We start from the raw sequence: 72089 nt of genomic DNA, 5'->3' as shown, positions 1-72089 counted from the left end.
GAATTTTGAATATATTTAGCATTAAGTGTTGAAGCATATTCAGATTTCGAACAAATTCACAAAAAGTTAAGGTGTCTATATAATCAAAGTAATTTGACAAATATTTTATCAGTTGCAATCAATCAGAGCAAAAATAAATCAATGGTATCCAACACGTGGTTTTTCAGTGAGTCAGATCAAGCACTTTTTGGATTTTCCATCATTTTTGGTATAAAACAAGAGTGCACACGTTGAAATGTCTCACCTTCTTTACTAATTATTGATATTATGTTGATAGTCCTGAATATAAAGCTTATTTACAACTGTCATATAAACTCAACATTAACCAAGAAAACTTGATCACATTGATCAGTGAACAATGAAAATGAGTTCAAGGTAAGATGAACCATGCCAGGCAGACATGTACAGATACCAATTCTTCAATACAACATATATAGTTGACCTATTGCGTATAAATTAAGAAAAACAGACCAAAACACAAACACTTAAAACTTAGCAATGAACTGTCAAAATAAGGTCAAGGTCAAATAAAAGCTGCGCGACTGACATATAGATCATAAAATATTTTCATACACCAAATATAGTTGATCGTTTACATATAGTATTAGAAAAAAAGACCAAAACTCAAAAACTTACCTTTGACCACTGAACCATGAAAATGAGATCAAGGTCACATGACACCTGTTAGCTATAGATGTACGCCTTACAATCATGCCATGCACCAAATATAGCAGAACTATTGCATATTGAATAAGAAAAACAGACCAAAACACAAAAACTTAACTATAACCACTGAACCATGAAAATGAGGTCAAGGTCAGATGACACCTACCAGTTGGACATGTACCCTTTACAGTCCTTCCATTCACCGAATATACAAGACCTATTGCTTATAGTATCTGAAATATGGACTTGACCACCAAAACCTAATCTTGTTCACTGATCCATGAAATCAGGTCGAGGTCAAGTGAAAACTGTCTGACGGGCATGAAGACCTTGCAAGGTACGCACATATCAAATATAGATATCCTATTACATATATAAAACTTTGAATTTTTGGAAAAACTAAGGATTTTCTTATCCCAGGCATAGATTACCTTAGCATTATTTGGCACAACTTTTTGGAATTTTGGATCCTAATGCTCTTCAACTTTGTACTTGTTTGGCTTTATAAATATTTTGATATGAGCGTCACTGATGAGTCTTATGTAGACGAAACGCGCGTCTGGCGTACTAAATTATAATCCTGGTACCTTTGCTAACTATTATAACAAGAGAGAATTTAACATTACAAAAAATCCTAACTTTTTTTCAAGTAGTCACTGAACTATGAAAATAAGGTCAATGACATTGGACATGTGACTGACGGAAACTTCATAACATGAAGCATCTATATACAAAGTATGAAGCATCCAGGTCTTCCACCTTCTAAAATATAAAGCTTTTAAGAAGTTAGCTAACACCGCTGTCGCCGGATCACTATCCCTATGGTTAATATAAACCCCGCCCCATTATTTATGTATGTGTCTGTCCCACGTCAGGAGCCTGTAATTCAGTAGTGGTCGTTTGTTTATGTGTTACATATTTTTTTTTTATATAAATAAGGCCGTTAGTTTTCTCGTTTGAATTGATATTATTTTTACATTGTCATATCGGGGCTTCTTATAGCCGACTATGCGGTATGAGCTTTGCTCATTGTCGAAGGCCGTACGGTGACCTATAGTTGTTAATGTCTGTGTCATTTTGGTCTCTTGTGGACAGTTGTCTCATTGGCAATCATACCACATCTTCTTTTTTTATATCATAAGTTCATAGAAGGTGAAGGGCCACATGTCTGCAGAAAATGGCAAACCAGTCGCTTTTATGACCGAAATAACATATTATTTCATTTAGTAAAGGTATTTGTACTGTACTTTGTGCTTTGTATCGATCTGGTGAGTACAGCATATTTCAACACATTTTAGTAATTTTTTTCTCATGTTGAAACTGTAAAATTCGAAAATCGAATAAATTAATAGAAAATCAGTCAAAGGTAAACATTTTATCTAATAAAATAACACTACTGGTTCTTTTCGTTTGTAAAACAGCTACCTTATTGTCAGCAATTTCCCACTGACAAAAAATACTGTTATTTCGTTGTGACGAGGAACAGAGGACTTAGTCGAAATAGACATGTTGAATATTCTTTTTTAGGTCTTTTTCACTTTCGCATTATCGAAAAGATATACCATAGCTCTAACAATCCTAATCTTTCAACGACTCTCCGTAGACAAAAAGAGGAATACTGGATTAGACAATTAGGAACTGCAACACCTTATGGTTGCAATGACAAAATTGATGGTATAGGTATTCTATCTAGTCCCTTGTGTAACTCGGTGAATGTGATGAACATTTTCAACTCGACTCCTCGACGTAGACGCAGTCATGGTCATCGTCATTATACATCACCTTCTCTGCATGATGTATCTGTTAATGACTTGCAGCCATTTATACAAAAGCCGCACGCAACTTTATTCATTACCCCTTTCAAAACTTCATTCTCTGTTCAATTTATGTTTGGAATCCACTGTTACAAACCCTCATTCAAACCAATACAAAATTACAGCTATAATTTTGGATATTGCAAGTCACAGACTTTTCAAGCCAGTCCGCATTGGCAAAGATGAAAAAGAGAAAAGATCTTACCTTAATCTTTCCTTTGCCAACAAAGGTATCGATGGCGTCAACTTGGGCAATATCCTTCATCATAAATTAGTTCAATCGAAAATACCTCCTTATTTCAAAGACCAGTTTGTACCAATCATTTCTTATACCTATACCAAACCTATTGCAACTAAAATTTTCAATTACAAACACGTTTTGCAGGATCTCGATATTGACGACTTCAAGTCTAAACCTCCTGATTGCACTTGTGCTAGTTCCCAAATGGCAATTCACATATAATCCTGCTGGCCACGTTATTACCGGTGACCTCAACATTGTTAATAACACTTCTCTACGAAACGTGTTATCAAAAAGGTCCGAAATATCGTGAGCCTAAATCCATCAATTGGAAATACAACTTTAAAATTTTGATGGATTCAGTTGAGGATTATGACAGGCAATGGGCTAAGCGCGAGAAGGAAGACGTAGACACTCTTTCCGAATGGATTAAGGCAGTGAGGTCGTTGATACAAATCAGAATTAACAAACTGAATGGGTCTATCAATGCCCATGCTACGTCAATCTTTAAAGACCCAAATGTTGCAAAACACCTATCCTACCTCCATGACAAATATGTTGTTGTCCCCGCAGATAAAGTCCCAAACAACATCGTTTTTGTGTGTAAAACTCATTACATTAACTGCTTGATAAACGAATTAGGTATTGACAATTCACTTGGAAACTCAACATATACCCTCACGACACTTACCAAAGAGGAAATCCTGGATAATCATAGGTCTGTTCTGTGTTCCTTTGGAATTTCAACCAAAGATGAAGAACTGGATCTTCCATCACTATCACTACAAAAGTCTAAAAGTCTGAAAAGACCAGTTTTTGTCTTGATTTGCATGAACTTTTACTCGACATTCTTCAAAAGTATGACTTGTATCTTAATTTTTCTTGACAAATTCTCATTTAAATGTGTATGAAATTTACTCGACATATTCTCGACATTCTGAATATGGTCTTAAAATTTCTTGACAAATTCTTGACATTTGAATACTGTCTTGAAATTTCTCGACATATTCTCGACATTCTTATTTTTTCTCAGTATGGCTTGACATATTCTGAACATTTTGAATTGTGTCTTAAATTTACTTGACAGTTCTGAGTTTTACAAATCATGACCAATATTCATGATATAACTTTAATCTTTATTTCTGTTTGTATAATATACTGTTGTTTCAAGTTACACTTCTTGTAACAAAAATGAAAGTTGGGCATGTAAAATAATTGAAAACTTGGGTATCTTAATATTTTTGCAAATGTAAATATGGCTATGAAATCTAATGTATAAAATAATTTAAATGTGGGTTTTTAAAAAATTACAAATTTTGATTCCCAAATCTTATAAATTAAATAATTAAAACCAATCATACTGTAGACATATTTCATTCTACAATCATAATATTCAATGTTAATATGGCAAATAATTATTGTTCAAAAATGTGGTTTATATAAATAACAAATTATGATGATATACAAATCATTCATTTATCAGAAGAAAAATTTGTGTAATGTCATCTGTTGGAATAATATTAAGTATTACACCTGGACAGGATGTTCCCCATAAAATTAAGGTATTCCACATCCCAGAGTACACGCAACTGTCAAATAGAAATTACTGATTTACCTATAATCAGCCATACACCTTATCAGTTGACCGACCATGCCACTACAATTTAAAAAGTTTGTTGATAGATGAAAATTATGAAAATCATCATTTTTGATGAAAAAAATTGAATAAAATGGATTTTCTTCATCAAAATTATGAAGTTAATTATTCTAACATAAAAACAAATTGAATAATTCCCAAATATTAAAAGAAATTTATTTTCTACTGCAGGAATAATAAAAAAAAATGTATTTATAATGGGTCCCATCAATAATTCTATAGAAATCATTGGTCTTATGATATGGATCTCAAACAGACATGCATAATATAGATCTCAACATTTTTCTTTTCAGGAAGAAGTTATCACAAATATTTATTTTTGATAAAAAATTATGAAAGTAAACACTTAAATTTGAATATAAAAAATGTTTTTGGGTTATTCTAAAAAATTAATAAGGTTTTTGAATCAAGATGAGAACAAATTCTTTGACCTACACGAAAGACCCGCCCCCTCTTTTTTTAGCCACACAAACCCAAAAGATGAATTGTGGGGTCCATGAGAGGCACATGGTCACATTTTAAAACTGCCTACAAGACACCTATTTTAGTAAAGCTAATTTGACTGGCAGTTTTGCGAATGGCAAATATCTAAATGCTGATTGTCAGTTACTTCGACTTATATTCCCATTGAAAACAATTAATTAAAGGTTTAATAAAAATAAATCAAAATTAAACTACATGGGAATTATTAAGGGTATTCCAACTTAGATGCACCAAAAGGGTATCTTACTATACCAAATTAATCCTTGATTCTTCAAAGTTCAGTTTAGCCATAATAAAAAAGGAGTATATAACAGCAATAGAATGTCATAAACAGTACAGAATAAGTCTGTACACATTTCAGGCGAAATTTATACTGTTGAGATAGTGTCAAGACATATTTAAGACTGTCAAGAATGTGTCAAGACATATTTAAGACTGTAAAGAATGTGTCAAGACATATTCAGACATTAATTAGAATGTCAAGAATATGTCAAGACATATTCAGACATGAAGAATGTCAAGAATATGTCAAGACAGATCGAGACAAATTTAAGACAGTCAAGAATTGGTCGAGACTAATCCAGACTATTATCAGATGATACAGGAAGTGTTGAGAAATTTTAAGACAATGTTCACATTGTCAAGACACTTGTCAAGAAAAATCGAGAACCTTATTAGACAAATTAATACTATGTCAAGAATTTTTAAAAATTATTCAGACAAATTAAGAATGTCGAGTAAAAATTCATGCAAATTCAGACAAAAACTGGTCTTTTCAGACTTTTTGTAGTGTATATTCGATACCTAAACTACATAAGTGTCCTTACAAACAACGGTATATTGCTGGGTCTTCCAAGTGCTCCACGAAACGTCTTTCTAAATTATTAAACATCCATTTTATCAGTGAGTTTTGAACAGCGGTATACTACTGTTGCCTTTATTTATCAGCAATAAAAGACGGGCTTCAAAGTTATTGTGAAACTGCCTATTCTAGAGGGGGCGTGAATCAGATGTGGATACTTAAAAATTCCAAAGATCTTTTAGAGTACATACAATCTAACTCTCTTTCATCTTGTAACAGTATTAAAACATTTGACTTTTCTACTCTTTACACTAGTATTCCACATTCCAAACTAAGAGACAAATTGAAAGAGTTGGTATTGCTTTGCTTTATAAAAAAGAATGGCCAACGTAGATAAAAGTATCTTGTCTTAGGGAGGGATAAATCCTACTTTGTAAAGGACCACTCTAATTTCAAACAGAAAATTCTCTGAAACTGATATTATCAAGATGCTTGATTTCTTGATCGACAACATATTTGTTACTTTCGGAGGACATGTTTTTCAACAGACTGTCGGTATTCCAATGGGAACCAACTGTGCCCCTCTACTTGCCGACTTGTTTCTTTATTATTATGAGGCTGACTTCATGCAGGAACTTCTTAGGAAGAAAGATAAGAAGTTAGCAATATCCTTTAACTCTACTTTCCGCTATATAGATGATGTTCTTTCACTAAATAATTCAAAATTTGGTGACTATGTGGAACGCATCTATCCCATCGAGCTAGAGATAAAGGATACCACAGATACAGTTAAGTCGTCCTTATATCTTGACTTACATCTAGAAATTGACAATGAGGGTCGGTTGAAAACAAAACTTTACGACAAAAGAGATGATTTCAGCTTTCCAATTGTAAACTTTCCATTTCTAAGTAGCAACATTCCAGCAGCACCTGCATACGGGGTATATATCTCCCAATTGATACGATATTCCCGTGCTTGCATTTCCTATCATGATTTTCTTGATAGAGGGTTTCTGCTCACAAGGAAGCTGTTAAACCAAGAGTTCCAAATGGTGAAGTTGAAATCATCCCTTCGTAAATTTTACGGACGCCATCACGAGTTGGTTGACCGTTATGGAATAACCGTTTCACAAATGATATCGGATATGTTCCTTACGTCGTAACTACAATCCCCTTCCCTTTCATGAATGTGAACTACCGAATTAGACTATTTACCGGATTTGGTATCACATAAGCAACACGACGGATGCCACATGTGGAGCTGGATCTGCTTACCCTTCCGGAGCACCTTAGATCACCCCTAGTTTTTGAAGGGGTTCGTGTTGTTTAGGCCTAAAAAAAAATGTTGTGTTTCCGGTCACCCGACCGACCGTCCTTCAGACCCCCGACTCAAAAGTTTTTAAAGCTGATGTGGGAAAAAAATAATTTGTATACCTACCGACCGTTTTTTCTGAAAGAAAATAAAAAATTTTAAGTCCCTCGATCTTTTTATCGCCCCAAAAGAAAACAACGCTAATTTTAAACTCGAGGCTTATTTTTAGAATGTACTGGAAAGTGGAATCTTCTTGGCTAATTATATATGCGGGAGCATGGGCAGTAGTTATTTTCGTTTGTCAGTGTTTGAACATGGCAACACAACGCGTCCTATTCAATGTTCAACGCGGAAAGTGTGACCATTTCGCGGAGAAAAAAATATTTCTAAATTTTACAGAAAGTAACACCTTTTTTGACATTAGCAATGAAATTCATCCAATGTCCAAAATCGATGAAAAAAAATACACAACACAAATTTTGGAATTAAATTTATCAAATTTTCATGCCAGACCCTTCTTCAAAATGAACCTGATATTAATCCATCTGAAACTGGTAAGCCAATCAACGTACGCTTTAGACATTCTGATGAAAAGCCACAGATGCTTTCCAAAAGAAAGTGTCCTTCCAGGTACAGTGTATATAATATATTTGTCTATCTGTAGGTTTGGGATGATGTTTGGTTCATGTTCCTATAAATGAATCTGCCCCACATCTTCTCAATTTCTTTCTCTGACAATCCCAAACTTTTGGTCCTGAAATAGGGGAATTGGGTTTAAAAAGCTAATTTCCTTGGAGAAGTGCTGCCCAAATTTTTTTTAGGTTTGGACTTAGTTTTTTATCAGGGGTATTTTAAAAGGGGGTAAACTATTAAAGGCTGATAAAAACTCGCACAATAATCTTGAAAATTGTCAAATGGTCTTAAGCAATGAACAAAGTGTCCATGCCTTTAAACAAAACCGAGACAGCAATGAAGCATAATATTATAAAAAAAAAAAAAAAAAAAAAGAAAAAAAATCCCTACCTACCGTCCCTTCAAAATTTCAAGGGGGTGATCGGAAACACAACATTATTTTTTTTAGGCCTTATTCTTTAGTTTTCTATGTTGTGTCATGTGTGCTGTTGTTTGTTTGTCTTTTTCATTTTTAGCCATGGCGTTGTCAGTTTGTTTTAGATTTATTAGTTTGACTGTCCCTTTGGTATCTTTCGTCCCTCTTTTATAGTATACTAGTACATCTTTAACAAATCTAAAGACTGGTGATCAAACCTGCAAATCTAGTATGTATGCTTCCCCTTTAAAACTCTTGTTCTTGTATCAAATGCTTAGTTGCACTTTCAGTACTAGCTATCTTCCAAACCAGGATGATGTATATTGAACAACTAAGACAGTTACAGAGTATGTTTAACATATAACGGATTAATTCCAATTGTAACCACAATCTGGTCCTCTTTTCCTCAAATGTGACATAACCAAGTTCATAATTTCATGATCAAAAGGATCTGCTGACCTTCCAGAGCACTTAAGAACACCACAGGTTTTGGGGGATATCATATTGCACAGTCTTCAATTTTTTTTGTTTTGTTTTTTTATCTAATTTTGCCATGGCATTGTGGGTTTTCTCAACTTTGAATACATTTTTGAATCTCTCAACCTCTCTTTTCAAGACCTCATTCACACAATGAGCTGACCAAGCATTGCTCTCACTTCTATATGCAACCTGCTTGATAGAGTAGCTGTTTGTTTAAAATGATTGGGATAAAAGAATAATCAATGCCAAAAGACAACTTAAAATGAATCAAATATTTTAAATATATATTTTGTTTCAATTATTTAAAAATCAATAACATTTGTATAAAACAATGAATTTTCTTCTGTATAAACTTCTTCAAATGGTCTCAAAACAACCTGGAAAAGGTGATAATAATTTCATAAATGAATATAAGTATGATAAAAATATAAACATCATGAAAGTAAACAATCAGTAAAGAGTAATAACATTAACAAATAACAGTATACTTTGAAAGACAATACACATATATCACAAAACAGTGCAATAGTGGACGTAATGCTATGAAATAATCCAAGATCATAATATTTGAAAAGAAATGTAATAAAACTTGAACAAACATCATGAAAAGATAAATCGATAAGATAAATGAAAATTAAAATCTACCAAAAATAATATTTTCAAACTACAAAAAAATCACTAAAAGAAACAAAAAGAAAGTTAACTGGGAAAAATTTCTAATGGTATTACTCTAAAACAAAAACCTGCATGACTTTATAATAATGAAAACAGGTCTACAGACATGACCAGTAAATTTTTGGAAGATGGAACATTCCAAAGATAGCTGTAAGAAATGAAGATAGAAAAAATCTCAAGGAACGATTAGTGATAATCCAATGATATAAGGTACTCATCAAACTGAAAATAATCAGGAATATACAACTGAATGGACGGATCAGGCAATTTAAGTGTAGTGCATTAGGCAAAAATTAACAGTAGGGAAAAAGTAAAATAACAAAATATACTGAACTTGTAGAAAAATACTAAATGGAAAATCCCTAAGCAAATGGCAAAATCAAAACCTCAAACACATCAAACGAATGGATAACAACTGTCATGTTCCAGACATGATACAGGCATTTTCTTGTGTATAGTTTTCATTGATTTGAACCAACAAAATCTCAAAGGAAGAAGACACTAATCCTGTTAAAATATGACACCTAAGGAACTGGTACTATAAAAAGTATAAAACAAAGAATTCCTTCTTCTCATTTAAACATTAAATAGAGACATGACAATTCCAAATACAAAACAAAATCATAGAAAGGATTACCTACTCTTCATCTAATAAAACTATTATAAAAATGAATATTTGTTCAACAGCAACTCTAGAACAAGATAAAACCATCATAAGCACATTCCAATTGTTTCAAGAAGAAATTAAATATTGTAGTAATCATTAAATCAGAAATCATTAAGAAATAGTCCGGCAGAAAAACTGGCAACAGGATATTCTTAGCAGTATAAAATTACCTAAAATAGATGGTAAAGTACTACATCTTTGGAAAGGAAATGAATAGAGGGACTTACTTTCACACATTCCAACAAGTGTAAAGTTTGAAGAACATATTAGAATAGTGTTAAGTGTGTACAACATGTTAAAAATTGCTTTAAATCAGAACTCATCAGTCAATTAACTCTGGTAATAAATTGGAAAATTTTCAAAACTCAAACGGGAGCTTTTTTAACCAATCCCTTAAAAATATTAATGTTTCTTTTGAATCTGTGTAATTTTTTAAAATAAAAAAATATAAAACACGCTTTGTTTAAAAATACAAAATTCTATTGGGAGTTTTAATTTGATCAACTATTTTGTATTCAAATATCTATACCAAATTTATATTTTCATGACATTTGTTCTATGATGACAAAACTGGTCTAGGTAACAAATTTAAGGATCATTTTATAAAAAGTTCCATTTACAAGCAAGCCATAATATATAATGTCATACATAACATGACTATGCCATACAAACATTTGAGATGCAATAAAAATATGATAAATTTGTAAATTATTGTTAAAAAATATTTATCTTGTGATTTTCAATAAGATCTATGAAAGCATACATATGATTATTAATATCTTAACAATATCTCATTACCATTTCCACAATTAGTTTAGTCCTGTCCATTATGCATTATTAAAAAGGTACAGAACCATTTAATACATAATATTATTTTCTAATATCATAAGGATTTGACAAAAGTATGGTTCCTTACATTAAAGCTTGCTTGAAAATGTACAAAACTTTAACATATTCATAAATTAAGAAAAATCACACATTCATAACTTATTTAAACAACATCTTTACACATTTATTACAAAATTATATATATTATTAAAAAAATAGATTCTGTAAAATGAATTTATACAAAAGTTTAGTACTCTATAAAATGATCCCTACAAATGCAAGTGAATACAGATGGTAAAAGCTAATAAGTTTGGTTTGTGTTCATAAATACCTGCCCTTTAGCACCATTAAAAACAAATAACTATATTAATATGTAATATATTAAATATCAACTATATTAACCATTAGTCTAGATTGCAAAAAGGCAAAAAAAAAAAAGCAAATAAAAACTAAAGGAAATGTTAACCATAAAGCAAAGCCACATTTGTTAGCAAGTAAGCAGATGTACATCATTTCCCAAGTAGAGCAAATATGACGTTGGGTATCCAATATTCAAAATAATTTATATTTTAGCTAATATGAAGTTAATTGGATTTGTCTGGGAGACGGGGAACAACCTTCACCCAAAAAATCCAACTGATATGGAACAGATGAAGGGATGCTAAAACCAGAAAACATAAAACAAAGATAATATCCTTAGAAAAATGTGCGACACTAATTTTCTTAGGCACATTTTGTTTCTGAAATATCCTTCATTAGGAATGCTTCAAGTTATTGACAAAACAAGAGGCTCTCAAGAGCCTGAATCACTCACCTTGATTTTTTGGCATTTATCTATCGTTTAAGAGTTTAAATGTCCAATTTCATGGTAGTTTGTTTTTTTAGTTTAAAGTATATTAAAAAGGATCATTTAGCTTAAATTTGGTTGGAATTGGTTCAGTAGTTTTAGAGAAGATTTTTTAAAGTTAGAAAACATGATAAACAAATTGTGTAAATTTGTCCTTAAAGGGCAATAACTCTTTAAGGGGTCAATTGACAATTTTGGTCATATAAACTTATTGTAGATCTTACTTTGCTGAACATATTTGCTGTTTACAGCTTAACATTATCATTAATACCATTCAAGATAATCACCAAAAACTGCAAAATTTCCTTCAAATTACCAATTTAGTGGCAGCAACCCAACAATGGGTTATTACATTCATCTGAAAATTTCAGGGCTTTACCTTATGAACACTTTTACCCCTGGCTGATTTGCTCTAACTGCTTTGGTTTTTGATTTATAAGCCAAAAACTGCATTTTACCCCTATGTTCTATTTTCAGCCATGGCGACCATGCTTTTGACGAAACAAAAACAAAAACAAAAACTTTATTCCAGACACCCTAAGAATCATTCAGCTTAAGTTTGGCAATTAAGCTACAATTTTGGTCATAAAAAAGTATTTGTAGATCTTACTTCACTGAACATATTTGCTGTTTACAGTTTATCTTTATCATTTATGATTTTTATATGTTTATGCAACATTAAACATTACACCAAATACAGTTTTTGAAACCAACTTAAAATTCTTGATTTTAAGAAAAAAGGGAAGAAGGGTATGTCCTAATTTTGCAGCTAACATAATCTGAAATTGTTATCATAAATAAATTTTGAAACAATGGCAAGAAAAAAAAAAAAAAAAATTGTGTGTAACACAGTATTAGTAGTGCTTCATTTTTGGGGTTCATGTTGTTTATTCTTTAGTTTTCTATGTTGTGTCATGTGTACTATTGTTTTTCTGTTTGTCTTTTTCATTTTTAGCCATGGCGTTGTCAGTTTGTTTTAGATTTATGAGTTTGACTGTCCCTTTGGTATCTTTCGTCCCTCTTTTTTTAACATACATAGTACAAAGGATGTGATTCAGAAATTACGCCAAACACTAGGTGAAGCTAATATTGCATGGAAAAATTGATAATTGCTTTAGCTGAAGGGGTGTTTTAATCAGAGTGTCATCTCTAATTAAAATACAAAATATATCAAAAAGCAAATTGTATTGTTGCATCCCAGGCATTTCTCCATTTAAGATAGCAATTCATTTTGATGCTTTGCTAGAATTTCTGCCACTTTTTCTCCTAAAGAACTATTTTTTATCCAAATGGATAGCTAATAAAAAAAAAATCAAAATTTAGTTCAAATTGTTTTTAATGGCAACCCTTCAAAGTACCTTTCTATCTTACAATTAGCTTGAAGTCGAGAACTGCCTCTATTGAAGAAATTAAATGAAGCTGCGACATCTACCCTAAAGGTTGGCCACATCACAAGAAAATTTAAGTATTTCTCCTATCTTCTGAATTTTTTATAAGGTTTAATCAATATTGGTAGGAATAATCTACCATAATTTCAGTAAGGAGTCTCAAAAAAACACCTGATAAATTGTGCGTCTAGAGCATCTTTCTGGATAAACTACCATCAAGAACTCAAACCTATATCTTTGAAAGCCAACTTTATAGCAGTACATTTCACCACAATTCAAATATTTTAAACTTAATTTATGTTGAAGTATTTAATTATGACATCCCATTTTATGCATGTAAAAATAGCTGTTTGCCAAATCTAATTAAGGAGGCTATGTCTTTTGGATAATGTGGATATCTCATAATTTATTTGTAACCAAATACTTTATCAGTATGTCGCAGCCAAGTTAGATACTATTTTAAATAGCAGTATTGGATCATTATGATGGAATAAAGTTGCAGTAGATCACAATAGCAAAAAGTTGTTGCAACAAAGGAGAGTAAGATTATTGTGGAATAAACTATAATTTGTCCATCATGTGGGGTGAAGGAGGCATACCAGGTAAAAGAATTAATATTTGTTATAGGGTATAGCAAAGTGGACTACAGTGGTAGGAATAATGAAACATATATGGCCATATAAAACACTTGCAAAAATTTCTGTAATTTCCACTTGCAGAGCCCCCTAACAAGCTTTTCCATGCACATTCCTAAATAATGCTAGCTATTCAATCACAACTTATTAAACATATAATCACACTTGCTTTCACAAATTAAAATGTTTATCAGTCAGTTAGAGTATAAGTCTTTGTAAGATATGATCATGAAGATTTACATTAGGTTAGATTATTGCCTGAGAAACATACAAAATACAACCTATAAATTCACATAAAGAATTTTATATTTTATGACTTGAAAATCACAATATTATAATAATTGTATCCAGTGAATTGATTTAAATTAGTTATTTTCTGAAAATAGTATTTTGTCAATATGTTAAACTAGAACTGACCCTTCCATACTTGCACTTTTTTAAATAAGGTTATGGGAACATTTGAACTTAAATCAATAACACTGAATTCCAATTATGATAAGGTATGCAATACTAAAAACATCTTTCACAATTAAGTAGTCCTACAAATAAATGCATCTTGATCAAAGAGTCCAAGAAATTCTCAATACTCATTAGAGGTAACAAAGAGGACAAGTTAAAAAAATAAATGGGGAGTGTGTCCATAGGACACATATGATGCCTCAACTTGCATATAGTTATAAAAGGACATGACTCAAGAATGGTAAAAGTGACACTGCAAAAATTCAAAACAGATCTGTGCATTTAGTCAATAAGGATTGTGTGTAAGTTTGATAACATTTGGTTGAGGGGAACTAAAGTTAGACTACAGAAACTAATTTAGGGACGAAGGGACATACAGACCATGCAACAACAGGTAAAACTTAAAGTTTGTTTGTAAATATAAGCATTTCCAACTTTGAATGTATGCAAATTGTTTAAGAGGAATTTCTGATTTTCACCATTGAAAAGACTACATGGTCAGACAAAAAGTCAATACACAAAGATGATACTTAACATAAGCAACTTAAGGATTATGTACCCTTGTGTTGATTCAATGCTAAACATATGGACATTTTATAGAAAATCCACAGCCTATCCCCTTGTACTCTCATATTTGGCAATTCGAAGCTTGATAGATAGAAGATTATTGCATGCAGTGCTAGCAATGATTTCCTTAAAACAAGTTGATAAATTTAGATATTCGTTAAAACAAATACAAATATTAACAAATTCAAGTACACCTTTTAGGGTGCACTAGACTTTGGTGACTCAGCCTGAGGTGGTTTTGAATTTAAAAGTTATTTAGGACTTTTTGGAAACAATAAAAGCTAGCTGATCATAGAAATACAAGTGAGTAATCTATGTTTAAAATGTTATAACAAAAATCTCTGTATTAAAGTCTGTAGATTTTCTTCAAAAATCTTGGTTTTATTTTCACCGAATTCTCTTTTCTCCTAAATGCAATTAAACTAATAAATAATGATTTGCACAAAGTTTCCCCTTGATATATGTACAAAATGGTTCATCTCTATTATTCATTGTCTTTGCTGTTTTGATAATATTGCAGTTTGAAAACTTTGTAACTGACAGGCCACAGAAGGGGTCATAAGGGGTTTCTGAGCAGACTTTTGATAACTAAATTTATACTATGCAGTGGCGGATCCAGGGGGGGGGGGGGTCCGGGGGTTGGAACCCCTCCTTTTTTTGGCTGATCAATGCATTTGAATGGGAGCATATAGTTGGAACCCCCCCTTTACTCTGGGTTGGGAACACCCCCTTTTTAAAATGGCTGGATCCGCGCCTGCTATTTGACTAGTAATAGCGGGAAAATGTCTGTATTAACGGTTTGTAAATAAGATATTGTCTAATCAGGATTTGTTTGTAATTAAAATTCATTACAGGTAAAAGGTATACATGTAAATGTATCTCACTTTCTAGCCGTCCTTTGAAGCGTGCACATCAAAATGGACGCCAAACTTCAAGAGCTAATCACAATTCAAGTCTCGAATATTTTGACAGTAAATCAAAACGACATAATGAACAAAATGCGTTAGATTATTTCCAGCGAAATGGGAAATGGTTGCATGTGCAACAACAACAGATTGCAGAAACACAGGTTTCCAAGATAGAAGTACCGTGACGGATGGACCCAAATTTAAAAAACGAGGGAATGAACAGCAGACTAAGCAAAAGATAAAGGTGCTCAGAAGAATGAAAGAAGCCTTGATTTACTTGTGGTTCGTGATTTAGCAATGATTTTACTGTCTTTTGCTGGGTTTTTGCGTTACGATGAGATTAGCTCTCTTTTGTACAAAAATGTTAAAGTTAAATCTGATTATTTAATTTTATTTATAGAGAAGTGTAAGACTGACCAATATCGTAATGGTAATGAGGTTTTATTTTCCAAGGGGGATACCATTGCTTGTCCATATGAGATGTTTTTGAGATATGTAAATCTTTCAGGTGTCAATTTGATTATAAACTTATCTATAAAAAACAAAAAACTTAGTTATACTACAACCAAAGAAAGCATTATTTCTAAACTAAAACTAGTGTCAAAAGACCTGAAGCTTGGATTGCATTCAATGTGGTCAGGTGGCGCTACTGCTGCTGCAAATTTGGATGTCAATGATAGGGTATGGAAATGACACGGTCGTTGGAAAAGTGACAGTAGCAAGGATGGTTACGTTGTGGACTCAGTCGAAAAAAGGCTGCAAGTAACCAAGCATTTAGGATTGTAAATAGTGTTTGCTTCTTGTCCCCTATATTTGTAACTTTTCTAGCGTACTTGACGGGCTAGTCGGCAAAATTGTTTTTAATTTGTATATAATTATGGTAAACGTACATAATGCTTACGTACAATGGTGTGTAGGTCAGTCAGTATTTTTATAGAGTAAATACAAGGATTTTTTTGGGTTAATTTGTATTTTAAGTATACCTACACAATGAATCACTTTGCACATCTAGATAAAAAAAAGACAACTGTGCCTTACAATACAAAATCTGGACTTGAGAATGACTTCACACAGACCAGTTAATTGTAAGGGGTATCAGAGTCCCTGTTGTCAGAATTTTTCAGAGGATCTGTAAGAATTGCATATTCTAATAGGCAAAGTAAATGTATGCAACAAGCATATCACAGGCATATACAGCCCAGTTGGATAGAACAAAAGCAGAAAACTGTACATTTCAAAGCAACTACGATACAAAGCCTCTCTACACAAATTAGTTAATTGGTGTGTTGGCACAGCTTCTGTAATAAATGACCCAGACATGATTTCTCTAGACATTAGACAAAAAATAATTAGAGGAAAAGACATAATAATTTCCAGCATATCAAAGGAGAGATTCATATTAATTTACAGGGAATCAATGATATTAAAACTCTGATTTAACAAAAAAATGTAACATCCAATCCCTGGGGTTTGCTTACAATCACAGATTGTTTATGAATACATTTCAAATGTTATCTAGGGAAACTCATACAAATTTCAGGCCAAAAAGAAAATATGGATTTTACCAGAAAGAAATTAAATACTCAATATCAGTCAAATATTAGAAAACTTACTGTCCTCTTTGTTACTTTGTAAAAAAAAAGGTGTAAACACTGCTTTATATACAAAAAAATGTTACATAAAATATATATAAAAGAAATTAACATTGTAATACATGTACCAACTTCTATGAGATCTGAAATGTAAAATTATATTAAAACTCAACAAATATGTAATATTATCAACAAATATGAACTCTACAATGTAAATATATATAAAAAAATTAACAAACACCATAAATGAGATCTAAAATATAAATATACATCTTGTAAATAGAAATATATACCTATATACTGACCTGAGATAATTATAATTCACAAATATTGTAAAAGATATTCATGAACTGAACACATCTGTAACATCCTTAGCTCTGACTGTAGAGAGTCGATTTAAAAACTGCAAATCCATTACAATAGTTCATGTACATATGTATAACACATAAACAGAATTCTGGCCACTGTACTGTGAATTAAGAAATTATTATAATGTTATCAAAAACAAGTTGAGTACCTTATTAATGCTTGTACCAAAAATGTACATGTTCTTCACAGTAATAAAGAAACACAATACCACATACAAATATAGTTTCATTTAGTAAATACATAACATATTTTGCTTGGTGATTGTAAAAGAAAGATAGTAAGTGAACTATTGTACAGTAATAAAATGACAAATAATTTTAGAACTGCAGAGAAATTTACTAACAATGTAATAAGTCTATAAATTCAGCTTCCAAAGAAACTGTACACAGGTGAAAAATTGAGTCTCAAATTCTGTTTGAAGGTTTAATATGACAAAGCATAAGAAAGAGGTATATGGCACTGAATTACTTACTTGATAGAAGGAAAGCACAAGAACAAATGCATTTTCAAAAACCTTGCCTCAGTCAATGACCTACAGTGATACAACATGGACCATTGATGTGTTAACAGATTTTCTTTCAAGTAAAGGACTATATTCTGAACATTACAAAAGATCAATAAAGATTGTGTGGGCCCTCAGGATTATCATACTAACCTGTAGTGGCTGTTTTATTACAAGAAAAAATTTAAAGCAAGAAAGTGTCACGGATGCCCTATACACATTATAATTTTCTATGTTTAGTGGACCGTGGAAATGGGGTAGAATCCCTAATTGGCATTAAAATTAGAAAGATCATATCATAAGGAACATGTGTATTAAGTTTCAAGTTGATTGGACTTCAACTTCATCAAAAACTACCTTGACCAAAAACTTTAACCTGAAGTGGGACAGACGGACCAATGGACGGAGGAACAGACGAACGAACGAACAGATGGACCCACAGATCAGAAAACATAATGCCCATTAATGGGGCATAATTAATGGGGCATAAAAGAGGCAATTAAGAAACCAGATCTCAATAAAATGACCAAAATTATTTCTGTAAAAACAGAAAGAGTCCTAAATCCCAATCTGTTGTTAAGGACTAATAACTTTCAGTTTTGGTCATGATTAGCAAATATGACCGTTTCTGGACCCTTTGGTGAACTAACAATAAAGGCTAATAATGATGAAAAATTTGGATTTATAGTCCACCCTTATGTTATTTTTTTAAAGAAAGTCATAATTTAACTGAAGTTTAAAATCTTCACCTACATTGAGAGGTTTTCGATCATGACAAAACCAGAAAAAGTAAAAATTACAGCAACACCAGTAGATAGTGTAGAAATAATAAATAATCAACTTCAATTATAAATATTTGCTTTGATCTTATTATCATTTACAAGTTTGCACACTTGCAGAGCCTTGAGTGTAAATATCAGTTGATACTAGAGACAAAGATCAAAGTGTTGCTGGTCTTTGTCAAGGGAGAAAAATAACACTTATTCATCAGAATATTGAAACTGAAGCTGATAAACATGTATGTGGTATTGTGAATCTTTTATTTATTGATTAACTGTAAAACCAACAGGATGGGAAATGGGATTCAAAGCGTAATTGTTATGAGATCTAAATGTTTCACCTGAAACATTCTGTACACAACTATTTAGGTGTATATTTCATTTCTGTTGACAAGAATTTCATTGTATAGAACTAATATATGTGTTGAAAACAAAAACACTTTCAGGCATTTTATAATCTTAAAACCTACATCAACAAATCTAAACAAATAGCTTTGAATTCTGCATGAAAATCTCACATGCACATCATGTACCATTAAAGCACCATTTCAAACTCAATTTTTATAATCTTTGGGTTTGAGTGTTCTCTGACTCTCTCATGTCTTTTCTTTAATCCACAGCAGTAAACCAATTATTTCCAAACGTTAAAATTCCTGATATTATAAATGATAAGCACTCAAAATTTAAATTAGAATCACAAAGCTGATTAATCTTTATAAAAGTTATTAACATTATCAATTTAACAGGAGTAAAAACTTTAACCTGACTTCGCACTATCATTTTTTATGTTCAGTAGACCGTGAAATTGGGGTCAAAGCTTTAATTTGGCATGAAAATTAGAAAGATCATATCATAAGGAACATGTGTACCAAGTTTCAAGTTGATTGGACTTCAACTTCATCAAAAACTACCTTGACCAAAAACTTTAACCTGAACCGGGACAGACGGATGGACAAACGAACAGACGGAGGCACAGACCAGAAAACATAATGCCCCTCTACTATCGTAGGTGGGGCATAAAAAAGTGAAAAGAAAACTACAACTAACATGAAATGGAAGAATCCACTCAATAAATATTGAATCACCTGCAATATCCACAACAATGCTAACCATGTTTTGCTATATTTCCAAGGAGTGTTCAAATACCAGAAGAGAAGAAAAGAAAGATTGTAGCAAGTGACATGGAAATGGTCATGCTTGATATGTTATTTCAACCATCTATCATCTAACAAAACTACATGTTTCATAGATTTTACCAGGGCAGAATACAAATTAGAAATCAATCTACAATATCTACTAAGTTCAGAAACTAAATGGACTGTAAAGTGGGTCAACAGATATAGATGGTTGACTGGCGCTGGAAAAGGAGGGATTGTTGTAAAGTGACATAACTTTGCCATTGAAGCACACCATCTATAGAACCCATCAAATTGTTGCTCATAGGTTTAACAAGAAGTGTTAAAATGCCACAATACTATGTAACAATCATCATATATGTGGAAATATCCTATAAATCCTATGAAATGTGAAAATGTAAATATACCAAATTACAGACATCCATACAATAAAGGATAATAATACAACTGCTAAATCTCAACAACTTACTGGCCAATTCAGCTATGACCCTTTATTTTTAAAAAGAAGGTGGTGGGTTATCTCTACTTTGAAGCAACAGCAAAAACAAAGTCAACCATTACAACAATCAACAAGACTTGCTTAGAATAATTAAGCTAAACTGAAAACTATAAAGCTAAATATTTGAAGAAAAAGATCCCTATTAGCAACTAGAATATTTGTATAGTTTTTTCTCACAGGTGCTTTAAAAGTCATGATGTGCATGTCTTTGTAGTCTTGTTCGTTCTATTAAATAAAAAAAAAATATCCTGATTTTGATTGTTCTGGGCTTACTCTACACTCTTTAAATACTAAGGACTCAAGGCAAGTCTATAAGTCTAAATTAACAATCACTCCATGTTATGTTAAAGCAACTTGCGTATACTTTAAGCACTGTAGTCCCTCTTAAAAGGCCTTCCCATCACCACAACTAATGTGGTCTAAAAATAGAGGTTGACTTTGGTAAAGTTAAAGGGCTTTTTAAAAAAAATAAAGAATGTACAATAACACTACTCAAGTGGAGTTTGTCTCTTGAAAATTAGTTACTATCAATAAGCAATATAACTTATTTATGTTACAGTGACAATTGAAACTCACATAATCATCTTGCATTTTTGTGACAATATAATCACAAAAACTGGTATACTTCAGTATGTTTTTATATAAGATTTTATCCTGGTATCTATGACAAGTTTATTTAGTATAAAATGGGAACCTTATGTGAGAGGTTGTTCTTGTGTCTCATTTACAACAGATATTTCCAATATGTAGAAGATATAAGACTGCTCTTGTATGATGGAAAGGCCTCTATTAGGAGGGACAATGTAGGAAATTTTGAGACTACTCTTTACTGTATCTTAATTCATTTGTCTGAATTTAAGGTGGTACCCAACACCTTCACTAAAATTAATTTGGCTCGTTTAATTTTCATAAAATTTTGACAAAGTATTTACTTTGGCCCTTTGACAAAAATATAAAAATTTCAAAAAATTTGAACCAACCGTTTTATCAGAAAAATTACGTTGGTTATATAGCAGTTTGACAAACACTAATTTTGATCATTGAGAAGCTTAATATTCCCATAACAACACAACGTAATTAAAACGTTTAGCTGATTTTTCAGAGTTATCTCCCTGTAGTGTTAGGTAACACCTTAAAAGTAAAACTTGAATACTCATGTATTACTTCTATCATGTTTATATAAATCATTCAACCTATTTTTGTATGACTATATAATCACAAACATGACAAATGATGTTGTATGTATAAACTCATAACAAATGTTTCTCAATAACTATCTATATCAATTCAAAATGTAAAGTAATATATGCATGTAATTATTAAAGACAGTTTTAGTAATGTAATAAAAAGACACACATGTGCAAAACCCAATATAAATTTATTTACCAATATATAGCAATGATAATTAAAACATGATTGTATAGTTACTGTTCATCAAGTTCTGAATTGTATAAGAGTAAACTAGGGGCATAAAAAAAAATCGAGAAATTTAAATATCTTATCAAATAGGAGTTTCAGTGTTATTTTGAATTTATCACAATAACATGAAGAATAAGAATCTAGATGGGGATGTCTTCAAAATTGTCTTATTTTTTTCAGTAACAGCACAAGTTATCTAAATTTCTAATAGTAGGGTGGTTGGATGCAAACAGTGATTTTTTAAGCATGATTTATGGGGAAAATCTTCAATATAATAATAAATTTTCAATAACTGTAACCTATGATTTTGTTGTTTTGTAATATTTCTCCATGATCACAACATGGTAAAATGCTTTTGTTGTAATTATGTAAAAACAATACTTTATTAAGAAACAAATCGAACATAAAAATTAAAATGACAGCAATATACTGTTATTCTAGAAAGAATACCATTCAATTAAATGTGAAATACTAGAAAATAAATGTATAAGTAATTCTTTCTTATTTTTGTGAGTCTTGTTTAAAAAAGAAATATCTAATATATTAAATGACTGCCTTCTGCTGATTGTTTGCACGATTTGCAATGAATGTGGTTTTTTTTTTATTTCACAGCCATAATAAAAGTTTCACATTTTACCATCTATAGTATATTTCCCCATTCCTTAGAGTAAAAATGCAACAGTACAATCTTTCATAAATGTTTAAAAAGATGTCAGAGTTTAAAAAAAAAATATAACCAGACCATTTATTTGGCAACTTAAATTTTATAACCAAAACAATATTACAAATCTACCAAATAGCATCCTTTACAAGTTATAAGTCATTAGTCATCAGACAGCAGTATTTATATTTCAAATTCTGTCTTACATATTGGCAATGGGGCTACAAATTTCTTACATTTAGTATACTGTGAAAGTACTTTTATTCATGGCGTACCAATTTTAGTGAATTGAAATAGCCAACAAAAATACAACTGTTGTCCAAATCAAGACACGAAAAGATCTCCATGTAAGTTTGACAACATGAATAGGGGCATGAGATTACATCAAATATCATCAAATTCACTACGAACAAAGGCAACATAAATCAATGGAGAAAAAACAAATCTGGGTTACTATTCACACTTATACCTCTTATTTCTAATTTAATCTTTAAAAAACTTAAACTACAACTTTAAATCTTTAAATTTCGATATAAAATTACGAATATTAGACAACCAGTGATGATGTGTGATGAAAAAATGGTTAATTATCTCCTCATAACTTTTGAACAATTATTTATCAAAAATTTAATGAATGTTTTTGATAGATAATGAAAGACGTTCAAGTAAAAATGAACACCTTTATATGAAATCTCATAGAAACCATTAAAGGTTGCAATTTCTTTAAATATAGCCAATATCATTTCCCATAGGAACTCCCTTTGCTGCTAAATCTGTGATACTTTTACTATGATGTTTTGTGAAAAATTATATTCCAGAACGGAAAGTTGATATGCACTACAACCGTATTTATTTTATTAAACGCCCCAGGGGCGAAGACAATTTCCGAAAGGGGGGCGTCAATTAGAGAAACGAATTTCGTACCTTACTTCATTGACCTTTACCTGAATTTTGTTGAAACAGACTATGTAACATACACGTGTTTCTTATTGTCTCCATAATCTATAAATAGCGTTTATCGGTAATGTGACCTCATCTAATAATTTGTTAAAATTTATAACGTACTGTGTAACTGACAGATCTATTTTTGGAACTTGTACACACTGTGTTGTATAATCGGAGTGGATTAAAACATGGAGGGGGTCTCATTGGGGGGTTCTGATCCCGGATCCAGCTTACTGTTTTGTCAGATTCCCGCTTCCCACTTACACTATGTACGTAAGCAATTCTCAATTTTTTTGCAATTTCCCGTGTCCCGCTAGACTTCATTTCCCGTTTTCACGGCACAATAATTTGATTTTCACGTGTTAGGCTTACAAAAAATCCCCAATCCCGCGTCACGCTTAGACCCCAATGAGACCCACCATGGACGTTATTGATTTTTTGTTTCATGTTTCTGAGTGACCGGGTCGATGTCTTTGAAATATTGTAATGGGTAAGTTTTAAATTAATTTTTTTAACTACAAAATGGGGGTGTTTATTAGAAGTCAAAAGTTCTGAACACACTATTTTCAGTAGGGGTGCGTTAATTAGAAGGGGGGCTTTAAAAAGAATAAATACGGTATTTATATTCAAAGGTCAAAATATAGGGCTGTGCAACATATTTTCAACATTTATATGCCCTGAGCTTTTATTTTTTAGTTTAAACTTAAACTAAAATACTATACTACCCCTACCTCCACTATTCAACTTCCTAAGAATTGATTTTTTTTTTTTTTTTCTATACTGGTAACATTCCTAAGTTGTGTCTCTATGAGGTGAAATACAGAGATCAGATCTGGAAACAAGTACGTTGACAAATTAACATATCTATAAAAATCATTATTTTATATCTCCCCAAAAGAGGCATGACTTGTGAAACAGCTGTATTTACTAAGTGCAACCTATTAAATAACATGTATCTTTTTTTACGAAAACCTTTTGTAAAAAACCCACTTACATTCAAACCATGAAAATTGATAACCACAAAATAAATTACTTTCACAGTAAAACAACGAAACTGATAAAAATGATGCTTCAATTGGTCATTAAAGTTTGATATGAACAACAGCTTTACCCAAAAGATTACTTGCTACAATTTTGTTTGTTACATAGATGTAAATGTGTTTAAAATATCTATTCGGGTAATGCTGTTGCTCATATATATTTGGAAAAACAACAAGTGAAATTTCAGGTCAAATGCATAAATTTGGAAACGTTAATGACCTAATGATAAATATCACAAAAGAGTCCAGATCATATAAATCTGTTATTTAATTAAATAAATGATTATTTAAAAAAATTGGAAGGGATTTATAGGGACTCCTTGCCTTGTCTGTGATTGCTGCTGTCACTGCCAAAGTGTAGTGTTGAAAAGATGGTCTACTTATAAGGAAAATAGAGAATAAACATAAAATCTTTCTTAAAATGTTTTTTCTTGATCTTGCTGATTAGCTTCTGTCCAGGTTTCATTATTCATGAAGGCTTGCAAATTTATCCTGTCAAAAATATGTAATAAAGGACGGTCAATAAATGTAAGCTGCAAAAATGTCAATCAATCAGTAAATTAATCTAGTCTTTAAAATTTTAATTCAGAAATTATCTCTAGATCATGAAAAAGTTTCCACCCAAAGATTATATAAAATTCTATAAAGGTTTGTTGAATCAATTGATGTGTAACAAACTTTAAACCCAGACTGTATCTACCTGTTTACTCCAAAAATGAGTTCTTTTACAAGAAAAAATTTGGAAAAAAAGAAAAAAAAATATCAATAAAATACAGAGAAAAGAAAATAAAATTTTCCTTTTGATACCCTCTTGTGGTCATACAAAAACTTCTGTCCAAATTTCATAAAGGTTTGAAATGATCTTGATGTCTGAAAAAAATGAAACCACAGACTGAATCTTAATAATGATGATAGAAATCAAAATTCTTTATCTTAAATATTTTATCTATTCTGCAGCTAAAATGCATTCTCCTTTTATTAATAGAAAATTAGGCTTCAATGCAAATGACGACTATATCTCTGGCAATGAATAGTATGTTTGGATCATGAAATTAGATTTTTGAGTTCAAGAGGACTAGTCCAATACAACATAAAATTCATAATCAGTTTGTGTAAAATATCACTTGACTTTTCATCAAGAACTTGAAATAATAGCAGAAGGCAGGATTCAATCTATTTCAGTATGGAACTTTTTTTTTATAACCTAAATGTGTGTACATTGTTCTTGCGCTTCTAGCTATGGCATGATAGTATTAGAAAAATAATGATCTTTACTTGTTTGCAATCCAACCAATTACTTTGATGGCCTTACAAAGAATTTTTTAAGTTAATTTTGTGAGAGGGGCAATTTAACAGGGTCAATGGTCACTTTCAATGTCTATTTTGATCTGGTCATCATCTATTTTGTCATCTTAGTAGGCACAGGATAATAGTGTTCATCCATGTCCGAATTGGTGAATCCTCTTGTGATATGGCAAGCTCATGATAATAGTTTTCATCCATATCTCCATACAAGCTAATAAATATTTCCATTAATAGTCTAGTTTTCCAATCAGTAAATGGTTGTTTGTTTCTTCATCAGACGTGTTGACAAACCACCATATTTAACCCACATACTTAAAATTCATTTTGCAAAATGTTGCATTATCAAAAGCAGACAAATGTAAAGATCTTAATACTTTGATCACTTTCATATAAAATAATTCATTGTTCAAAGAATGTTTTGTTGTTGATTAAGCATGCAATAAGCATGCAAAATTGTGTAGTAAATGACACCTTCTTAAGATGTCCAAGAATATAAACTTTGAATATGTAGTCTACATATATAAACCGGTGTTGTTTCTTGCATTTACGAATGTCCATTCTTTGAGTCATTTTAGTTGATGAATTACAGGTATACTGTCCAAAACTTTCTTCTTATCCAATAAAATCATTTTTTAAAGTCTTGCACAAATAAGCAGTCTTCATAATAACTGTTTCATGTAAAATGTTCTCGGCACTTTCAATCTTCATAATAACTGTTTCATGTAAAATGTTCTCGGCACTTTCAATCTTCATAATAACTGTTTCATGTAAAATGTTCTCGGCACTTTCAATCTTCATAATAACTGTTTCATGTAAAATGTTCTCGGCACTTTCAATCTTCATAATAACTGTTTCATGTAAAATGTTCTCGGCACTTTCAATCTTCATAATAACTGTTTCATGTAAAATGTTCTCGGCACTTTCAATCTGACGATCAAGGTTGTGATTTCATTGGCATCGTCTGTATCTCATAATTCTTTGTTTCATTATAGGTCTAAACGTTACGTCTGTTCACTATGCTTTGTAAATTATTTTGAAAGTGACCAATAATTCATTTCAGAGGAAAGTCCTCACTATGGTTCATTGAAATATATTGTTATATATTCAACTTCCTTATATTTGTGGGTCAAAGATATTAAAAAAAAACATGTGACTGTTCTTTGCTATTATTACATACAAGTATATGTACTATATAAAAGATGCTGATACAAAAACAAATAAATAGCTTTGTCTGAAAGCTAATAACAAAATATCAGATATCTTGATAATAAACAAATGAACCTCATAAAACAACATAAAACATTTATGTTATTTGAACATAGAAGATTAGGAAAGTCAAAAATATTTTCCTTACCATAATTGCCAGATAAATAATTAATAAAATTTACATCAAGTTCTATGTACCTGTTACAATGGTAACAGTGAACACATTCACAATTGTTTATATATCTGCTCTCATTGCAGAAATTTTGTTTCAGCTGATGTTACGTATCAGTGCATTCATTCAAATAAGTTTTTTGCAATCCTCTTGAAATGCAAGCAGACATTATCTGTACATTTTCTGTGAAGTTTTCTTTTGTATTCATCTGTATCTTTAAATCCACTGCAGACAACTGCATTTTTTTCTGCTTCTATATTCACTTCAGACAACTTCCTGTTAACTGCTACCATCTTGATAATTGTAGATTCTTCTTCTTTTAACAACACTATTTCTTACCTGTATCAACTGCATGAAAAAAAAAAACTAACAAAGAAAAATATCATATAAATTATGAATATTCATCTTTTGTTTGTTATTTTTATAAAGTACATTAATCTCTGACTTCTAAGTTGTAATGTCATTATAGAGGTCTCAAATCTGGTATTAATTCCACTGATATGTGTGACAAGTCCAGCATGTGCCTGCAAAGTAGAAAAAAGATCAAAAGATATTTTTTTTTAACATATAATAAGATTTATATACATTTTGAAGCTGGTGGTTTTGGTGGTCTTAGCGGTCAAACTACTGTATCACTAGCTTGTCAAAAAAGATGTTGTATGTTTGAATCTCACAAATGTTACACTCTGAACTTAATTGACTTGGATTGTCAGTTTTTCTACAGAACATCAGTGATTCTCTCTTGGCACTCAGTCTTCCATCAACAATAAAGACACACAATATAGTACTATAATTCTGACGGTGGTGTTAAACACCAACCAATCAATTATCTTGTACAAGGACAGGTCAACACAGTAATTTTTTTGGTACTTGACATGTATGCTTTCTCATTAATGTATACCTGGCATCTCATGAAAGAATAACTAATTGTTTCAAGTTCCTGCAAAATGAATATGTTAGAATTCATTATTCATATTAACTACTTTTTGGTTCAGAGAAAAATATCTGATTGCAAGATTATAATGATTTACATTGCATTTTTTCTTTTTGTAGGTCAAGGAGTATCTTTATATTGTATCAATTAAATACTGTATTGCAAACAAAACAACAACTTTTCAATAGAAATCTGAGTATAAAAAGGGTCCTTCTGTCAGACTTTCTTTTTTAATTAAACTACTTTCCATGAAATTAGAATAATAATATTTGTATAAACATGATAAATATGGAGTATAATCAAATGATATGGATCGTTTTGGTTATATTGCTCCATTCAGCAAATCATGCAAAAATTCAAAAGATGGTACATACACAATTATTTGTCTCTAAACCATAGCGGTAGGTTCATACAGTAATGGCTGAAATTTGAAACGAATTCAAGTTTCGACTTTAAGCCTTGCCAATGAAACATTTTAAACAAATAAATAAAATCAAGTATCGGTAAGTTAAAGTATTAGAGACAACAATCTATCTAGCATTAAAAGAGTATCTACAGCACTATAAAATGTGTCTTCATAAAATATTGTCATTTCCAATTCAAAAATGTAACTTTATTATACGTATATACAATATATAGGTACCTGTTATATTTATTTTTGAATTCTGAGGCATTCTTTGAATCCATGAATACAATAAATGCAGATTTCCCAGCCCTCTGATAACCCTGTAATTGACAAAATTATATTGAATAAAAATAACATATAAGCCAAGTTGCCATATATACAATGTATGAGAAAGAGCGTTTTTTAACGGCAACTGTTTTTGCATATTTGTTGTGAGACCACAAAGACTGCTGACAATTTATGACAAATGATGGATATGCAAATATTTGCCTAATTATTAGTCTATCAATCACTGCCTTGACTAACCTTTGAAAAGTGACCTAAAAAAGAAAGGTCTTTTTCACCACAAGGTGGACTACTCACCTTAGATTTACAAAAGTTTAATAAATATTGTCTACAAATTTCTTTTCCTAAAAATTGCAATCTATTTATTGGATTTGTGACATTAACCATAGGGTAAAAGGTTAGTTAAGATATAATCTAATGTTTAGAAGATGTCTTGAAATAAAGCTTTTCCTAAAACTTTAGTAGGTAATGTGATTTGACCTAAAAATCAGACCTTGACCCTTCAACTTGGTATTTTACAGCAAATTTTGATAAAGATTGAATGTATGGTTCAAATGATATCATCTAGAAAACAGAGTAAAATTTCTGCCTATCAACTGCTGCTTTGATCTTTGACCTTGTAATCTTAACTCTTATTTACACAAGAACTAGTTCAGAAGGGTTTCTTATAACCACAAGATTCAGTTTAGACAGATTTCTTATGAAAATCACAACAGATGCCACATCAGAATCTGCTAGATTCAGTTTAGACAGATTTCTTATGAAAATTACAACAGACGCCACATCAGAATCTGCTAACACATCCAGAGCACTGGAGATTAGCCCCTATCTGGGTGGTTGGTTCATACTGTTCACGCAATTTGTCGTTTTTTTGCCATGGTTTTGTTGATTTTTCTTTGACTTGTATCTGCTGTTGGTTTGTTATTTTTTGCAAAGGATTCAATTTAAATAGACTTTTTAGTTAATATATGGATTGGTTATATATTTAAAAAAAAGATATTTAACAATGGAACAACAATGGAACAACAATGTACCTGGAACGGGCCCACACAGCCACATAAAGATTTAATGGTGTTATCTGATGTTGATAAAGATAAGTTGTCTATCCTAACTGTTCTTTTAGAATCTCCTCCTTGGTAACTCTGTAATAAATGAATATAACTCAAATTTGACAAACATTTAAAAGGTATATAATTATAAAAAGATAATTTATTGTGAAAGGACGGCAAACTTTAAACAAAAATGTAAACAACTGTTATAAAGTAAAAGTATTATTCAAATCAAAGAATTAATCTTTTATTCAACAGACTTACACAAAACAATATAGACAAATCTTGCTATTATTTAAGTTTATTAATGCACAGCAAGTATTTTTACCGTATATATCTTCAAAATAAGCTAGGTGTATATTTTATTTCTAAATGAAGTTCTACTTACAGTGATTCCAGCAGGAGGGCTTGAAGCTATAACTGTTCTTGTACTACCACCTTGATCTGCCAGCACTACCTCCCTATTACTAGCCACAACAACTCTCTGTGGGGATTTCTGTGGGGAGAGCATGACAGGAGTTGGTAATGTTTGTGATGCAAACTTTGCCTCAGCGGCAGCTTCTTCCTCTGGGGTGAGAGGAACCATAACGGTCTCCTGAGACAGAATATCGCCTTGTGCATTGCGCTTTGTCCTTATAATTTTTTTCATTCTTTTCACAGTTGGCACTTTTACTTGCCTATTACCTGATCCACTTTCCTCCTGCGCTTTTAACTGCTTTTGATGTCTGAAATCTTCTATAACCTCCACAGCTGTGCGCCTGTCAACAAAGTTATCTCCTGTTTCTGGTATGTCTCCTTTTTCATTGATATTTGTAACTGTGAATGATTTCAAAAGAGTGACTGGTCCACTGCCATGAACTTCCATTGTCTGACCTCGTCTTAAAAGTTGTCCACCCCTTCCTGTATTATTTACTAACTGTCCTCTACCTCTCTGTACACCTCTTCCTCTCCCATTACCTTGAAAACTTGTACCTTCAATAGTTTGGTGCTGCTGGCCTTGACCTCTGTTTGAAGGAAATCCTCTTTGCTGTCCTCTCTGACCACGTCCACCAGGATTACCTCTTGCAAATTGACCTTGGTTGGATGGTTGTGCTGATTGAACCTGACCTCTGTTTGCAGGGTGACCTCTTTGACCTTGACCCCTATTCAATGGTTGACCTCTACCAACACTGGTAGTACTGATCTGTGATACACTGTCAGAGGACTCAGAATCAGCACTTTCTAACTCTGATATATCCTTCCCTGGAATAGATATTACAAAAATAATTATTGTGAAATCCATATATGGCAAGGAATACTCATGATTGAGTTCTAAAATAAGACCACCTCATCTGGATGGATTTATGACTATTTTGAAAGTCTACTTAGAAATACATACCCTACTGCTATCAGTGTTCTCCCCAGGATTTTTGGATAGCGCTGTGGTAAGCGCGTAATTTTCGACAATTCTCAGTAACTTTATTGCGGGGCGCGGTTTGTTTGTAATTGATTTGTTATGTGTTTTTATTATATCATGCTGTTGATGTTTCCTCTTGTTATGATGTCCTTGTCATGCTCATGGAAGTTACAGTGTATCCCTTAATGATGCTTTGTTTGTTAATGTTATTGTCCGGATATAGAAGTCTGAAGAGTATTTTTTTCTCCATTGTAAATTCATATATTAAATCCTCATACTATCTATGTATAAAACTGAAGGAAGAGTCTTTTTCCAGGATGGATCTACACCAGACTGCCTGTGCCAAGATTTCTTAGCACCATCAGGTAATGTTGCAGAACATGTAGGACCAACAATAAAGTCATTGTCAGCCTTCTGTTTGGTTTTGTAACAAACTGTAGCAGTGTACTGTTTACCTTACGACGTTTGACAGGAATTGACATTTTTTAGCATAAAGATTTCTCATTTTTATGACCTAAACGTTTTATAATATTTAAATGGCCTCATCCAAGCATCGAGAAAGTAAAATTTCTCAAGTCGTATCAGCTTGGGGTTTGTTTTGCTAATCATATCCTCTCAAATTGTTATCAAATGGAAGAATTTCTGACTAAATTATAAGTTCGAATAGGGGATAATTAATATTTAAAAGACTTGATCATTTTCGGGGTTCGTATGGATAGTAAACCCGGCAAATAATTTGTAACAAACCCCCGTGTTTGATCGTTTTTAAAATCATCGTTTGTTCAAAGTTCGTAAAACAAGTTTGTGAGTGACGTCGGGAAATGCGGTCAATTCATTTCATCACATTTCATTCATATATGCCTCTATATTTTCTTTAAATTAAAAAAATCGATGTCAATGTTGAAATCTTTGTTTATTTTGATCTTCCAAAAACGCCATTTTGTAAAATTTATTAGACTGGTCCCGCGAAGTTACTTTAATACAACGGAAATAATTCATTCAAAAATCGTAAACCAGTCGATCACGTGATCCGAAGTGAAAAATAAGCGGGAAATTTGAAAAAAAATATAGCGACGTGGTTGCGTTGGATAGCGCTGCGGTCAGTGCAATAGGACAGTGGGGAATTGCAATAGCGCTGAAAAGCGCTGTGCTAAAACGGCCTGGGGAGAACACTGTGCTATGTAATAATATATTTTAAAAGGCTTGATTTACACAGCAACATTTAAAACTTTCAAATTTCAGATTCTTTGTTTCCAACACAACTAATGACGAGAGTGCACACACTGAAATGTCTCGCCTTCTTTATTAATCATTGATATTATGTTGATAGTCCTAAATCTAAAGCTTACTTACAACTGTCACATAAACTTAACATTAACCAAGAACACTAATCATTGACCAATGAACCATTAAAATGAGGTCACGGTCAGTTGAACCATGCCAGTCAGGCATGTACAGCTTATAATTCTTCTATACAACAAATATAGTTGACCTATTGCTTATAGTTTTAGAATAACAGACTAAAACACAAAAACTGAACACTGAGCAATGAACCGTAAAAATGAGGTCGAGGTAAAAAAAACCTGCGGGACTGACATATAAATCACAAAATATATCCATACACCAAATGTAGTTGACCTATTGCATATTGTATTAGAAAAAAAGACCAAAACTCAAAAACTTAACTTTGACCAATGAAACATGAAAATGAGGTCAAGGCCAGATGACACCTGCCAGCTAGACATGTACACCTTACAATCATTCCATACACCAAATATAGTAGACCTATTGAATACAGTATAAGAAAAACAGACTAAAACACAAAAAATTAACTATAACAACTGAACCATGAAAATGAGGTCAAGGTCAGATGACAGCTGCCAGTTGGACATGTACACCTTACAGTCCTTCCATACACCGAATATACTAGACCTATTGCTTATAGTATATGGACTTGACCACCAAAACTTAACCTTGTTCAATGATCCATGAAATGGGGTCATGGTCAATTGAAAACTGTCTGACGGGCATGAGGACCTTGCAAGGTACGCAAATTTCAAATATAGTTATCCTATTACTTATAATAAGAGAGAATTTAATATTACAAAAAATCTTAACTTTTTTTCAAGTAGTCACTGAACCATGAAAATGAGGTCAAGGACATAGGACATTTGACTGACGGAAACTTCATAATATGAGGCATCTATATACAAAGTACGAAGCATCCAGGTCTTCCACCTTCTAAAATATAAAGCTTTTAAGAAGTTAGCTAACGCCGCCACCACTGCCGGATCACTATCCCTATGTCGAGCTTTCTGCAACAAAAGTTGCAGGCTCGACAAAAACTGCAAATCAATAAAGTATAACATTTCTAAATTTCTAACAAAAGATGAATATACAAAGTATTGTTGATGTGGACATTTGTTAATATACATAAAAAAACAAGAATGTGTCCCTAGAACACGGATGCCTCATCCGCACTATAATTTTCAATGTTGACTGTGAAAATGGAGAAAAATCTCTAATTTGGCATTAAAATAAGAAGGATCATATCATAGGAAACATGTGTACTAAGTTTATAGTTGATTGGACTTCAACTTCATCAAAAGCTACCTCGACCAAAAACTTTAACCTGAGGCAGGACGAATGACGCACAGACCAGAAAACATAATGCCCATAAATGGGGCATAATAAAAATCAATTTGATGTATGTTTAATAAATTGAAACTTGGGATTTAGTTTCTCTTATATTACTATGAATATTGATTTTTAAGTGAACAATCTATTCTTTGCATTTACGTCCTTATTTACACGAGTTATTTGACCACATGCACATCTGTATCTTTGATCTTTGAGTAAACTTCCACTACATCCAATAAACCAGTTAAAAGTAAGTGCACTTTCAAGATTATAAGAGGACAGACGGACTGAACAAGTGTGATTCCTATATATTCTGTTCACAGAGGTTCGTTAATGGTAGTTCCATTTTAAGAGGCTTAAAAGAAGTGATGTCAAAGTTACCTTGTTTAGCTAGTTTTTCTTCAAGCTCTTTCCTTCTAATGGTGGCTGCTTGCTGCCTTTTCAGTTCCTTTTGCCTTTGAATGGTTGCCCTCATTTCCTTCTGGGCTGCTATCTTTTTCAAATAATCGTCTTCAACCTAGTAAAATATGCTCAATAATTAAGATTAAGAAGAATGTGTCCATAGAACATGGACTACCATTTTCTTTGTTCAGTGTACCATGAAATTTGGGTAAAACTCTAATTTGGCATTAAAATTAGAAAGATCATATCATAGAGAATATGTGTACTAAGTTTCAAGTTGATTGGACTTCATCTTCATCAAAATCTACCTTGACCAAAAACTGTAACCTGAAGCAGGTCTCCAGGTCTCGCCTGTGATTGCTACTGTCAGTGAAAAAATGTTGTCTTGATTGCCAAAACTATTAAAGTCATTTATGAGTAAAATATAAAAAAAATCAAATTTTTTCTTCAAATACTGTAAATTCAGAAATTATTGCGTGTATTTATTATTGTGAATTTGTCATTTTAAACCTAAATGCGATTTTAATTTTTACGATTTTGAGACAAATCCTGTTTAATTCATATAAAATATTTCAAAATTTGAGTTTAAATTATTGCGATTACAACTCTGTCGAATTTTTGGCAATAATAAAAACCTCACAATAATTTCTGAATTTACAGTACTATAAAGCTTACATCGAAGTTTCATTCCATTCCATAAGGGTTATTGATCATAAACAATTGGATTTATAAAGAACATACTTTTGTCGTTATTCCAGATTTAAGCTGCTTCGGTGGTGATGAGCTCTCATCTTCTGATGACGGTCTTTTAATTGTTTGGCGACCAATGACAGGTATATTCTGAATTGCTCCAAATTTCTTCATTCTAGCTTCTTTTGCTTTCTGCAAAACTTTGTTACCCGCCTGTTGTTGCAATGATGGTCTAGGTCCTTGAAATCTAAAAATAGAACACATTGATTTTTTTTATTCAAGAATAGAAGTAGAACACCTAAATTAAATACTTTAACTGAGCCAGGCAAACATTAAATAAGAATTTTTATCAACTGTGTGCAAAGTATGTAGTGGTTAAAAAAAAAAAAAATTTTTTAATTACAAGGGCATTAGCTTCTTGTTCAATTATTAATGAAAGTGAAATAGTGGAATGATTTATATAATACATAGCTTGCTTGTCTAGTTTGTATATATGTAACGGTTTATTTCTTCCTCTGTGATATTTTATCCTGGGGATAATTTGTCACAGTAATTTTTTTCCAGACATGGTATTTCACAGGTAGTTTTTTCCAGAGGAGTGAAATTCTATCTGTGTTATGCGGAGAGTATGTACCAGTATATATATGCCATACCATATTTCACAGAGCCTTGTGAAATAGAGTCCCATTAACTGCTATGTAAGTTACTCGCAATCAATATATACCTGACTTAAATTATAAAATGTTTCACAAAGGTAGAACAAATTTGCATAATTTATCAATCAAAGGGAGGTAATTATGAGCAATTTATATTTTAAAGATTCTAATATAATATATTCCTGAATCTATTTCATAGTGAAATTTGTCCTTGAATCTTATTTTTTATATCTTCATTTATATAAAAAGATGACTTACAACATGATTTAATAAGACAGATAACATTTCACAGATAAGTACTATCCAGCTGTTGAAATTGCTTTTGTTCCAATATATTGTTATGCTATGATTTATCTGATTTCCTTATAATCAACAACTACAGCTTTGTCACCAGACAAAACTATTTATATAGTTAAAATTTCATCATACTCAAATTCTTTCATTACTGTTAACAGTAGTAATGCAACTATATTTCTACCTTTACGAAATACATGTAAAAGTGAGTTGTTTTCAGATCTCGGTACAAATATAAATTAAAAGTCTTGGTTATTGTATAGAAAGGTATATACTATGAGTCTATGAAAATTAGAGCGAGAGGCTTTGCCCCAAGCTCTTATTTTCATAGTATATACCTCTCTATACAATATCCAATTTATCACATATTTACAACTTGAGTAATCCTGTAATTAGTCTATTGATATGTTTTGGCTGACTGGATGTAGCTCATTTACGTAGTTTTTTAAATCTACTCACTATAATATCATTGTAAAAATGGGATTTCAAAGGCCCTTGACTTTAGAATGTAAAGAAGGTAGCTGCTGGTGTAAGTATGTTTATTGATATGAACGAAGCGTTGTTTTACTATACATGTACTTATTTACATGGTAAGATGACAAAATGAATTGACCAAGAGCAGACAATTCTTAAACTGCAGTGAAAGCTTTACATTCTTGAAAACATTTTTTTAATTTCACATAAAACCTAAAACTATCTTAATACAAACAGTTGGATCCCCCTCCCACATCTTTGGTTGAAACACCTTTTAAAAATGGCTGGATCTGCCCCTGGTATGTACCCATAGGTAGTCTAGTGGATAGTTTATATGCATGAAATATTTGTCACTGGACATTAGGCAACCAATTATCGACCAATTTATGACTAAATATATCAAATTGCTTTATTAATAATTTCCCTTCAAAAGATTCATGGTTGACCCTTTTTGTGTACAAAGTAATTGCATGGAACATAAAGGATTACAAATTTTAGATTGAGTTGTACTTTAATCAAGGTATAAAGCACCATTATTATTACTCTTTATTTAAATGAAAGAAACTTTTTTAATTGTCAAAACAATCTTTTTGAAAACTAATTACAAACTATTTAGTTAAATTTGGAACACATCATTTATTTCAAAATAGTCAGTAGCAATTTCTGTTCTAATATCTTGATTACAATAATACAATGAAATCTTACCCTTGTGGTCATTCATGCATAGTTACTTAGTACACGGAAAAAGTATGTACTATGAAAATTAGAAGGCAAATTCAAGCAATTTGATTGGACGAGAAGTTGTAAATATGTGCTAAATTCATTCTTCACAATTAAGAGACACCAAATTCTACAATTTAATTGGTTGAGAGCACTTTGCTATATTCTAAACTTACCTTATTTAATCATGATATCATTTCACAATTACAATCTTTGAAATTACTTCTAGTTTTCTTTCTTATATTTCATGATTATTTTCTTTTTAAAAGAATGATTTTACTTGAATATTTCAGCAATTTTTTTCAATGATAATTTTTGAAATTATTTCCCATTATAATACATTTTAACAATTTAGCTTTCAATCAAATACACTATTATTATTTCATACTATTTGTAAAGGTTAAGTTTTTTCGAATAACTATCATGACTATTCAATAAGTTAACTACCCAGATAGAATTTCACAGCAAAGGAAAAAATATCCCATAAAAATATTTTCCTCCGGATAAAAAAATAACAACCACTGTGACATTTTTTCCTCTGGATCAAAGGAGAAGGTTCACGAAGGGTTAAAATTGGCCCTGATTTTTTTATGTTTTTTAAATTGGGGCAAAAAATTACAAATGTCACATAGAAATACTTGTGATAATACTACTAAGACAAAAATATTTTTTCTGGCACTTTCCTTTACTCTTTATGGAGCAATGACCCCTTAAATAAGCATAATTTGTATTAAAAGGTCAATTTTGGTACTTTTTTTCCATAATTTTAATTGTTTTTGGAATAATTAAAAGTTTTTATATTGATGAAATCTATATCAAAATTGGAATCGTATGGTTACAACACATTCTGGATCGTAGGTGGCGGCCAAGGTGTTTCAAAGGCTTTTAGGTCTGAAAAATGCACAAAATCATCATATTTTGAAAAAATGTCCAAAATGGGCTTACTTTGGCGAATATCGTGTAGTCTTATGAAAAGAACTGATATATTTAGCATTTATACTTTTGAAATAGACCCATTTACGAACCAAATTTAGACCTTTTCGGTGTTTTATGATAAAGTTGATATTTTAGGCCATTTTGTGCTATTAGTGAACCTTGTCCTTTCACCCGGATATAATTTTGCTTTACATATACACATTTACTCTGCATGGCGATTTAGATTGATATCTGCAAACAATACTGGTAAAAATAAATACAAATTTTTACACGTCACAAAAGTGTAAAATATAGGCATATAAAATGTTTAGTTCTTGGTTATCTGACTTTTGTTATAGTTCAACCCTGTTTTAAATGATCATTTCTAATCATGAGCATAATAGTCATGGTCTGTTTCCAAAATTACTACACAATAGAATAACAAAGTTAGATGATAGACACAGTTTTTAAAATTTTTGTTATCAACATGTATACATGTACCTGTTATTCGGGGTCTGTTGTCCATTCAAAGGTCTATGGCCACTCATTAAAGGTTGTCTTTGTGGTCTAATATTATTTCTAGGTTGATGAGGCATTCGTGGCTGTACCTGTTGATGCATTCGTGGCTGATTTGGTTGATGCATTCTTGTTGGAGGTTGTTGATGCATTCTTGGTTGAGGCTGGAACCGTTGCTCCTGTAAAAATGGATTTGGCCGTGGAGGCTCCATAGGTCCATGTTGATCAAAATGTCTTGGACCTGGACTGCCGTGCCTATGGCGATCAAAATGATTTCCACGAAATTCATCAGGTCTTGGAGGTATATCATGTGGAAAGTTTGGCCCTGGGGGTCCACGATGGTAAGGAGGATGCTCATGTGGGTGTGGCTGAGGTCCCCCAAAATTTCCTGAATTTACATGAGGTGGTGGTCCACCATACAAAGGTCTGGAATCTTGCGGTTGCTGAAATCTAGGTGGACCTGAAAAATGATCAAATTTTTTGATAAGCTAATTGAAAAATAACTACATAGTGCTGCATCTATAATTGGAGATTGCATACATTTAAATTCTCATTTTTTTTAATATAAAGTATGACCTGTGTTATCTGACACACTGGGGGACCAGAAAAAATGTTGGATTAAGCAGGGTGTCGGAATACTCAGGTTTTTCTGCAAAGATAGGCATATTTTGGGACCTTGAAAATTTGTCGATTCAAGCAGGATGTTTGAATACTCAGGTGTCAGATTAGGCGGGAATACTGTACATATTAAAATATAATATAAGATACAAATCAAGGATACAGCAATTCAATAACATACAAAAAACTGGAAGAAATCTATATATAGTATTATAGCATACAGTTTTAGTGATTAAGATATGAGATATAATTATAAAAATTATTTATTTAAAGCTTGATTGTAAATGATTGTCCAAGATGGGACACAATTATTGAAGTGCTAGTCAAAGACAAACATTTTCATTGAGAAACCAGATGCTACACAGGGCGCAGCTTTAAACGTCGGACCGCAGAGGTCGAGCTCTGAACAGTTGGAGCAATGGACACAACATTTTTAAAAATTTTTTTGATACAGCTCTGAATTTGGTCAAATGAACTTAATTTGTTTTTCCTTTTGAGCAATACACTATGCTGTTGAATATAAAATCCCTCAAAAAAAAAAATATTTGAAGAATAATTCTTTTTAATTTCTGAAATCTGAAATGAGAAATTTTTTATACCCCCCCCCCCCACACCTCCAATTTTTTTTTTCACCTCCCCCAATCCCTTATTCCAAAAATAATATCCATTCAAATTTCTAATGAAGTTGGCAACAATAACTACTCATTTAAATCATCATAAAGTTTTAAAATATAAAATAACTTACAGTCAAGGTTAAAATCAATATTAATTAACAGTAACTTCTAAAAATAAATTTACAGCTACACATCTCAAGACAATTATCACTTCTTTTAACATAATTTTCCAGCAGTGTAAGGGAGGTAATCAAGTAATCAAACAGATATATAAGGTACAAGACCACAATTAATGACCCCACTTTTCGTTGTTCACGAATAAAGTTCCCTTTAAATAAAGTGTATTTTTTCTTTATTTTTTTCTTTGTCTTTTTCATTCATTTCTTAGTTTTTATGGGGTGGAAATGAAAGAAGAAAGGTGAAATAAATCTTTGTTAAATGTATTTTAACTGATTTTAATATGGAAAGAGTGATTAGGCCAAGTGCAAAAATGTAATAGTTACAGTTTTCGGAACATCTCTTGACTTGTCCATAGGGTATGGATGTGTATTGGCTAAATTTGTAAAATACAGCAGAGCAATCTTTCTGAATTTTGGATATGTTTTTGGACTAGTAGATTACCTCCCTTACACTGCTTTTCAATTGTCTTTTAACCAGAAAAATCGTTGTTTCCCCCTTTTTTGCCCCTAATTGCTTAATGATTTGATCCATTAACCCCTATAACCATCCCTTTGTAGTATGGAAATTTGTGATATAATTTCAGAGAGATTTCTACACTTAAACACAAGTTATTGACTGAAAACTACAAAAATGCTTATTTGGGCCCCTTTTTGGCCCTCACTTATTGACCCCCCTCCCCCCTCCCCCTTACCCCTTTGGTGCAAGAACCCCAAAACTCAATTCCAGCCTTTCCTTTGTAGTAAGAAACCTTGTAGTATAATTTCAGAGAGATCCATAAACTTAAACACAAGTTATTGCCTGTAAACTAGAACAAGAGGCTGTCACAACGACAGCAAACTGGATTTATTAATATTTATTTGTGTCCTGGCAATATCACAAGAACCATTACTGATGAATGGTGAAAGTGAAAATCGTCAATATCAAATTTGACCTCCATTTTGTCATCAGTATCAACATCTTAAAATTTGAAAGGCTTAGATTGAATGGTTCATGAGTAAATGCAACAACGTGAATTGAAACGCCATTTCACAATCTTTCAAGAACCATAACTCCTGAACGGTAAAAGTCAAAATCGTCATTATTGTACTTGACCTCTAATTTGCCATCAGTAACAACATATAAAAATTTCAAAAGCTTTGGTTGAATGGGTCATGAGAAAATGCACGGACACGACTGGAAACACCATTTTTCAATCTTTCAAGAACCATAACTCCTGAACGGTAAAAGTCAAAATCGTCATTATTGAACTTGACCTCTATTTTGTCATCAGTAACAACATATTAAAATTTGGGAAGCTTTGGTAAAACAGTTAATGCGTAAATGCACGGACACGACTGGAAACACCATTTTTCAATCTTTCAAGAACCATAACTCCTGAACGGTAAAAGTCAAAATCGTCATTATTGAACTTGACCTCCATTTTGTCATCAGTAACAACATATTAAAATTTGGGAAGCTTAGGTAGAACAGTTCATGTGTAAATGCATGGACACGACTGGAAACTTCATTTTTCAATCTTTCAAGAACCATAACTCCTGAACGGTAAAAGTCAAAATCGCCATTATTGAACTTGACCTCCATTTTGTCATCAGTAACAACATATTAAAATTTGGGAAGCTTAGGTAGAACAGTTCATGCGTAAATGCACGGACACGACTGGAAACTCCATTTTTCAATCTTTCAAGAACCATAACTCCTGAACAGTAAAAGTCAAAATCGCAATTATTGAACTTGACCTTCATTTAGTTGTCAGTAACAACATATTAAAATTTTAAAAGCTTTGGTTGAACGGTTCTTGAGTTAATGCACGGACAACATTTGATTGCCGCCCACCCACCCCCCCGCCCACCGTACATCCCCAAATCAATAACCGACATTTTTGTCACAAAAATCCGGTTAAAAATGCTTCTTTTTGGCCCCTTATTCCTACATGTTCAGGGATATTAACCCCAAACTGACACCAAGCCTTCCCATCATTATATGGAACCTTGTGGTACAATGTCAGAGAAATCCATACAGTTCAAAATAACTTATTGTCCCGAAACTTCAAAAATGCTTGTTTTTGGCCCTTAATTCTTAGACTGATTGCCCCATAACCCTTAAAATAAATCCCAACCTTCTACTTAATGGCATAAACATTGTGGTACAATTTCAGAGTAATTGAAAAACTTATACACAACTTATTGTCCTGAAACTAGATAAACGTATGTTTTGGGCCTCTAATTCCTAAACCGATGGGACCATAACCCCAAAAATCAATCCCAACCTTCCTTTTGTGGTTATAAACATTGTGTTAATCTTTATTTTCTTTTCACTTATACTAAAGTTATTATCTGGAAACAATCCGTCTTCAGACGACACCGACAATGTGATACCAATATAGGACCGCAAAAATTTTTGTGGTCGTATAAAAATAATCACATACATTTGCCTGCTGGATAAAAAATGGCACTTGACTTATGCAAGTGGTTACGCCTAGATGTGAGACTTTTTATAGCGATGTTCGAGTGAGTTTAAGAATTAGAACATCAAAGAATTAAATAATACCTGGATATGGCTGTGATGTTGGTGGATGTCCAAACTGATGATGAGGTGGTGGATGATGATGTTGTGGGGGTGGAGGACCCTGGTTAAAAGAAGATCTATCATGTCTATAGGAGTCCATCTACAAAATAAACAAGATATGTTTAGTTATGGTATGTTTATTATATAACAGAACTATCTCAGTCTGGGTAATTACTGTGGACAGTAATACTACATTTATCTGTTATATCAATATGGAAAATTGCAAGATCATCTCTCAATTACTGATAATTGTTATATTTCAATTTTATTTATCTATTAATCAATCAAACCATCTGAATATTGAATCATCAGATTATCACATCAGCCCTGATGAAACACATTTTCTGCTGATGTTAAACCCAAACACGAAATATGTGTGCTTAAAATTTTCAAACTGATCTTAAGTTTGAGCTCAGACTTATTTTCAACAGTCTAATACTGTTAACCTTTTTCCATCAGACCATGTAACATAGTTGATCAAAACAACCTCATCTTTTCTTTGTTCATTAAACAGATAAAAAGAATCAGCGAAGATATCAATATCTGCCTGCTTTTGACATCTTTTAAAAAAGAATCCCGTCCAACTGACCTTAGAATTCCTAGGCAAAAAGCTATTAAAGAACATTTCTTTTGCCATATATATGATTTTAAAATATTTTACATCATATTATTTATCAAGGCCTTAATTCTAATGAATTAAATAGAGTTAAAACTGTTTTTATTAAAATTTTTATGAAGATTGATCAGAAACAATATCTATATGTCTGAAAGCTAAACAATAACCTACCAGTGGAGGGATGCGTTCATCAAAATGCCTTGCCGGAGGTGGTTCATGATGAAATAATGGAGGTTGAGATCGAGGTGGAGAATCAAACATCAGGGGCTGATTGTGAACAGATGTCATGGATGTGGACTGAGGTCGCATCCCCCTATGATAAAATGCAGGATTCACATGAATTTTGGGCCTTGGTTGTGGTGGAGCTGCAAATACTGGGGGAGGGGGATGCATGATAGGTGGTGGTGATGGCTGATGATGCATGTGTGTTGATGTAATAGTTTGTATTCGACTTGGATGCATCTGTCTATACTGTTGAAATGGTCGAACGCGTTGATTAGGTCTCCTCTTCCTGTCTTTTGTAGCCATGAACTCATTAATCTGTGCTTGCTGTTCATCAGATATTTCTGAAATTAATTTTGATAATATTTTCTTTATATTAATGTGCTTACACAATTCCATATTGCAGAAATGAATAGAATTCTGGGTCCCTAATTGATGAAGAAAGAACATGAATCTAAGATCTGTTGCAAATGACATTTTTTCAGGTTCACAGAGACTAACACATATTAAAAGACTATATACTGCCTGAATTTATCAGTATAACATACTTAGTGTAACTTTTTCTCACTTCTTGTTCAATATTTTCATATCCTAGTAGAAAACTCTTGCTATTAAAATATTACATATCAGTCAAATACAATACAATGAATATAAAAGAGATAAATTAGCCTAACATAAAGAGATCTATAAACACAATAACTTCAGTAACCAATTGTTTACCACTATACAATAAATATATAGCACCTGAATTTTTGGTTTGTAAAAATGATAACATTTCTTTTATCCAGGTAGGTTAATAACTGATGCAATTATTTATCCATTAGCAGAATATATCTAGGCTGATTAGCTAATTAGGACAATTGTCCAGGTAAATGTTTGACCATTACCTATTGTTCATTGTGAATGATTAGGATAATTACATATTATTATTTTATTTGTGGAGATCTGACGACACTTTCTATGATTCAAATTAATTACCAAATTGTTATGTATAATAATGGAACTGCACTTGGTCAACCTGGTATATTTCTGAAGGTAACTGCCCCCAAATAATTTTTTTTATTCTATTTGAACAGAAGCAAACTTTAAACATTTAGCAGCTGAAAGTGATTTACCATTATCTTAGACACAAGACCATTATATATAAACCTCTCACTTTTTTATTCAATTTACTCTTAAACTCTCAAATTTAGCAGAAAAGAATCATAAATTTACCAGCTTGATCTCTTGACATAAAAAAAATGTAAGGGTTCCGCGGAACCTGGTGTCTCGCCTACTTTTGCTGTTAATCACAGGCTCAACAAAAAATGAGGAAAAAAAAATCAAATCTCTATACTATCTGCTGATTAAGAATCTTCTGTCCCAGTTTGGTAAAAATCCATGACAGTTTATGAATCTAATAAATGTTTTAACCAGGTGCTCTGCAGGGCGCAGCTTTATACGACCCCAGTGGTCAAAACCTGAACAGTTGGGGCAAATTTGGTCACAATATTCAAGCTTGATACTGTCTGAATTTGGATTGTGATCAAATCTTTTACATAATATAGGTTTTTGTCACAAAATTAATGTGGTCAAAGATCTAACAAATCCATTGCACAATATTGTGCAATTGAAGATTTCTTGAAAAATTTTGAAAAAAAAGGAACCCCTTAAAAAAAAGGTAAACAAAAAATCCCCCCTCCCAACTTTGAGAAACCCCTTTGGAGCAATAACCCTTAAACTCAATCCCATGCTTTCCTTGTACAATTTCAGAGCGATCCATACACTTAAACACAAGTTATTGTCATAATTATTTGAAACTAGAAACATGCTTCTTTTTGGCCCTTTTTTGGTCCCCAATTCCTACAAATTTTGGGCAATTAACCCAAAACTTAATCCCAGCCTTCCCTTTGTTATATGGTACATTGTGGTACAATTTCAGAGAGATCCATACAATTACACACAATTTATTGTCTGGAAACTAGAAAAATGTTTGTTTTGGCCCCTTTTTGGCCCTTAATTCCTAAACTTTGGCCCCATAACCCCTAAAATGAATTATAACCTTTCTACTTATGGTTTTAAACATTGGGGTATAATTTCAGAGCAATTGAAAAACTTGTACACAAGTTATTATCCTGAAACTAGAATCAAAGCGCTGTAAGCACTGTAGGCAGTTAACCAAAAACCAAGGCAAACATAATTATGAAAACTGTGGCAATGTTGCTTCAATTTTTTTTAAAGATTTAAAAGAACAAACATTAAAAATTCATATATAACTGTACATTTATGTTCATTTAATGAATTAATCATTAAGGTAAATAATTCATATTTTATCAAGGTATTCAATAGCAACGTATATATCAAGTATATTTTTTTTCGTGGTCATGAGTCTTGAGTCAGCAGTGGTACAAATTCGCAATGATTGCAGTTCTTCTAGTTGATCGTAATTGTTCATATTAGTTGACTGTAAGTAGTTCAAGTTGACTTTAGTACGAGCTTGTAAAAGTATGAATGGACTTGCTTCCCTGGAAAGAAAACTGAGTTTGTGTTCTACAGTACAAAAGTTATGAGACACAAATCAGACAAATGTTTACTACTACAGGGATCAATGGTGAGGTCTGACTGGCCTGTCCATAGTAAATGTAAATGACTCCCACCTTCACCCCAAGTCCATGATGTCTAAGTTTGGAATAAAATGACAGGTGTTAGGTCTAGCAAAGTGATATGCATATGTGACGCCTATGAGATTGACCTTGTATGTCATTCAATCTTTTTGAAATGACAAACAGGAATGAATATGGTTTAGGAGTTGGTATCTCAATCTTTTACAAGTTCTCAAAACACACACAAGAGGGTGTGGGGTGACCCTAGGGACTACCCCTAATTTCATTTGATTTTTTATATTGTCCTATACATGAATATATATGGTTTAGGGGTGGGGATCTCAAACATTATCAAGTTTTCAAACAGGAGGGGGTGGGGGACCCCAGTGACTTCCCCTATACTTCATTTGATTTGTTATATTGTCCAATACATGAATATATATGGTTGAGGGGTGGGGATCTCATCTGTTTCCAAGTTATCAAACAGGATTGGGTAGGGTGACCCTTAGGACTCTCCCTATATTTCATTTGATTAGTTCTTTTGTCCCATACATGAAAATATATGGTTTGATTTAAAGGTGGGGATCTCGACTGTTTCCAAGTTCTCAAACAACAGGAGGGGTGGAGTGACCGCAGGGACTACCCCTATAATTTATCTGATTTGTTATTTAGTCCCATACATGAGTATATATGGTTAAGGGGTAAGGATCTCGACTGTTTCCAAGTTCTCAAACAGGAGGGTGCAGTGACCCTAGGGACTCCCCCTATAATTCATTTGATTTGTAATATTGTCCAATACATGAATATATGGGTGGGGATCTCAACCGTTTTCAAATTCTCAAACAGGAAGGGGTAGAGTCGCCCCACGAACTCCACCTATATTTCATATGATATGTTATATTGTCCCATACATGAATATATATGGTTTAGGGGTGGGGATCTCGACCGTTTCCCAGTTCTCAAACAGGAGGGGTGGGATGACCTACAGGGACTTCCCCTATATTTCATTTGATTTATTATATTGTCCCATACATGAATATATATGGTTTAGGGGTGGGGATCTCGACTGTTTCAAAGTTCCCAAACAGGAGGGGTGGGGTGACCCCAGGGACTCCCCCTGTATTTCATTTGATTGGTTATATTGTCCCATACATGAATAAATATGGTTGAGGGGTGGGGATCTCGACTGTTTCCAAGTTCTAAAGCAGGAGGTGGTGGGTGACCCTAGGGACTTCACCTATATTTCTTTTGATTAGTTATATAGTCCCATACATGAATGTATATGGTTGAGAAGTGGGGATCTCATCCGTTTCAAAGTTATCAAACAGGAGGGGGTAGAGTGCCCCAAAGGACTCCACATACATATCATACGATTTGCTTACATTCAGGTATCATATAATCTAGTTGCACTATATGTGTAAAATAAGAAACTTCCAGCTATTTTAACTGACCGGCCATCAAAATTGAGAGAAAAAAATACCCATTGAAATTGCAGTAAAATGTTTACACTTTAAAAGCATCTAACTTGCTTTACCAATATCTATTACTGATTAAGAAAATTTATACTGTCACCAGGACCATATATATTGTTAGATATACTGTTCCCAGCTGTCACAAAGACTCACAATGTATTGGATTTTGACATTAAAATTTGTCAAAAAGTAATTTTGAGTTTCAGTACAAACTATTTTCTGTTTTTTTCATTCTTTTACATATATCTTTTGGTTTTCAATCCTAGTGTTTATATTTATTGACCATGCAAAGATGTATTTTGTCATCTGTCTGATTTTTTTAAAAATTGATCGCCAAAACCCGGAGTTACCCATATCCGCTTCCGGAATCGGATCCGATTTTGTAATTTTCTTCTCATGTCAGCCATTTTGTTTTCAATGTTGTTTTTGTCAGTGACGATTTTACTAGAATTTACACATTATTTGTCGGCGATTTTCTGTATAAAGCTAGCAGTTGAACAAACTGAACATCGCTGTCATGAATAATAATGCTAAAAACAAGTTTTGAGATCGTTTATTAGGAGACTTTGGTAAAAAGGTTTGCAAAGTTATTTTTTTATTTCCTCTCAAGTCGGGCATGTCGAGCGTAGCTAGTAACCAAGTCGAAAGTCCGACTGCAAAAGTGGGAGGTCGCAGACCTCGGACAACCGCTTATTTGAACCCCTGCCTCCCGAAATTGAAAAGATACAAAAATTTCGTCTTATAATTTAAAATTGCCGCCAACAGCATGAACAGTGGAACTTATTTTAAGACTACTGACGTAGTTGACTACGTATTGACGACAAACAATATTCCTACGACTTTTGCCATTTGGGAAATCTAAACTACTTGTCTTTAGAGATTTTCGGCGATTAAAAATTTCATACATTTGTTCTTTGACAGCTTAGCCAAAATCTTGGGGGATAATAAACTACATAAAGATTCCTAATGTGCCCTACTTCCTATGTGCAACTTCAAAACTTTTGGATAAATCGACGATCATTTAAGGTTTTTCTGGTCATATTTTTTGTAATCAAGAATTAAAAGTATGAAAAACTGTCCAATTAGTTATAAATAACATAACATCCAGCTAGATAATAACAATGGCACATATTTCAGCATTTATTGGGTAGAACACAAATCTAGGGTGCTCGCATAAGGCAGCTTAACTGCATAAAAATGCTTGTTTTGGGCCCTTAATTCCTAAACGGTTGGGACCATCATCCCCAAAATTGATCCCAACCTTCCTTTTGTGGTATTGAACCTTCTGAAAAAATTTAATAAAGATCTATTGACTTACTTAAGTTAATATCTGGAAATCAATGTGTCTTCGGACGACGACATCATACCATTATACGATTCCAAAAAAATTTTGGGGTCGTATAAAAACTTTTAACTGCAGATTGTATGTAATGTTAAGTAGTAGTCCATTTATAAGTAAATTACGGATAAACAGGTACAAAATTTAAACAAAATTTCCTTCTAGATACTTGCTTTTGATCATAAACAAACAAAAATGTATATCTTTTTAAAAGATCAAAACTGCTGAAGTATGAAGCAGCCGTCAATTGTCTTACCTAGCCTGTCTGGAATATCTGCAGAAGCTGTCAATTGTCTTACCTAGACTGTCTGGAATATCTGCAGAAGCTGCTTGCTTAGTAGTTTTTGTTTTTGTTGTACTAGTGACAATATCTTGTCTTTCCGATTTGAAGCGACCCCGTCTTGTGTCCTCCTCATCTTCACTTTCGTCAGATTCATCACGAGTTGTGTCAGCAGTCACATGAGATTGCTGTCAATATAGAAAGTCACATCTTTGAAAATGAGGAGATAATAAGAAATTGTATTGTAAAACTAAAGATCAGTGCAAACCAAGTAATGATTCTTACAAAAGACCTCTTTGAATTTAAATTGGTTAAAATTAAGTCAAACGTAGCACTCTGTTTTCTTAATTTAAATTGTATTGTACCAATTAATTAACATCATCCAGAAATAAGATTTCAGAAAAAACATATTTGACTTTTGAGTTGAAATTTCATTCAATATTAAAAATTACATCAAATGTTGTCTCTGTTTCTTCTGCTTCTTCATTAATGGATTCTTCTACTGCAGGCTCTTCTGTGTATTGCTGATAGTCCTTTAATAAATACAATAGAAATATAATGTATGTAGCCTTTTCATAGAAACATTAATTATTGCCAAGGGCTACTATCATATGAGTTGCCTGAGGCAGAAATATTCAGTTATTTTTCCCAGGAAGAAATATTACAAAGCTAAAATCTGCATATGAAAAAAAAACCAACATGAAACAAGAATGTGTCCCTAGTACATCGATGCCTCATCCCCACTAACACTTTCTATGTTCAGTGGATCGTGAAAATCATGAAAATGAGGTAAAATCTCTAATTTGGCATTAAAATAAGAAAGTTCATATCATAGGGAACATGTGTACTAAGTTTCAAGTTGATTGAATTTCAACTTCATCCAAAACTATCTCGACCAAAAACTTTAACCTGAAGCAGGATGGACGGACAGACAAATGAACAAACGGACGCACAGACCAGAAAACATAATGCCCATAAATGTGTTCCACATTAATGCTTATAACAAATTAACATTGATATCAATATTTGTAATAAATTCTTAAATATTTAAAGTGACCCACTGAATGACTGAAAGACTTGTATCTAAATTTCAGCCTCAAATATTAGTAAGAAATGTATTTCATATCAAATAATTTTTTTAAATAATCTGTTAATTTACTTGCTAAGACTTTTAGGTATTTTTTTAGATGAGAATGGGCAGGTGCTTTGTAATATCTGACCACAAAACTTACCTGTGAAGTCCCAACATCAAAATCAGTACTATCATCAGGGGCATATAACTCAATATCATCAGCAGTCTCTTCAAATTCAAAGTCATCAGATTTACTAAAACATATAATCACATGCATGAAAGCATTTTAAAATATTTGGAATTAAAGCTTCAAGACTAGATTGTTTTATTATGTTAACTAGTCTATATAGCTAACAATAAACACAACAGGACAGTTTATTACTACATGTATATGAATTTCAACTTGTACAATGTGCATGTACATTTTAATAGCCTCTCTCTCTCAGCTTAATCACATCTAAGATCTACACCTCATAAAACTCTTTGAAGTCATATGAAACGAGTCACTGGTGAATAACAATGTTAATCCAATTCTTGATGAAATCAAATAAAGTTCAATTTTGGACCCTTTAGAACTCAATGTGGACCAATTTGATAAAGGGGCCCAAATATAAAAAGTCTAAATACATGGTTAGATTCAGCATATCAAAGAACCCCATATATTCAACTTTTGTTGAAATCAAATAAAGTTTAATTACTTGAAAACTGGGCCAATAATCAAAATTCTAAGTACAGGTTTATATTTAACATATCAAAGAACCCCAAGAATTCAAATCTTATTAAAATCAAACTAAGTTTAATTTTGGACACTTTGGACCTTAATGTAGACAAATTTGAAAATGGGACCAATCGAAATACACGGTTAGATTCGGCATATCAAAGAACCCCAATAATTCAATTTTTGATGAAATCAAACAAAGTTTAATTTTGGACCCTTTTGTCCCCTAATTCCTAAACTGTTGGGACCAAAACACCCCAAATCAATCTCAACCTTCCTTTAGTGGTTATAAACCTTGTGTTAAAATTTTATTGATTTCTATTTACTTATACTAAAGTTATTATCCGGAAATCATCTGTCTTCGGACGATGCTGATGATGACGACGACGCAGACGTGATACCAATATACGACCATTTAAAAAAATAAATTTGTAGTCGTATCAAAACATTTGCATTATTTTTTTTAATTTGAAGTTTCATATGACTTTACGACCTCCAATATTACTCAAACTGTCTTGTTTATCATTTCAATGGCATTTTTCGACATTCTGTTTAATTAACATGATTAATAGCATCAAAATATTTTAAATTCTCAGAAACTCACTTAGCATTTTGGTCCCAATTAATAGGGGAAATTCTTCTGGCATTTGTCATAGATGTTACAGTGGCAATTGGTTTTCCATATTTGGTTGTATCTTTAGCTGACAGAGCTTGCCCTTCTGAAACTTCATCATTTTCTGTTTCTTCATCTGAACCAAGTAAGGCTTCTTCATCTAATTCCTCCTCAAATTCCTACAAAAAAAAACAAAGTTTTATCCATGTTTCAATTCTTATTTTCTATCACATTTTTGGGTTTCTATTTATAAATCAAATTATCTGTTATATGACAGTTAATTTCCAATTGTTTGATGTGTTTGAGCTTTTGATTTTGCTATTTGATATTAAAGGGATTCTCTATTTCAAATTTTTCCTGTAATTCAGTATTTTTCTTAATTGCTATTTTGTAATGATTCTGGAATTTAGACACTAAAACAAGTGAAACTGCGAGCTACTGCTCATTGATGATACTGCAGCCGCAACTGGATAATTTTAATAGTGTAAAAATATGTAAGTGTTAAGTAAACAGGAAGCTGCCGAGTGATGAATTTCAAACCCACCAAATAGTAAAGCTGACTTACAAAATGTATATAAACCCTATAACTATAAATTTCCAAAATCCTTATGAAGTTGTTCCTGAGAAAAATGTGAACCAAAAATATTCATGGGACGGAATGACGGACAGATGGACAGACAGTAAACCCCAATTTTTTGAAAGCGTAAAGGGCAGTGTAAATACACCGTCCAATAGGATGCTGTAGCCTGGTTAGAGTGAGCAGTGTTTTTTTTTATTTCGTTTCTTTAATTTTTCATGTGTTTTTCATAACAATGATAATTGCATTTGACAAAATTTCTAACGAGGTGTCATGGTTAAGGTCAATGTATACAGAAAAGGTGTTGGTGAATTAGAGTACAGGAAGAAAATATATCATTTTTTATAGTACATTTCTGAAGATTCTGATTTAATGAAGGATTTTTTTTTAAAAGAAAGTTCACTTACATGTGTTTTTATAGTCAAGATTCTGATTCCTTTCACGAATTTGGCTATACTTTTTGGACCTTTTGGATTATAGCTCATCTTTTATATAAGCCTTGAATTTCAAATATTTTGGCCACGAGCATCACTGAAGAGACATGTATTGTCGAAATGCACATCTGGTGCAGGAAAATTGGTACCGTTAATGTTATTAGCCTTTAAGGTATATAAAACAGATTCATCTTTTTGTTACACTTGAAGTATCATATGACTTTTAAAACTTATCTGAACCTGATTGACAATTGAGAGCATCTAGTCAAAACACATTTTTTTGTTTGTATTATTACTAATGCAAGAACCCGCATACTTTTTACATTTGTCTGATATACTTCTTCTTTTTCTATATAGAAAGTACTCACCTTTGAACGAGATGTTATACTAAATGTATCAGTTTCATTTAACAGTTCATCTTCATCACTGAAAAATATGATTAGATTTTCAAAAAAAGTTCCATTGAACATGTTGAATATGCAAAATCTAGCATCTGGGTTAAAATCTTAAACTTTACGAGTTGAAAACTGATCTGATGCCATACAAGGATGGAATTCAGAAGAAAAATCTAGTGCATGATTTTAAGCCCTTAATTACAATCAATTATATAAAAATAAAAGGTAATCACATCAACGTTTTAATTTTCCTCTTTATTAACCAATTTCAGTCATTATTTGCATTTTTGATGTTTGAGTATTAATTGTTCAATGTCCTACAAATGTAGTTACATTTGAATTTATAAGATAAATAAAGAGCTGTGCCATGAGTGCATGATAATCCAGTTGCTCTTTCAATGTTCCATAACTCTTCAATCCCATATCAGAAATCTATTAAAACCTAAAGCTAAAGGGAGGTTATATCATGTATATTAATAGATATAGACCAGTCACCAAAGTTTCATGAAAACTGCTCTAAGCACTTTTGAGTTATTGTTCTTAATCTAGAAAATCTACCTTTTTGAAAGAATAAAGCCCTATAACATGTACATGTTTAACATGTTTAACTTGGAAACTAAAAATATCTATATATTGAAAAGGAGCTCACATCAATAGATTTAAACAATTCCTTAAAGTTTCATGAAAACAGCTCTTATCACTTTTAAGTAATTGTCTGAAAACTGAAAAATCCCTCTCATTGGCTCATCTTTTCGGTACATTTTATTTACATTGTAGGAAGCATTGGCTTGTAAAAATGCTTTTGGCCTTGTAAAATTTGTCTCTACAAGCAAAAAGAATCCATCTTAATTTTCAAAAAATTGAGCTTCTGGCTTGAGGACTCAAAAGTTAAGCATGAAAGCTGGAAAGTGATTTATCAAAATTGGTATTTTTGTCATTTTACTTTGCAATTGTCATGGCTGTGCTCTGAAAATCTGGAGGATTGCACCAAAGTACCCATGTCAACTAGCATGATTCTACCCTGAAATTTGAGCTGGATCACTGTCACACATTTCACAGTTATAGTGTTTGAAAAGATTTTGGTGCAGACTTATTAGGTCCTTTTCATGCTTGCACTCTCTGTTTTAAATTGATTTCAAACACATATATGGAACATGATTTCAAATCACTAACAAACAATATGATTTGTAATTTACTTGATATTTTTTTTTTTAATTCATCCATCATGTCCATGAAAAAACCCACATACATTTTTACATTTTAAAGACAAAATATTTTACATTCAGGGATTTGACAGAGTAAAATAAATATTTTTTTTGGACTTACATGTAATTAGAATAAACATTTGCATTAATCTTATGATGTTCATTTTTACTATAAACAAAAGTTCTCACTAAGGATTTTTGAAGGTAAGTCCAGTCATTTTTGGCCATGGTGAGTTCAACAGTGAAAAGATGAAATTTTATTGTTGTACAAATTAAATGTTGTATATTTATTATTTCAGTCTCAAATGACAGAATAGGGCATATAAATTAAACCAAATTTAGATAATTTGAAAATTTTGTAATTAAATGATGACATATATGTGCTCATTTGATACAACATTTTACAATCTTGATGCACCTTTGCACTCAGAAATCTTTGAAATGATGAGTCCAGGACTCATGGTCTCGCCTAAGTGAGAACCCAGAGAAGTTAATCCAATCCTACTTATTATTTAGATATAAACTTCAACTTTAGAAAGTTTAGATTCTAAGATATCTGACATTAAAACTTCAACCCAAATGGGATAACTAAAGTATTTATGGTAGTATACATACCTATCCCAAGATGTCTCCGTTGGTCTTTTTCTTGGCATATTCACAAAGGAAATTCCAAAGATTCAGTTATCTATTCCATTCTACTCATTTCGCATGGTAAGTCTAAGATACAAATATCTGTAAAAAGAATAACAAAAACTACATGTTATGTCAGTTTCAGAGATTTTTTTGTTTGAATCAGAGTGATTCTTTTACTAAGTTAGATTCATCCCTCCCTAAGACAAGATCCTTGGATCTACGTTGGGCATTCTTTTTTATGAAACAAATTAAAGCAATACCAACCCTTAAATTGTCTTTTAGTTTTGAATGGAGAATACAGTACTTGAATGTTTTATGAAAGAGCCTTTGATTGTAATAACATAACATTCAACACAACTATTTACAGTTTAATGTGTATCACAATTTTCTATGTTATTGTACATGAGCTCGACAATGATAAAACAAAATATATAATGGTTGATTGACATTTTTTGTTGGAAATTGCTTGAAAATATGCAAAGCTTTTGATCCGCCTAAATAGTTGCCTTTCAATGAAATAAATAGAATGTATTTTTCAAATTTATACTTCATACACTGATTTTTATACGACCCCAAAAATTGAAAATTTTTTGGTCGTATATTGGTATGATGTTGGCGTCATCGTCGTCGTCTGCGTCATCCGAATACTTTTAGTTTTCGCACTCTAACTTTAGTAAAAGGGAATAGAAATCTATGAAATTTTAACATAAGGTTTATGACCACAAAAAGGAAGGTTGGGATTGATTTTGAGAGATTTGGTTCCAATATTTTAGGAATTAGGGGCCAAAAAGGGCCCAAATAAGCATTTTCTTGGTTTTCGCACTATAACTTTAGTTTAAGTAAATAGAAATCTATGAAATTTGACACAAGGTTTATGACCACAAAAGGAAGGTTGGGATTGATTTTGGGATGTTTGGTTTCAACAGTTTAGGAATTAGAGGCCAAAAAAGGGCCCAAATAAGCATTATTCTTGGTTTTCACACAATAACTTTACAAATGTAGTATAAGTAAATAGAAATCAATGAAATGTAAACACAAGGTTTATGACCACAAAAGGAAGGTTGGGATTGATTTTGGGAGTTAAGGTCCCAACAGTTTAGGAATTAGGGGCCAAAAAGGGGCCCAAATAAGCATTATTCTTGGTTTTCGCACCATAACTTTAGTGTAAGTAAATAGAAATCTATGAAATTTAAACACAAGGTTTATGACCATAAAAGGAAGGTTGGGTTTGATTTTGGGAGTTTTGGTCCCAACAGTTTAGGAATAAGGGGCCCAAAGGGTCCAAAATTGAACTCTGTTTGATTTCATCAAAAATTGAGTAATTGGGGTTCTTTGATATGCCGAATCTAACTGTGTATGTAGATTCTTAAGTTTTGGTCCCGTTTTCAAATTGGGTACATTAAGGTCCAAAGGGTCCAAAATTAAACTTAGTTTGATTTTAACAAAAATTAAATCCTTGGGGTTCTTTGATATGCTGAATATAAAAATGTACTTAGATTTTTGATTATTGGTCCAGTTTTCAAGTTGGACGGTCCAAATCGGGGTCCAAAATTAAACTTTGTTTGATTTCATCAAAAATTGAATAATTGGGGTTCTTTGATATGCCAAATCTAACTGTGTATGTAGATTCTTAATTTTTGGTCCCGTTTTCAAATTGGTCTACATTAAAGTCCAAAGGGTCCAAAATTAAACTTTAGTTTGATTTTAACAAAAAATGAATTCTTGGGCTTTTTTGATATGCTGAATCTAAACAAGTACTTAGATTTTTGATTATGGACCCAGTTTTCAAGTTGGTTCAAATCAGGATCCAAAATTATTATATTAAGTATTGTGCAATAGCAAGAAATTTGCAATTGCACAGTATTCAGCAATAGCAAAAAATCTTGAATTGCACAGTATTGTGCAATAGCAAGAAATCTTCAATTGCACAGTATTGCGCAATAGCAAGAAATCTTCAATTGTGCAATAGCAAATATTTTCAATTGCACAGTATTGCGCAATAGCAAGAAATATCTAATTGCACAATATTGTGCAATAGCAAGAAATTTTCAATTGGAGTTATCTTTCTTTGTTCAGAATAGTAGTTGAATCAACTTAAATCATATTGTTTTATACAATATACAATGTATATTCACTTTTACTACCAACCAATCTTTACCATTCAGTGATAACAAGCACTTTATTTTACATTTTAATATTTTATGATGTATTTAAAAGAGTAGTTATTGTTGCAAACTCCATCAGAAATTTGAATTGATATCAGTTTTGGAAAAAGGGAAACGGGGATGTGAAAAAAAAATGGGGGGGGGGGGTTAAATTTTTCTCATTTCAGATTTCATAAATAAAAAGAAAATTTCTTCAAACATTTTTTTGAGAGGATTAATATTCAACAGCATAGTGAATTGCTCAAAGGCAAAAAAAAAAAAAAAATTAAGTTCACTAGACCACATTCATTCTGTGTCAGAAACCTATGCTGTGTCAACTATTTAATTTTAGATTTAATTAAGTTTGAAGAAGAAATCTTTAATTGATTTGTAAAATCTTGACATTTGTTTTGTGTAAAAAACCCATATAATGTCAAAAATTTGATCACAATCCAAATTCAGAGCTGTATCACGCTTGAATGTTTTGTCCATACTTGCCCCAACTGTTCAGGGTTCGACCTCTGCGGTCGTATAAAGCTGCGCCCTGCGGAGCACCTGGTTCTTTTTAGGACAATATCATGAATATTAAAATTGTAACATGAAAAATGGTCATGAAGCAGTTCTTGACCAAGGCCTGCACTAATCAAAGAGCTGAATAGCTCTGAGGGGAAAGACGGCCCTTGTTTCTATTTATTTATTTTTTTGGGGGGAAATGGGGGGGGGGGTATCTTTTGATAGTCTTCATATAAAGAATGATAAAAGAGAACAGCTAGAACATGCAGAAAGGTTGACAATATTGAAATCAATTGTTCTTTATGTAATTTCATTTCCTTAGTTTAGGATTCAATTTGGACTATGATGGAAGAGATCTGCATCTTCTAAATCTAAACATTTGATTAAAGTTGATAGTTAATTATCTAAAATTCAACTGAATTCTGTCATTTCACAACAACTACAATATTTTTTGAAATCTTGATTGTTTACCACTGAACTGCAGGCTAGGGCCATTTTCCATTTTTCTTAAGAAAGTGTGGACTGAAAAATCTATTCAGTTTTAAATTTCCATTGATAAAGTTTCCAGTTATAACTCTCATCACAGGGAAACAGGTACTAATAAAAAACAATATGATTGATGTAAACTGTGTGAAGCTTGTTTCCAAATCCTAAATTTGAAATATTTGTAAATTTCATGAATAAATAGGTTGAAACTACAAAATGCAACATTTTTTTTTTTTTTATTTTTTTTTTTACCATTACAATGATTATGTTGGTACACAAAAATTTAGTTTTAATGGAAGACTACTAATCCAATGAAATGTCACATTTTAAGTGTTTAAATACATTAACTTTTATTTTAGTGGATAATTACTCATCAGTTGAGGTGCTCCTGAATTGGAGGAAGATTCTCAAAACAGAATTTTTACAGAAAAAAATCAATAAAATCGTTTCTCTCCCCTATCTCATGTAACCCCACGATCTTTGTTTACTTTGAAAGTTGCTGACCTACAAATTAAAGTATTGCATGTTGATGTTTGAATCATCTACAGCAAACAATTTTATGTTTAGATTTAGCAAATACCAATTTGTATTAGTGCACGATCTCTGGGAATGATTTAAATAACCAGTGAAGGATATCCCTGCTTCTGCATAGTGTGGCATTCCAAGAATGACGTCACTATAAAATACAATGTAGGTTGGATATATTTAGAATATCTCGTCATACTAATTTTTCCGGATTGTAAAAGAAACGTAAATAGAGTAAAGGAGGGCTCAAGATACGATAATTTCGTCAGAAACAGAAGGGAAATGTGTAAAAAAGTGTTTAAAGTCAAACTATTCATTTCTGGGTCTCCTTCTCTTCAATCTAAGTAAGATTTGTTGGGGGTTTTCCACACTATAAAAACAAAATGAATGATGTGAGGGAATGTCACTCTGGTCAACCCCATAGGGGATTGACAGCTTGAAGCCGTCTTTCCCCAAAAAATGTTATATACATGTACATGTAATACTCAATTTGGGATATGGTATACCAAATTTAGAGTTATTAATTTACTTATGCAAACATTTTTAGGGGGATTTCAGGGCTCACACTACTTCAGAATCATAGGGGGAAGTGACTTCTCTTTTTAAAACTGATAGGGAGAAGTGGTGAGATTTGAAAGAGAAGTGCTCCTTCGTGCGCTTTGCTCCAATGTTTGGATCTTACTATAGTATAAAGGGTCATGTAAATAATGTTCTTTTTATATTTATATCTGAGTATACAATTAAAGTAACAGTTCAAATTCAAACTTATCTAAGGTTAGGTTCTTGTGAGAAACTACCAACTAAATACCTAGCACTAAAAAATTTTTTTTATGTCAAAAAGGTAAAGAAATTATAATATATCAATTACAAATTAATTAAAAACTATCTTTGTGTAAAAAATTCAGTGTTTCTCATCAAAAGATATACAAAGTTAAGCTGGGCGATAATATTTTGATATTAATAAAATAGTCATGATAGTCTCAGAGTTAAGCAACTTCAATCAATATTTTGAAACAATCCATATAATTATATGGAATTATATACATGAATCAATTAGACATGTTAGACATGTTAGATGTAACCAAAAGTCTGTTAATGTGTATGTAATGCATAATTTTTCCCAGGGTTCCCACTAAGGTGAGTCCCTGAGTCCTGGACTCATCAAAATCTGTCTGGACTCACCATTTTCAAAACTGATGAGTCCAAAGATGCATAAAAATAATAAAATGTTGTATCAATATTCTTCTGTCAGATGTTCCATCCATGCATCCGTAGTTATTATTGTAAAAATACAGATTTTGGTCATAGCTGGTATGTTTCCAATCCGTGGTTAGAAAACGGTCAATGGCGGACAAATGAAAGAAAATTTACAAAAATAAACGATTTTTGATGCAATACATGAATTAAACATTTATTGGAGGCAATTTTTATCACGTTTAAATGAAGTAACATACTTATTTTGCAGCAGAAAGTTAGGTTGATGTATGTTTTCAAGTAACAAGCACTAAAACTTGCAGAAGTGCACAAAGGGATAAAAAGTTGTATTTTGATTAAATAACCTGCTACACACTGTAAAGACAATGCTTCAACCTCTTTTCTTGAGAAAATGAATTGTTTATGTCTGAATTTCTTTAATTATCAGTAAAAAATTGATGTTTCATCAACTTGGTAAAAATTGAACATGTCCTATGACGTAAGTGACTGAAAGCGAGTATCGTAAACAACAGGGCGACTTGTTTTCGCTTTGAGGGTTGGGGAAAGCGAAGTGACAGTCGGGAAAGCGACTTCGCCTTAGTCAAATGGTAGCGTGAGCCCTGGCATGTACCCCATAGTGATTTTGAAATGTTGGCAGGTATAATCATGATGATTTAAATTATAATTAATAAATTACAAAAAAGATGAAGATGAACCTAAATTGTCAACTGTTGAACTGAATAGTAACTTGTATATATGTTCAACTTCAGGAAATGTCATATATTCATAAAGTTTGCAATTTAACATTAAAAAGCCAAAATTATATTTGATTCTCAGCAATATCAGTGTAAATTTTTAAATTTTAGACTATACAGTAGCGTCAGTGATATAATTTGTGTTTTTTTTTTTTTTGATAAGCAGTTTACATACTTTGTTGAATGGTTATCCTGTAAAGTATGTAGAGATCCAGAGAAGGAGGTCAAGATGCTCTTATTTTAAAGTATGGGTTTGAAGATGCCTCAAGAATTATGTATTTATTCCATTAAATTACTCTCAAGACACAAAACATCGTGCAAATGGTAGTTTACTTCCGCTTTTCGAGCTACTGTTACGTTATCCTATATTTAGAGATATTCCGAACTCAATTGCGCGGGAACTTTTAAAAACTTCATGTTCAGATTTCATATCTCCTTGTTCTTTCAATACAGAGTCGCCCTGGACTCATCTTGAGTGTATAATGACTCTTGCTCGTATAATCATGAGGCATTTCCTCCTCCATTATCAAAACCAGCAGTAACTATTTACAGTAAATATTATTTACAAATATAAAACTATATACATCGGCTGGGCCTGTCTCCCGGTCCGGTCTAAGCTGGGAGTTCTAGGTGTGAGAAGCACAGGTACTTGTCTCAGAAAATACAATCATATTTACCTTAATATAACTTTAAGGTATGTATAGAAAAATATATTGAGAGTCTGCCGCAGCGCTCTTTAAGGGCATACGATACAGTTTTGAACCTGTATTTACAAGATGATGAAAATTTGCATATAGGCTATTTTTTACCTGATTAAATCAAATATGTAATAAAAAATATACCTTCATGTGCTACTTTTTGAGTAAAATGAGGTCAAAATTTTGTATATTTGCTCAAAATTCAGATTTGTGTCCGTATTTTCTTTTTCGAAAGAAAGACACAACTTTTTTGTTATAAAAGATAAACACGAATTGTTTTTTGTTAAATAATCGGTAATTTCGGTATTTTATAAGTATCATTAAAAATTATGCAATTTTTATTCCGAAATAACTCTATATTTATCAAATGTTAATGAATAGAGGAAAAAACGTCATTTTTTGCTGCATGTTTATCAAAATTAAAAAAATTGCGCTATTTACAGTTTTATAAAATTTGGGTCACATAATCTCCTTGCAAAACGAAACAAATTGCTGTTTTAAAAAATAGGGGTCCATGCACTCGTTTTCAAATTAAATCAGTTTGAATGATAAAAATCTGTCGAAAAATGCATCTTTTCCCGATATGTCCTAGTTTGACGTCGCGAAAATAACATTTTACGTTAGCAACGTCATTACCTTCCCTGTAACTGTATCGTATGCCCTTAAATTGCATGCATGATTAATTTTAAGGTTAAGCGTTAATTCGTTATGTCATTGCTTCAAGTTTTATTTCTTACATCTGCATAGTCAAATGATTTAGATTTCAGTTGTATTTTATTTTTTCTTCATATTTAATATAACGAAAAGGATTTAGATGTACCTATAACAATCTGATTTGTTATTTTAATCAGGGAGGTTATGTGACTTCCTTGTTTTAATAAAAAGGAAATAATGTTGCAATATTTAAATTAATAAAATAGCTGTAAATAAATGTGCAATTTTAAGAAAATAAAAACGGAAATGTACTTTTATAATTGTAAAATGAGGGTAATACTATATTGGATAGGGACAGAAATGTTACCTTGCAACAAACTATTTTAAACTTTATTTAGACTAGACTTCACTGCGTGCATGGACCCCTATTTTTTAAAACAGCAATTTGTTTCATTTTGCAAGGAGATTATGTGACCCAAATTTTATAAAACTGTAAATAGCGCAATTTTTTTAATTTTGATAAACATGAAGCAAAAAATGACTTTTTTCCTCTATTCGTGAACATTTGATAAATATAGAGTTATTTCGGAATAAAATTGCATAATTTTCAATAATACTTATAAAATACAGAAATTACCGATTATTTAACAAAAAACAATTTGTGTTTATCTTTTAAAGCAAAAAAGTTACGTCGTTCTTTCGAAAAAGAAAATACGGACACAAATCTGAATTTTGAGCAAATATACAAAATTTCGACCTCATTTTACTCAAAAAGTAGCACATGAAGGTATATTTTTTATGACATATTTGATTTAAGGAGGTAAAAAATAGCCTATATGCAAATTTTCATCAACTTGTAAATACAGGTTCAAAACTGTATCGTATGCCCTTAAGCAGACTTAAAAGGGTCAACGTTAAGATATCAAATGTTTTTTTATAGACACCGAGTGATGATAGATGTAGACTGAGATAACCAATAATAATTTCTATCATATATGGTCAGGGAACAGATTATCTAACTATATGTTCCTATTGTAATTTTAAAGGCTGTTCGTCAAACTGTTCGTCAAAATAAAAATAAATAATTATTATTTCTTGAAGGATGATCAGATGATACATTTTCGGTTTTAAATATATATTAAATACGGAAATTTAAAATAGTGTTAGGAGATTTTGAGCCATGTCCCTGATCAGTAGTTTGAGCCATGTCCCTGATTAGTAGGCTACACAGTACCCTCAAATGAACAGTATAAAACTATCCAGCAAGAGAGAAAAAGATGGGTCAATATAGGAAATTAACAAGGCAACTTCAGTTCAATTTCAATATATACATGTAGATTATTCTAATGAATTAGTCAAATGTCAGAGGGAATATCTTTTTAAATATGGTAGGAAAAACAATAGACAACTCTCCATGAAGTGTTAGACACAGTGTAGTCAAAGTTAGCAGTTATAGGTTATAATACAGCCTTCATAACAAAGGCTTGGGTCACATTGGACAGCATCATACTAAGGGCACCAAAACACTGTTATAAAACAATTTAAACAGGAAAAACAAATATAACATAACTTCAAACCAGAAACAAAAAGCAAATATGAACTGCACCAAAAAAAAAAAAAAAAGACAACCACCAAACAACATGCTTCTTACTTGGAACATGCAGAACATATCTTCAAATAGTTATCAAAGGTACCAGGATTATAATTTAGTACGCCAGACGCGCGTTTCGTCTACATAAGACTCATCAGTGACGTTCAAAGCGAGTTAAAATTTTTAATAAGTTTTTGTTTTTAACAAAAGCGTTTTGCCATCTAAACTTTTAAGAGCACAAAGCACACAACTTAAAATGGCCAATGATTACTACCCTAAGCATCACAAAAATCTTGCAGAGCAGGTGTAAAGATATTAATAATGATCAATATCAAGCCATTGTTCAAATAACCATGAACATATCAAAATTCATAAAAAAACACAGCTATTCACAGGTTCACGTACTGCATTTCTTGAACACAAATAATCATCAATTAATTACATTTCTTCACATTTGTATTTGAACTTTAGCTTAAAAAACTAACTCTTATTAAAAAAAAAACAGCACCTTAAAATGGAACATCCAGTGGGTGACTCAACATATTGTCTTTCGGGAGAGAGGAGAAAAAAAATATTCCTTGGTCATGAGCAATGATTCCTTATTGCGGCATTCACACATTGCCGATTATTGCTCCCGTTTGAGATCAGACGGCGATAAGACACGAAAAGTGAAAAAGTCGGATTACTATCCTCAATTATCTGGAATGTCCTATCATTGTCTGAACACAGTCGTTTAAGTTCGTAACAGATACCTACGGGTCGGGAATGGTCTTGATTGTTCGGCGAAGCACCCCGACATTTAGGTGCGTCCCGTAACATTCGGGGAAACTCAGCCGATTTTGTCTAGTCGGATGACAAGCGTGACTATGCCGTGACAGATTTTGCTGTATCGGATCAAAATCCTAACATTGTTCTGTGTTTTCTGGACGGTGTCCTGTGGAACGCGAATGATCTGGAGAAATTTTTCATTGATGTTTTTCTGCCGATTGAGTCCAGATTGCATCCAGATCTAGTCGATTTCAAACCGTCTTTGCCGAAATCGTTCCGGAACAGTCCCGTTATTAATACGAAATTCGTCAATGATACCCACGTCAGAGTCCCGACAATTACAAAATACAATACGACTGAGATCAGACAAAGATGTTTGCAAAGCGATAGAGAGCTCGAGGATCGTGATTGGATTACGTTCCGACAGTACCTGATCATCCCGAGTATGTCGACAGTTTTCGAACGGATAACTTCCGTCAGCATCGGTTCACTGTCTGATCTCTGTCGGATTACATTCGGTAGAATCGGGATGCAGTTGTGACAAATTCGGTCGAATTTTACCATACGAAAGATACAAATCGGATAAGAAACGGATTGAGAACGGGATTATCGTGAAAAAATTCTCTTGGAAACGGTTGAATATCGACGCTTCCTGAACAATATCTGATTGTTGTCGTGATTAAAAAAAATAAATATTTAATTATAAAGTTTGAATTTCCATCCACGATTCACAGGATCTTGATCAGACTTTTGACAAATTTTAATAGGGAATGGTCCTGGTCAAGGACGGCAGTAAAAATCGTGAATGTGTGATCCCAGCTTTAGCGAGAATATATCAACCCACATTGAATTGTAATTTCATTAAGTAAACAATCAATGTCAGTTTTTAATTCTTATACCACAATAATTATATATAACAATACATCTTATTAAACAATTATCTAATATTTAATACCAAACAAGCATTTGGGTTTACGATTGCATTTCTTTTTTTAAAGAAAGCAACTTGTTTGTTAATTTATTATCGTCCTTTACATGCATGAAATATTTGCCACCGGCATCCAATCAATCATTTAAAATAGGTCGTTTATATACAAATTACAAAGAAACTTGGGTTTCAACTCCCTTGGGCAAAGTAGCCCTTAGGTGGATTTTTATATGATTAACTTTCCATTTGGCAAAACACCTCTTCAATTGTTTCAAATTGGCTTTCAAATATTGAATTTTTTTAACGTTCTGTAAGTGAATGCTTTACTTAAAATTCAGCGTTTTGCACTGTCCAGGTTTTTCGAGAACAACATTGATGGATGGCCAAAATAACAAAATCGATCGTGCAGAGAGCGTGCCAATCTCTTTACACGCCCCACTCTGACTGGACGAAGCTGCGTAATTGTATTTTTCTCAAAGTTGATTGTCGTAAGATAATTTAAAAATGCACAAAAGCAAATACAGAACTATCTCTTGATACAAAAATATCCCGTTCCCTTTAAGTCACTATTTAGCGGACTTACGGGGCCGCCGACCACTAACGGATCTATATATATAATAAATGCATATCCTTTTTACAAGCATCGGTCTAACTAGGCCCTACATTTTCAAATTCATGGATTATACATCACCTGAAAAAGTACCATTATTGAAGCCCCTCGTGGAGGTATCCAAGTCAAATATAGTGACACTTTAGTGACAATATTTACATTTCCGATTTCCAAAGAGATTTCCATCTCGATTGGTCACGTCGAAAGAGGGGTGAAAGATACCAAAGGGACAGTCAAACTCATATACCGAAAATAAACTGATAACGCCATGGCTATAAAAGAAAAAGACAAACAGACAAATAATAATACACAAGACACAGCATAGAAAACTAAAGACTTAGCAACACGAACCCCACCCTCAGGTGTTCCGGAAGAGTAAGCAGATCCTGCTCCACATGTGGCACCCGTCGTGTTGCTCATGTTATTACAAATCCGGTAAATATTCTAATTCGGTAGGTCACATTGGTGAAAAGGGAACGGGGTTGTAGTTACGACATAAGGAACATATCCGATATCATCTGTGAAACGATTATTCCATAATTGCCAATCAACTCGAAAAGGCGTCCGTAAAATTAACGAAGGGATGATTTCAAGTTCACCATATCGATTAGATGTACACTCTGTATGCAGGCACTGCTGGAATGTTTCTATAAGAAATGGTGAGTTCACATTTGGGAAGCTAAAATCATCTCTTTTGTCATGAAGTTTTGTTTTCAAACGACCCTCATTGTCAATTTCTAGATGTAAGTCAAAATATGAGGCAGACGTAACTGTATCTGTTGTTTCTTTTATCTCTAGTTCGATGGGATAGCTTCGTTCAACATAGTCACCAACTTTTGAATTATTGAGTGAGAGAACATCATCTATATATCGAAACGTAAAGTTAAAGGATATTGCTAAATTCTTATCATTCTTTCTAGGAAGTTCCTGCATGAAGTTAGCCTCATAATAATAAAGAAACAAGTCAGAAAAAAGAGGGGCATAATTTGTTCCCATTGGAATGCAACTTGATCAGTTTATTTCAAAATTACTTTTTCAAAATGCCGACACCTACAAATGGATATATGGGCGCTTAATGTACAGCGTCAACTATTACATAAATATACAGGCTTAAAATTATGTGAGGTTTATGGTTTACGTTTTTATGGCTTGAATGTACTCATCTTTCAGAAGACTAGCACGATCAGTTGGATGTTAACGTTAGATACATTTAAACAGTATCCTGGATCCAATCTACTAATATTTGAATTCTTAAATTTAGCCTGTAAAGCGGATAGCAGAGTGAAATAGATATCCACAACCTCCCACATTCGTGTCTAGCACAACGTTTATTGCGACACCATACATTCAGTATTCCTTCCGTATCAATACTTTTAACTGAAATCAATGATAATAGGCATTATCGCTATTTAACGAAATTTTCCTTTGATCTTAGATAATTTTCTTTCTCAGACAGTAAACTGAAAAATTATCGATAGAAACTAAGAGTGCACATGACCGTTGTCAATGAAATTAACAACGTCGTCATAGGTAAAATAGCGATAAACAGATCATTAGTCATCTCAACTCGATTGCTTTTCTCACTTTTGCCGTACCGGCTCAAGCGAGAAAAAATCAATCTCGTTGAGATGATCAACGATAATCTATAAATATTTGATCGTCATGCAATTGATAAAAAAATGTTAAAAATTGCATGCTAACAAAGCGCTCTTTCTAGATCTACCTTTATCAGGAACGCTCAAAAGCTAAATATTTTATACAATTTAAAACAATCGAAATGATTTATAAAATGTTAACTGAGGTGATCATTCAGAATAAATATTCAATGATTTCATCTGCCGACATGATTGCAAATAGTAAGAAATCGTAGAACGAAAAAAAAAAAATTAAATTTGATGGAAATTGATTTCATTGCTTAAGTGCCGCAGAAATTATATAGACATGATTAACCCATGGAAGTATTATATTGACAGGATCAATATAATACTTCCATGATTAACCTAACCATACTGACTATGTGGCCTACCGCGAGTTGGTGAATTTTCACTGTTACTCCTAAATGTTTGGCGTTGGTGAAATCAAATAGTTCTGAATTATTTATCTGAAAAGCTAAGCTTATATTAGAGATTTTTTTCAATTGTTTGATGCCAGTTTAAATAGGTTTAACTAAAAACAAAGTCAATATCTACATCAAAATATTGTTTTTATTGCATATGAATAAAATCATATAACGATAAATAAATGCAATCATATATGAAATACAGGTATCTCGTTATCTATATTTTACCATGTAAGTATTATATTGACAGGAACCACAACGATTAATTAGCACTTATTACAAACCCGGGAATCTCTGTATAGATAATATAAAGAAACTGTCTAATTATTACGCTATCTTTATTTTCCCTTTATGACTATCTGCGTTACCGCGGTCATAATTGACGATTTCTAAAACAAATTCTTTATATTTCTATATTAACATAAATTAATGAGTTTTTGGCATAACAAAAACGTTCTATTAGTAACTTTATATATCGTTAATTGACTTGATCTAGAATAAAAGGTTCATTGTCTTGTGTTGCTAAGGTAGGTTGGATGAGGTAGGCGATTTAGGTAAGCGAGGCATACCAGAAACTACAGACGAACAGTGTATTTCATTTTCTTTACATAGTTTATTAGATGTACATGTATTGAAGGCAACCAGAAAAAGAATACGAACGATTTTGAAAGATGAGTGCGCTAGCATTTAATTTCACCGCAAACGTTTCAACTAATATGACAATTATTTCAATAACAAACCGAACGGAGATATTCACAATAGCTGTGTTGGTAGCTTTTCTAACCATTGCTTTAAATTCATTTCTACTGGGATTATGTGCTAAAATACCAATGCAAGCCAGAAATCAGCTGCACATATTTTATACATTTCTTTCAGTATCGGACCTCATCAATGGAGTAATTCTCCTGATTCTTTCGGCATCATTTTTCTTTTTAGATACTTACATATTTAAAAACTACAGTGTATGTTTATCAATTGTTATAATGTCATCCGTTGGACCAACAAACACTGGATACTTGCTACTTTTAATGACCGGTATGAAGAGTTTTTCAATCGTCTGCCCACTAAAAGGTCTACAGTACATCACGCGCACAGTTGCAATATGTTTATCATCTGCAGTTGGGATTTTTTCCTACGCTGTCATCATAATTCCATCGATATTTTGGGCTAGGAAAAATGCTCCTCTTTCATATGAAGAGTGTGATTTGAGAGCTGCATATCAAGATAATTCCAAACAGTTCGTAACTTTAGCGCTTGTACTTGCTAGTGTTTTCCTAGTCGGGGTTCTTATATTCAATTCATTTATACTTTTTAAAATTACTAGACGGAATAAGATAGGAATACAAGGAGACAACATAAGTAGCTCAAGCAGTAGAATACGCCGGAAAAGAAAATTTCAAGAAGACAAAAATTCACAAGAAAGAAATGAAGTTCGAGAAATTCAATATGTAAAACCGCAGTTGAATGAAAAAAAATCACAAATGAATCCCAAGAAATACGATTTTAAGAAATCGAAGAATTTCAAAGCGTATTTGACCGTGTTAATGCATGTAGGAATATACATGTTATGCGGAGTTCCTTATTTCCTAGTTAGTTCGAGCAAGAACCTGAAAATATACTATTATAACGATAGAAACGTTAGGTTTGTGTGTTCTTTGTTTATATTTCTGACTTCGCTTATAAACCCTATTCTAACAGTGATTAGGATTCCATTATTCAACAAAACTTTGCGAAAAACACTCAACTTATGTGTACATTGACAGAAGCTGACTGGGAAGACAACACATGGACAAAGATGTTCGCTTGTCACATCGTTGTAAATATAACAAAATTTGATGCGACTGTCATACAAGTGAGAGGTTTAGCGCTATAAAACCAGGTTCAATCCACCCTTTTCTAAATTTGAAAATGTCTGTTTCAAGTCAGGAATACGACAGTTGTTGTACATTCGTTTGATGTGTTTTGTCATTTGATTTTTCCTCGGAGTTCAGTATTTTTGTGATTTTACTTTTTGAACTTTAGTTTTATATTGTATTTATATGATTATACTCCTCTGGCTTTTTCCTATGCATTGCGTTAACTATCTCATCCATTAAAGTTTATTTTTCAATGTTTGTAAAAAAAAAAAAATACACGTTAAAGATACTTTTATGAAACTGTTTCCATTCTTGTTATTTCCAGATTTCTGACAATTTTACCTTTAGTTTCTCCTGTATATTATATTTAAAAAATGAACGTCTTTCCTCGCTATCTTTGATGGATGATGTTTTTAGTTATATTGTATTCTTATTTTTGTTTAAAGTTTATTTGGCAATAAACATTTTAAATTAATTTTTGGTTATTTTTTTGGTTATGAATTGCTATGTTATAGATAATGCATTTTATTGTCGTAGAAAACACCGAGGGGTATCAGGGTTGATCACATGACAGACCGACCATTGGAAGATGCATTAGACAGATTGATTAGTGATTTACTTACGCTTCATCGGCGCAAAAAGGCTCTATCGCATCGATAGCGAATTTAAATATTTTAACAAAAGATATTTTGTTTTTTAAATAGGAAGAAAGGTCTTAAAATTTACTAAAACTGGAGGTTGGAGCAATGATATTTTATTTAGGTCGTGTGTGAAGACATGTGTTAAAACTAACATCACCTATCACTCCAAGTGAGAACAATTATTTGTTAAGGCGTTGCTTATATTCTAGATCGTATATACAAATTTACCTTTATGCAATCTTATTGAAATATTAGAAATGATTGTCATAGGTAAAAAAATTAGCTTATTCGGTGACATTGAAATAATATAGAGTGGGGCTCACATTTTCGACGGGGACACAATTTCGCCAATTTATGAGTTTGAAACTTAGACAAAATTTCGGCACTTACCGCAAAGGACCGAAAAACGAACAAAGATTTTCGGCCAATTCCTGAATATAAAACACGATTTCAAAGAAGTATTTCTTAGTAATTCTTTGACTGGTTGTCCGAAATTTCGGTTATTTACACCTTTGAAATGTCTGCTATTCATCTATAATGAAATTGATTTGATAAATATTGTTTAAAGCTGCAGTAATTTGGTTTTAAATAGATGTGTAAAAACGGCGAATATATATTCACCGCTTTGACAAAACATCAGGAAATTTCAAATAGCCTTTAATCTAACTTTTTTGATGATATTTTTTTTCAAAGAAACATGTTTTAAAGCTAAGAATATTTTGCTTTTGATGTTATCTTCATATAGAAATATCAATATACTTTAAAATCATAAAGACCTGAACATAAACTGCAGAAAACATGGACAACTTTGGCGAAAATGAGAACCCCACTCTACTTAATTAATAACTGTTAAGGACTTCAATTTCACCGATATATGTTTTTCTGCAAATATTCTTTCTTGGTTTTTTTAGTAGTCTGTTAGAAGTAGTAAAATCCTTTTTATATACAGGGATGTTATTTAATTATTTTTCTAATTGTATGGTTAGTCTGATTAGTTTTATATTTTACAATCTATATTTAATTATGGGATCAGAAACTGACTAGTCTGTTTCCCGGACGTTTTTGAAATTCGTAATATTTGTATATTCCGAAGGCATACTGGATATTTTACGGAGGAGACCAACCTAGATACTGACAATACTACAATATCGGATTTAGAATACTTGCTTCATATTATTCATATTTGACAAATAACATTTCATATAAAAAAAAAATTAAAGAGCATATTGGAATATTTACCGATGCAACGGTGAAAATAATTAACCGTGTTACATAACAAACAAGAGGCTGTCACAACGATAGCAAACCGGATTTATTAACATTTATTTGTGTCCTGGCAATATCACAAGAACCATAACTGATGAATGCTGAAAGTGAAAATCGTCAATATCAAATTTGACCTCCATTTTGTAGTCAGTATCAACATTTTAAAATTTGAAAAGCTTAGATTGAATGGTGGTTCATTAGTAAATGCAACAACGTGAATGGAAACGCCATTTTACGATCTTTCAATAACCATAACTCCTGAACGGTAAAAGTCAAAATCGTCATTATTGAACTTGACCTCTATTTTGTCATCAGTAACAACATATAAAAATTTCAAAAGCTTTGGTTGAATGGTTTATGAGAAAATGCACGGACACGACTGGAAACACCATTTTTCAATCTTTCAAGAACCATAACTCCTGAACGATAAAAGTCAAAATCGTCATTATTGAACTTGACCTCCATTTTGTCATCAGTAACAATATATTAAAATTTGGGAAGCTTTGGTAGAACAGTTCATGCGTAAATGCACGGACACGACTGGAAACTCCATTTTTCAATCTTTCAAAAACCATAACTCCTGAACCGTAAAAGTCAAAATCGTCATTATTGAACTTGACCTCCATTTTGTCATCGGTAACAACATATTAAAATTTGGGAAGCTTTGGTAGAACAGTTCATGCGTAAATGCACGGACACGACTGGAAACTCCATTTTTCAATCTTTCAAGAACCATAACTCCTGAACGGTAAAAGTCAAAATCGCCATTATTGAACTTGACCTTCAT

At 32.2% G+C, this 72089-nt stretch overlaps 1 protein-coding gene across 1 annotated transcript; it reads right to left on the bottom strand.

The window, feature by feature from the left end:
* Positions 1 to 21713: 21713 nt before the first annotated feature.
* LOC143063707 (uncharacterized) lies at positions 21714 to 60574 on the bottom strand. The gene is made up of 16 exons (XM_076236024.1): positions 60407 to 60574; positions 54597 to 54713; positions 52750 to 52807; positions 51362 to 51549; positions 50200 to 50293; positions 49420 to 49500; positions 48987 to 49155; positions 43244 to 43638; positions 42439 to 42556; positions 38465 to 38939; positions 34956 to 35151; positions 34194 to 34329; positions 30165 to 31018; positions 29762 to 29869; positions 28680 to 28762; positions 21714 to 27626 (listed from the first exon to the last, which is right to left on the bottom strand). Exons 2-16 carry the CDS (start codon positions 54632 to 54634, stop codon positions 27566 to 27568), a joined length of 3054 nt encoding a protein of 1017 aa, XP_076092139.1. The 5' UTR covers positions 54635 to 54713; positions 60407 to 60574; the 3' UTR covers positions 21714 to 27565.
* Positions 60575 to 72089: the final 11515 nt, after the last annotated feature.

This window comes from Mytilus galloprovincialis, chromosome 2, assembly GCF_965363235.1.
Source record: "Mytilus galloprovincialis chromosome 2, xbMytGall1.hap1.1, whole genome shotgun sequence".
NCBI classification, from domain to species: Eukaryota; Metazoa; Mollusca; class Bivalvia; order Mytilida; family Mytilidae; genus Mytilus; species Mytilus galloprovincialis.
This window is presented reverse-complemented; position numbering and strand designations above follow the sequence as displayed.

Coding starts and splice junctions, on each gene's coding strand:
- LOC143063707 (XM_076236024.1), bottom strand. CDS start 54,634: ATGCCAAGAAAAAGACCAACGGAGACATCTTGGGATAG. Junction 52,808..54,596: donor ACGGAGACATCTTGGGATAG/GTATGTATACTA, acceptor CATATTTTTCAG/TGATGAAGATGAACTGTTAA. Junction 28,763..29,761: donor GCTGTGTGGGCCCGTTCCAG/GTACATTGTTGT, acceptor TGTCAATTACAG/GGTTATCAGAGGGCTGGGAA.